This window comes from Neofelis nebulosa, chromosome 4 (assembly GCF_028018385.1).
Source record: "Neofelis nebulosa isolate mNeoNeb1 chromosome 4, mNeoNeb1.pri, whole genome shotgun sequence".
NCBI classification, from domain to species: Eukaryota; Metazoa; Chordata; class Mammalia; order Carnivora; family Felidae; genus Neofelis; species Neofelis nebulosa.
In genome coordinates this window covers 38,046,373-38,112,133 of record NC_080785.1, presented here as the reverse complement: position 1 = coordinate 38,112,133, position 65,761 = coordinate 38,046,373, and the positions used below count along the sequence as shown (strand labels likewise).

At 35.9% G+C, this 65,761-nt stretch overlaps 1 protein-coding gene across 4 annotated transcripts; it reads right to left on the bottom strand.

The window, feature by feature from the left end:
- Positions 1 to 33,406: 33,406 nt before the first annotated feature.
- Positions 33,407 to 65,522, bottom strand: TMEM168 (transmembrane protein 168). Of its 4 annotated transcripts, none has more exons than XM_058724554.1 (5): positions 65,265 to 65,522; positions 58,894 to 60,150; positions 44,636 to 44,778; positions 41,761 to 42,035; positions 33,407 to 36,492 (listed from the first exon to the last, which is right to left on the bottom strand). In XM_058724554.1, exons 2-5 carry the CDS (start codon positions 60,019 to 60,021, stop codon positions 35,945 to 35,947), a joined length of 2,094 nt encoding a protein of 697 aa, XP_058580537.1. In that variant the 5' UTR covers positions 60,022 to 60,150; positions 65,265 to 65,522; the 3' UTR covers positions 33,407 to 35,944. The 4 variants fall into 4 exon arrangements, with proteins under 4 accessions (XP_058580537.1, XP_058580535.1, XP_058580536.1 ...); XM_058724552.1 differs by lacking the exon at positions 65,265 to 65,522 and adding an exon at positions 64,942 to 65,079; XM_058724553.1 differs by lacking the exon at positions 65,265 to 65,522 and adding an exon at positions 64,262 to 64,497.
- Between the last annotated feature and the right edge of the window lie 239 nt (positions 65,523 to 65,761).

Sequence of the window (65,761 nt, the reverse complement as noted above, 5' to 3'; positions counted from 1 at the left end):
AATGACATACCTTCTGAGAATTTTTAACCTTACCCATTTGTGATAAGAGGGTTATGTGTGATTTGTGATTTGGGGGTTTGAATTTGCACTCTGCATTGAATTTATATAACCCACAAGCAGGAAAATCCCAATCTGAAAGATAACGTAGTTCTGGATTGGAAGTGCTCCCTGTTGCCTGACATCAGCAAATACTGATCCCGGGGAAGCATCTCCTACTCAAGGCCTTCAGGATTCCAGTATATTTGATTAAAACAAATAAAAATTCTCAGTGTAAAGTCACCGGACATAAGAAAACAAGCCCTAATGAGTGAAATTCAGAAAATACAACAAACAATAGGTCTAGATCATAAAGAATTGAGAAAATGAATGCAATAGTTCAACTATAAAATAGCTATTTAAAGAAATGGAAGATAAATGCAAAAATGAAATATTAGCAAACAGAGTCCAATACCACATTAAAAACTAATACATCATGACCACATTAGATTTATTCTAGTAATATAGAGTTCGTTTAATATTAGGAAATTTAGTAATATCCTATACCATATTAATTGCTGGGTATGGATGTACACTTTTTAAATAGTCTTATTGAGGTAAAATTAACATACAATCAATAGTACATATTTAAAATGGACAATTTGGTAAGTTTTGACACACGTACACCCATGAAACCAGCACCAAGGTCAAAATAATGAAAATATCCATCACTCCAACAGCTTCCTTGTATTACCTTGTTATCCTTTCTTCCTTTTCCTTCTGTGGGCCCTCCACAACTTCATGTGACGACTGTCTGTGCCATAGATTAGTTTGCATTTTCTAGAATTTTATGTAAGTGGAATTGTACAGTGCATATTCTTATTTTGTCTAGCTTCCACTCAACATAATTACATTGAGATTCATCAATGTCGGTTCATGTATCAGTAATTCATTACTTTTTATCGCTGAATGTTCCATTGGTTGGATCACTTGAGAAAATTAGTGGTAGGTTCTTTCCAGTTGAGTGGGCTCTAGTAATTTTGCAGCTAAAGAGCAATGGAAGAGAGGAAAAGACCTCTACTTGCTTCTTGAGATTTGGCTCAACAGCTATAGGTCTATGTGGATTCAGAAGCATCAATAATCCTTAAGTTTGGACATCCCACGGGAGTGAGTAAAGCTCTTACTAGAAGTGGGGCTGTGGATCTAACTTGTTTTAGTTTGTGACTGTAGTGAGGCAGAAAACCCGGCCAGTGTGCTGTGCTCCCCAGTGTTTGCCCTGGTGTGCATGATGGGGAATTGAACCACATTGGAGAGCTTTTCATCTTGATTTTTTTGGAAAAACTTGGTCAATTCACTCTGGCTGGGGTTGGGTCCCTTTTTATCATGGGAGCCCAAAAAGAAACTAACTCAGCTCTTCACTGAACATTATATTACATGGAGAGAGGTAGAGGGATAAAACCACTTTGAAGGGGGTAGCAATAATTCATAACTACCCACCAGCATGTCCATCACTCCTTGGATTTCTTATATAAAATGCTCGGGGAGGCAAAGAAGATCCAGGGCAGGAAGCATGAGGAGTTTAGGACTCCTAACTCATCAAAGATACAGAAACCTGTGGGTCCATAGCAATTTCCTCAACTATCTTTCATGCTAGGGTGCAGCCAGCAACAGACAGACCTACCATAAGGTCTGAATAAAGAGTGTGGAGTCAAGCAAGAGGGTAGAGCAGTTCAGAGATACAGTCCAGGGGTCAGCCTGACCTGATAGTCCAGGAAGCATAGTGGGGGGCCAGGACAAACACTGGCTAAGGGTCAGGTAGACAAACTCCGAGTGGGCACAGGGAATAATCATAAGGGTGGGAAAGGAGGCTGAGAACTAGCATGTGATCATGTTAGGAAAGGTAAGAATGATTGATAATGGAAAAAGTAAACCATTTTCAGGCTTGAAAGATGTATTAGCCAAGGTCATTAGCCACCTCTGGTCTTGCCACATACTCCTTTCTAACTCATACTGGAACCCATTCTCAAGCAGGCTGTCACAGAGGCAAACAGAAACAGCTGGTGGAGGAATGTTGTGACAGAAGAGAAACTTAACTTTCTTAGGGGCATCTTCAGCATTCCTGGAAAAGCAATTAAGTGCTTAAGGAAGTTTTTTCAATAGTGGCTCTTCTAGTCCCTTAAAAATAATTTGATTTATATGCAGAATTTCTGCTTGGTAACCAACGTAACCTATTCCAAAATAATAATAATTGTAATGCCAACATAGCTGTAATCCTCACCCTGAGGGTATCTCAAATGCAGATAAACATGAACTTCTTTGTAAGTAGTCACAGCAGCAGTAGCAGCCAACACTAATTTGGCTTGCAATGTGTCAGAGGCTGTTCTGAATGCTTTCTAAATATTAATTTATTTAATTCAGATGGAAGTCTTAGGAGGTAAGCATCATTACTCCCATTTTATAGAATAACCTGTTGACATTTCGCTGGGCTAACAATGCATTCATTAGACTAACAGTATTTTTCTAAAGATCATGTAATGAGTATGTTAATAGTATTTGAGAACATTTAAAATCTGTTCAACTAATGTTATAAAATCAGTTATGATAATAGTCACATTTATTTCATGAACTTTATTAACTAGAAAATTTTAGGAGGTCATGTACTGATGAGAGGATCTTAAACAGAATGTATCTGTAATCTCTTTCTTTTGAAAAAAATCCTTTTTCTTGATTATTAAAAAAAGCTTAATTGTGGGCATTGAGCAGAAGTTTCTCTGGGTTGTTTCTTTTTCCTTTTCTATTTTTTTTTTTTAACTCTCAGTGGATTCTGGTTTCTCCATTTTAGTGATAATTTATATTGGTTACCTGGGACAGTTTACATTCTAACAAGTACATTGTCTTGGAAAATGACATTGAGACATGGATAGAATAAACAAATTATATTTTAAAATTAATTTCTATAGGAGATAAGTAATGCTAAAAATGAAAGTAGCTCTAAACTAATTCTAACCAGTTTAGGTTTTAGAAGTGTTACATCTTTACCAATGGTCATCCTATGTAACGATGTAATTTTATTAAACAATTTTTAAGGAGAAATTAAGTGGAAATGCAGACATTCAAAACTCATTAGATGAGTAGTATATCAAAGATGCTGATGACAACTATGTCATGTAAAAAGAATAACACAAAATGTCTAAAGGCACCCCACTACACACACACAGTAAATTTAGTTAACTGATATGTCAAGTGTATGTAGGAGATTGCCAAACATCTTACCGCTCTGGGTGCATTAAGAAGAGGGAGATATAGGAGAGAGGACTTCTTCCAGAAAAACTGGAAGAAAGAAGGACTTTGTCATGCAGACAGGTAGAGAAAATATCTCAGTTATAAAGGACATAGAAACGCCTTTCTGGCTAAAAGTACATCCTACTGGCCTGACTTGGGACCTGATTGTTGGAAGGGTTAAAGCAGAAAATCTATCTTCCATGACAATTCAGCCATGCAATCATTTTGCATTTTAGACTGTAACTATTTGTCTAATTTATTCCCACCCATTTCTCCTGAAAAAAGGAGTAAGGAGAGAGGAATAATAATACAGAACAAAGAGCTTAGTATTCCTATAGGACAGGCCCAACCTAAATGCATATGGGAGACACTGTGACCTTAAACACCTCCACGCCCCCTTTAGAGCATGGACTATATTGGGTCTCACTCATCTCAACATGATGAGAATGATCCCTAAATGAATTGGCAATCACATAGTGTTGCAGAGAGCTGTTAACAAGTCAGCTGGACACCAATCCTTGATCTTGCCTTTTCCACTCTTCAGCTTTCCCCAGTGGAGCTTGATATTCTGGCTGCTGAAAGCATCTATATTCTGCTGACTCCCACATTTTAAATTCCAGCCCAAACCTCTCTTCTGAGCTACAAATCCATATAATTAATCTGCCTATTCAACATCTCCCCTTGAATGTCTCCCAAGGCACTGGCATGCAGCAATGAACAAAATAGGCAAAAAACCTGTCCTCATGGAATTCACATTCTAGCCCATAGTCAATACGTCCCAAACTGAAGCCATAAACCCTAAATCTATCCAAGCCACTCCATTACTCTAGCTAAAACCACATTAAAATTTTTTTTAATGTTTATTTATTTTTGAGAGAGAGAGAGTGTGTGTGCAAGTGCGGGAGAGGCAGAGAGGGAGACGCAGAATTCAAAGCAGGCTCCAGGTTCTTAGCTCTCAGCGCGCAGCTCAATGTGGGCTCCCAACCCACGAACCATGAGATCATGATCTGAACTGAAGTCGGATGCTTACCTGACTGAGGCACCCAGGCACCCCTGGCTAAAACCACATCTTACTAGCTTTATCTCTAAGGTATTTTTCTTCTTTGGCACCAACACATTCATCCAAGAAATCCTTCATTTCTCTCCTGAGCATCCGTAAAAGGCTTCTAACTGGCCTCCCTTCATCTACTTTTATTCTCCTCTATTCTAAGCTAGAATGGTTACTTTTTTTTTCATTTTCTAAGAGTGATCCTTTTAAACTGCACATCTGATCAGGACAATTCCCTGCTTAAAAATTTTTCGAATTCCCTGCAAATTGAATGAAACTTAGAGCCCACAAAACCCAGCATGATTTGGCTCCTGTTCTCCTCCCCAGATTTTTACTCTTGGCTCTGAGTTCCAGGCCCATTGACTTTCAGTGCATTCTTAACTATGCTAAAGCTTTTTACTTAAGTGATATCCTTTGTCTTCCGTTTGATTCTGCTAACTCCGAATCATTTTCACATCTCAGGATGAATGTCATTCTTTCTAGTCTATAAGTCCTGCCACACCACAATGAGTCCCTTTATATATACATTCTTAGTATATTTTTCCACAGGCTTGCTAACATTGTAATTAATTACCTGTGTGATGATCTGCTTACTGTCTCCACCATTAGACTGTAGGTTCCATTAGGGCAGGAAAGATATCCATTTTTCTTACCACAGACTTTGCAGAGAGATCACAGTGGAAATAGTAGCCACTCTGTGAGTATGTGTTATATTTGTTGAATATAAGGAAACGCTCTAACTCCTTCACTTAAGCCACTATTATAACACATTAATGAGAAATAAAAATTCACCATGAAGGGTGTAATTATGGAAAAGGAAGGAGTACTAGTAGGCTAGTTAGAAAAAAATAATGTAAATAAAAGTTTGTTCAGATGACAATAGTGAATTAATACAAATGTTACAGGGGAAAATTACTATTGATAATGGATGAGGATGATAGGAACAAAGAAAAACAGTGTAGCAGTCTAACCCGGGAAGACCAATGGTGGAAATGTCATTAAGGATTGGAAGTGATCTTTATACAAAAGGATCCAGCAGACCTCACAGTGATAATAGGATTTCTAGGGACCTGTCCTGTACCAAATGTCTTTGAAGCTGTGATCTCCGTGCATTCAAATATTTAGATGTGGCTGGATAGAATTGTGTAGAGAATAGCATAAAAATGCTAAACTGGAATGGGTGGGAAACTCAACAGCCGGTAAGTGGAGAAAGAAGAAAATACTGAATAGTGTGCTTGCAGGTTGATTCCCATGATGACTTTTAACTATGGTTTATAAGGGATAAATACTTAATGAACTGAAAAGCTTCAAGGTTGGGAGTGGCCTTGTGCAGGTAGAACATGAATGTCTTCTGCACATAACTCCTGTTGATTTCAGATTGCAGAAGAATATAGTGGGCCAACATTTTCTGTGCAGTAATGATTTCATAATGGGAATGTTATGTCTCAAGGTTTAGAATCTTCTAAATTCAGAAATCTGAAATTTTTATTTTTCCACCTCACATGCTACAGTTTATCTTTTTGGGGGAAGATAAAATGCATCTAGATTTCTGAGAGCTTGTTCTTTAGTAAAAGTAAACCAAGATAAACAGGTTTACATATTGGGACTATATGGAATATGTTTCCCATATTGGATTTAAAATTGTTGAGCTAAACATTGAGAATCTGCTCAATGCCAAATATTACATCAATATACCATGTAAGTACTACCAATATTGAGCTCCTAGGTCAATGTTAAAAGTACTTATGAAATATTCATTTGTGTTTATGAATAAAATGCTTTTCTTTCACAGATATCTCATAATATGGTACAGTCACCTTTTCTCATTAATTAAGCTATGATAAGAGGGTCTGAATAGGATTCTAGTTTCCTATTCCTATAAAAGAACTAAGCTTGAATAAAAATGTGCTTTCCTTTTCTTTCTCTTGTATGGTCAGTGTTAACAATAAGCAGAACTACTCTTTGAAAGATAATTCTCAGCCACTCTGGAAAATAGTTTGGCAGTTTCTTAAAAAACTAAACCTAAAACTACCATACAATCTAGCAGTTGCACTCTTGTGCATTTATCTCAGAGAAATAAAAACTCCTCATATAAAAACTTAAGGGCTCCTGGGTAGCTTATTTGGTTAAGTGTCCAGCTCTTGATTTCAGCTCAGGTCATGATCCCTGGGTGGTGGGATGGAACCCCCTGTCAGGCTCTGCACAGAGTGTGGAGTCTGCTTAGGATTCTCTCTCTTCCTCTCTCTCTGCCCTTCCCCTGCTTGCTTGTTCTCTAAATAAATAAATAAATAAATATTTAAAAACTTACAAATTAATGTCTATAACAGCTTTATTCCTAATAACCACAACCTGGGAAATAACCAAATGTTCTTCACTGAGTGGTTAAACTGTGGTACATTCATACCATGGGATACCACTCAGAAATAAGAAGAATGGCTTATTGAGATAGGCAGCAACTTGGATGAATCACCAGGGAATTATACTGAGAAAAAAGCCAATCCCAAAAGGTTACATACTATGTATATGATTCCATTATATGACACTTTTGAAATCACCAAATAAAAATGGAGGATACATTAATGGTGGTTGGGGGAAGTCAGGGGATGGAAGAAGGAGGTGGGGCAGGAGGTACAGTAGCATAGGGAGTGGAGTGTGGTTATAAAAAGACAACACAGGGATCCTTGATGAAAATATTCTGTATCTTTTGATCCATTCACTAGCCAGTGGACATTTGGATTGTTTCCATTCTTTGGCTACTATGAATAATATTGCCATGAATATTAATGTATAGGTCTTTATACTGATAGGTTTCATTTTCTTGGGTAGATACCTGGGACAAAATTGCTACATGATTGTAAGTTAATTATGGTAATAGTAAGTTACTGTTTAACTTTTGAAGTAATTGCCAAAATGTTTTCCAAAGTGGCTGTGCCATTTTACATTCCAATCAGCAACCTGAAAGGATGCCAGATTCTTCACATACTTGCTAATACTTGGTATTCATAGTCTTTTTCTTTTTAGTCATTCTGATGGGTGTGGAGTGGTATCTCATTGTGGCTTTACTTCGCATTTTTTTAATGACAAGTTGTTGCATATCCTTGGACTTATTAGCTATTCATATATTTTCTTAATAAAATGTCTGTTCAAACCTTTTGCCCATTTTAAAATTGGGTTACTTATGATTGAGTTTTAAGATTCTTTATATATACTGAATATAAACCCTTTATCAGATATGAGATTTGCACATGTTTTCTACTAATTTGTGGCTTATCTTGTTATTATGATACTTTTTAAAGAGGAAAAGTTTTAAATTTAAAAATTTAAAGTCTAATTTATCAACTGTTTCTTTTGTGAATCATGCTTTGGTTGTTATGTCTAAGATATCTTTTCTGACTCAGTGTCACAAAGACTTTCTCCTATGTTTTCTTTTAGAAGTTTTATATTTGTAGCTCATATATTTAGATCTATGATCCATTTTGAGTTTATTTTTCTGTATGGTGTCAGCTAAGGGTCTAAACTGATATTTTGCCTGTGAATACCCAATTGTTCGTGCATTGTTTCTGAGAAGACTTTTCTTATTGAATTGCTTAGCACTTTGTCAAAAATCAGTTGACTATAAAGGCAAAAGTTTATTTCTAAACTTCCTCATCTGTTGTACTGATCTATTTGTCTATTCTCATATTGACGCCATACTGTTGTGATCACTGTAACTTTACAATGAGCTTTGAAATAAAGTGTAAGGCCTCCCACTTTTTTTCTTCAGAATTGTTTTGGCTATTCTTGGTTCTTTTCATTTACATACAAGTTTAGTATTTACTTGTCCATTCCTACAAAACAAAACAACAAAACAACAAAAACAAAACCTTGCTGAGTTTTTGATAGCGTTGACATTGACTTGATTCAACTCTATAGATAATTTTGGGGAGAATTTCTGTTTTAAAATTTTTCAGTCTTCCAATCTACAAACATGTGTCTCCATTTATTTAGGTGTTTAATTTCTTTTAGCAAAGTTCATAGCATACAGGTGTGTGTCCCTTTTGCTAAATTTGTTCCTAAGTATTTTTATCTTACTCTTTTTGATGATACTGTGAATGAATTAATTTTGTTTCCAGATTGTTCATTGCTAGCATATAGAAATATAATTTTTTTGTGTGCATATTGTATCCTGAAAACTTGCTACACTGATTTATTAGTTTTAGTAGTTTGTGTGTGCATGTGTATAGATTCTTCAGGTTTTTCTACATATAACATGATGTCATTTGCAAATAAAAACAGTTTTACATCTTCCTTTCTAATCTGAATGACTTTAACTTGTCTTCTTGCCTTGTTATGATGGCTAAACCTCTGGTACCATGTTGAATAGAAGTAGTAAAAATGGATACCCTTCCTTTTTTCCTGATTTCAGGAAGAAAACATTCATTCTTCCTCTGGGAAGTATTATGTTAGCTATCTGGTTGTGTTTTGTTTTTTTGCGTGGGGAGAGTTGTGGGGTTTTGTGTTTTGTTTTGTTTTGTTTGTGATTTAAAGACTAAAATTTTCAGCATTATGTGCTGTCTTATCCTATAAAATTAGGAGGACCTCAAATGGCCTAACCACAACTTCTCCTTCCTGTTCTGTTCCCATGGATAAAGTCCCACAGCTAAACAGTCCTCCTTATCAAACAGAACAGGTGGAGTTCATGCTTATGTCTCAGCTTTCAGTTCCCTGCCAGCCCATGGAATTATTCAAACAAGCCAATCACATTCTCTTGCAGGCACATTGAGGCAACTCACCCTTTTAATACTACAAAGCCTGCCTCTTAATAGCTCCTGGGTATTCACTCTGGTCTCCACTGTACTGTTTGGCCTTTAATGGCATGGAGTGTCCTCCTCTCTGGGGCAGTGAGCATATGTGACTAATAAACTGCCATTGATGTCATCTGTCAAGACCAGGTGTTGTGTGTTCAGTCATCCCCAGAACCTTAGGGTAAGAATCCCTCCCATACCAATAGGGTGAATAGGAGGCAATTAATACATCTTGTAGACTCCCTCTATCAGGCTAAGGAAGAAATCTACTTGTAGTTTAAGTTTTTATCATGAATTGATGCTGGATTTTGATGAGTGACTTTTCTGTCTATTGAGATAAGCATGTGTTTTTGCATTTATTCTATTAATATGCTGTACTACATTAGTTGGGTTTCATTTGTTAACCAAGTTTACATTACTGGGATAAATCCCACTGGTCATCTTTTTTATATGTTGCTAGATTTAATCTCTAGTATTTTGTCAGGAATTTCTGTGTCTGTTTATGCTACCCTATTTTTCTCCTTTCTTGTAAAGTCTTTGGTATTGGTATTAAGGTACAATTAACCTCTTTGAATAAGTTTAGAAATTTTCCTTCCTCATTATTTCCCTGCTCATCGTTGCTTTTCTTCTGTTTGTTTTGGGTTTAATTTGCTCTTTGTTCTTCTTAAAGAAGAAATTTACATTATTAATTTTTGACACTTCTTTTTAGATATTGGTAAGTTAGAGCTATATGTTTATTTTTAAGTACTGCCTTAACCACATCCTATACATTTTTAAGTGTGCTTTTTTTTTCATTTGGGTCACAAAAAAATTCTAACTTGCCTTGTGATTTCTTCTTAGCCTCCTAGATTATTTATAAACATGTTATTTAGTTTCCAAGTATTTGGAGATTTCTCATTTATTTGTGCTATTGATTTATAATCAAATTTAATTGAGGTCAGAGGACATACTAGTTCTCCATATGGTCTGTCCTGGAGAGTGTTCCACGTGTACCTGAAATGACTCTGTATTTCTCTGTTGGGTGGAATGTGGGTGGTTATATGCATCTTAATTTATTACAATCTACACCAGGCTAAATGGATTGATTGTGTTGTTCAGATCTTTTAGATCCATTTTGATTTTTATGTCTATTCGTTCTATCCATTATTGAAAGTGGGGCATTGAAATCTCTATAGTTGTTTGTCTATTTGTCCTTTGGATTTTGTCAGTTTTTATTTCTTCTTATTTGAGACTCTTGTTAGGCAAGTATAAATTAAAAATTGCTTTATTTTTATGATATATAGACTCCTTACTGTAAAATATCTTTGTCTCTGGTAAGAATTCTTGAAGTCCATTTTGTCTTAATGAAGCTATTCCAACTACATTAGTATCCTTTTATTTTCAAATTTTTGTCTTGGAATCTGTATTCTGTCTCATAGATAGTATATAACAGGATGGTGCTTTGTATATCCAGCCTGAAAATCTCTGCCTTTTGATTAGAGTGTAATAGCAGTAATGTAATTATTGCTTTTGCTGGAAATATGTCTTCATTTTGCAACTTGCCTTCTAGATGTTTTGTGTATTTCTTATTTATATTGTTCCTCCTTTGTGGCCTTCTGTGTCAAATATCGTATAGTATGATATTTACATTTCTCTGCCAATTTTTTTAACGATACTTGTGGAGTTATTTTCTTAGTGGTTGTGCTAAAGATTATATATGTCATAATGTATCACTCTCTCTGTCAGGTGAATATAAACTTAATTCTGATAAAATAAAGTAATTTTGCTCCATTGCAGCTTCTTTTCCTTTCTCCTTCTTTGTACTATTATTGTCATAGAGATCAATTTAGTTTATAAATTACACTGGGTGTTGTATGGAAACCAATTTGACAGTAAATTTCATATATTAAAAAAATAAAAATAAAAAAAAATAAATAAATAAATTCAGCAACACAGGGTTATAATTACTGCTTTATACAAGCTTATGTCCTTAAAGTAATTAAAAGAAAAAACATAAATATATACCAAATATAGTCATCCACATATTTACCATTTCCGGTGCTCTTGGTTTCTTTTTGTACAGTCAGATTACCATCCTAAGTAAGTCCCTATCAGTAGGAAGGACTTTCTTTATTATTTCTTTTTAGGCAGATATATGTTTTCTCAAACTTTTCTGGGTACAGAATTCTTGACTGGTAATTTTTTTCTCCAGCACTTTGAATATGTTCTTCTACTGTCTTCTTCCCTCCACTGTTAAGGTAACCTTTTTAAAAATATATTTTTTAAAAATATAATTTATTGTCAAATTGGCTCACATACAATGCCCAGTGCTCATCCCAACAAGTGGCCTCCTCAATACCCATCACTCACTTTCCCCTCTACCCCACCCCCATTAACTCTCAGTTTGTTCTCTGTATCTAAGAGTCTTTTATGGTTTGCCTCCCTCCTTCTCTATTTGTAACCCCCCTTTCCCTCCCCCCATGGTCTTCTGTTAAGTTTATCAAGATCCACATATGAGTGAAAACATATGATATCTGTCCTTCTCTGACTGACCTATTTCACTTAGCATAATACCCTCCAGTTCCATCCACGTTGCTGCAAATGGCATGAATTTATTCTTTCCATTGGCAAGTAGTATTCCATTGTATATATAAACCACATCTTCTTTATCTATTCATCAGTTGATGGACATTTAGGCTCTTTCTATAATTTGGCTATTGTTGAAAGTGCTGCTATAAACATAGGGGTTCATGTGCCCCTGTGCACCAGCACTCCTGTATCCTTGGATAAATTCCTAGTAGTGTTATTGCTATGTCATAGGGTGGTTCTATTTTTAACATTTTGAGGAACCTCCACACTGATTTCCAGAGCGGCTGTACCAGTTTGCATTCCCACCAACAGTGCAAGAGGGTTACCATTTCTCCATATCCGCACCAGCATCTAGTTTCCCAGTTGGTTCATTTTAGGCACTCTGACTGGTGTGAGGCAGTATCTGGTTTTGATTTGTATTTCCCTGATGAGGAGTGACGTTGAGCATCATTTCATGTGTCTGTTGGCCATCTGGATGTCTTCTTTGGAAAATTATCTATTCATGTATTCTGCCCATTTCCTCACTGGATTATTTGATTTTTGGTTGTGGAGTTTGGTGAATTCCTTATAGATTTTGGATACTAACCGTTTACCTGATATGTCATTTGCAGATATCTTTTCCCATTCTGTCAGTTGCCTTTTAGTTTTGTTGATTCTTTCCTTTGCGGTGCAGAAGCTTTTTATCTTGGTGACATCCCAATAGTTCATTTTTGCGTTTAATTCCGTTGCCTTTGGAGATGTGTCGACAAAGAAAATGCTGCAGCTGAGGTCAAAGAGGTTGTTACCTTCTTTCTCCTCCAGGGTGTTGATGGTTTCCTGTCTCACATTTAGGTCTTTCATCCATTTCGAGTTTATCTTTGTGTGTGGTGTACGAAAGTGGTCTAGTTTCATTTTTCTGCATGTTGCTGTTCAGCTCTTCCAGCCACATTTGTTAAAGAGACTGTCTTTTTTTCCATTGGATACTCTTTCCTGCTTTGTCAAAGATTAGATGGCCATACATTTGTGGGTCCAGTTCTGGGTTGTCTAGTCCATTGGTCTATGTGTCTGTTTTTGTGCCAGTACCGTACTGTCTTGATGACTACAGCTTTGTAGTAGAGGCTAAAGTCTGGGATTGTGGTGCCTCCTGCTTTGGTTATCTTCTTCAATATTACTTTGGCTATTTGGGGTCTTTTGTGGTTGCATACAAATTTTAGGATTCTTTGTTCTAGCTTTGAGAAGAATGCTGGTGCAATTTTGATTGGAATTGCATTGAATGTGTAGCTTTCTTTGGGTAGTATTGACATTTTAACAGTATTTATGTTTCCAGTCCATGAGCATGGAATGTTTTTCCATTTCTTTGTGTCTTCAATTTCCTTCATAAGCTTTCTATAGTTTTCAGCACATAGATCTTTTACATCTTTGGTTAGGTTTATTCCTGGCTATTTTATGTCTTTTGGTGCAATTGTAAATGGGATCAGTTTCTTGATTCCTCTCTGTTGCTTCATTATTGGTGTATAAAAATGCAACTATTCTATACATTGATTTTGTACCCTGCAAGTTTGCTGAACTTATATATCAGTTCTAGCAGCCTTTTGGTGGAGAGTTTCAGGTTTTCCATGTAGTGTATCATGTCATCTGCAAAAAGTGAAAGTTTGACTTCTTTGCCAATATTTGATGCATTTGATTTCATTTTGTTGTCTGATTGCTGATGCTAGGACTTCCAACACTATGTTAAACAACAGAGGTAAGAGTGGACCTCCCTGTTGTGTTCCCTATCTCAGGGGGAAAGCTATCAGTTTTGCCCCATTGAGGATGATATTAGCTGTGGGCTTTTCATAAATGGCTTTTATGATCTTTAAGTATGTTCCTTCTATCCTGACTTTCTTGAGCACTTTTATTAAGAAAAGATGTTGTATTTTGTCAAATGCTTTTTCTGAATCTATTGACAGGATCATACGTTCTTATCCTTTCTTCTACTAATGTAACATTGATTGATTTGTAAATATTGAACCAGCCCTGCAGCCCAGGAATGAATCCCACTTGATCATGGTGAATAATTCTTTTTATATGTTGTCGAAATCAATTTGCTAGTATCTTGTTGAGAAGTTTTGCATCCATGTTAATCAGGGATGTTGGCCTGTAGCTCTCCTTTTTTGTGGGGTCTCTGTCTGGTTTGGGAATCAAAGTAATACTGGCTTCATAGAATGAGTCCAGAAGTTTTCCTTCCATTTCTATATTTTGGAACATCTTGAGAAGAATAGGTATTAACTCTGCTTTAAATGTCTGGTAGAATTCCCCTGGGAAGGCATCTGGTCCAGGACTCTTATTTGTTGGGAGATTTTTGATAACTGATTCAATTTCCTTAGTAATTATGGGTCTGTTCAAATTTTCTATTTCTTCCTGTTTGAGTTTTGGGAGTGTGTGGGTGTTTAGGAATTTGTCCATTTCTTTCAGGTTGCCCAGTTTATTGGCATATAAATTTTCATAGTATTCTCTGATAATTGCTTATATTTCTGATGAATTGATTGTAATAAATCCATTCCATTCATGATTTTATCTACTTGGGTCCTCTCTCTTTTCTTTTTGAGAAGCCTGGCTAGGTGCTTATCAATTTTGTTTATATTTTCAAAAAGCAAATTTGGCTCCTGCTTTGTGTTTGAACTGAAAATCTGAGTCTTTTGTACCCTAAAATTCTGACCTTTGTATCGTCCTATTTTTGGCACTCTTGGTCTGTGTTTCCTGTTAGTCCTAAAAACTCCTGAGCCTAGGCGATTGTGCCCTCCCATTATACATGGACTAATCTTTGGAAGAAAAGATGAACTTTATGTTACTTATTCATAAAAGAAATGCTATTTCCATGGCTTGCCAGAAAACCTTCATGATAAAATATAATCATTGACTCTTGACATAATTACCTTTTTCTTTATGCAACTAGCCATCTTTCTACCAACCTTTTAGAGCTTTGGTTTTTAAATACTCTGTTAGCAAATTACTAAAGAAACCAGACTTCTGGTTAGGCTTAATTTTTAAGCTGCTAGGACCATTGTCTTCATTTTATTTTCCAAGCTATCAAATATAAAAATTAGCCTAGCGGTGTGGGGCTTTTCTGACCCATACATGATTCATGCAGTCATGGGTCTAACACAATGCATTTATACATTCAAAGGATATAAATTACAATCTTTGCAATAAGTACCAAGAGTCAAAAAAAATGAATAAAACTATTTTACATGCTTCCTTGTTAAAAGAAACATTTTATTTAAAAAAATGGATATCATGGGAACATCTTTGCATTAATTGCTCAGGAAAAGTATATGAGTGGCTTAGGAGGCGTACTCTTTCATGTAAGTGAACATAATGAGAGACATGGCTGGAATCCATTCTGTCCATTAAGATCAATTCAGGAGACAGGAGTCACACTAGCCATTTAACTGAGAGAATACATGAAGAATAAGGTATAAAGTGAATTAAGTGAACAAAAAGCCAAAAAGAGAAAATGAGGAAGCAACTATAGGAAGCAGCTTCCACCTGTAGGCCTAGGTAACCAAAGGGAAAAGGTGGATGTATTAAAACTTAACTTAAAGACTTGGTGAAGAAGCCAAATGGAGCTGAATCTCAGATTTCCAAAGAGTCTCCAGGCAACTGGTCCTGGGTATCTCTGAGGAAGTGTGGTTATAGGAAGTTTTGTTAGGGTTTTACAAGTGTATGTCATGGGAAGGAAGTGTCATCTTGGGGTGAGGAGGTGTTTCTGGGTTGATGCTCCCAGGAGCAGAAAGCACACTGAAAGCAAGTGGTTCCTTCTTTCTCCTTCCAACTTACACTCTCCCTCTATCACCTCCCCACACAAACACACACACATCACTACTGCCACCACATAACCACCACATGTACATACCACATACATCTACACACATACCACACACACACACACACACACACACACACACACACTACCAAACATATAAACAAGCCACCATATACACACACACCACACACACATCACCACATACATATCAATCATTGCAAACATACACCACATATACACAAACATCACTACCTACACAGACACACCCACACACTATAGTTGGCAGAGCTTAAGAGGGAGCCAGCTGGCAAAGCAGAAATTTGGCTTGCAAAGTCCCCATTCTGACATCACGTAACACAGTAAAAAGGGTGGATTTGGTGCTGAGCAACAAAAATTTTATAACTGACATATTCATTTAATTCTCAGTAAAACCTTTCCCTTACCTGTCCAGTGTCTTTGTTTCCTATGTGCTTGAGATCACTGGAATATTCCAACATGAAATAATCAAATGTTATTGTGGCTTATGTTTTCCTATAATTTTAACAAAGGTTGAATCAAAGTTGACTAGGACTTTCTATTATTTGGAGGGATTATTAGGAAAAAAGGGAAGGGTTACTTTTCACTTCCATAATTGACCTAATTTTATTGTTTACCACCTCAAATATGTTGGAGATACATGGGGTATAAGTTATAAGTAAATAAAACAAAGCTGCCGCAACTAATAAAAGAGATTCCCAACAATTTCCTAAGTGTCTAACCTGGGGAGAGAGGTGCAATTTTAATGGTGGCTATTTCAAATTAGATAGCAATAGATAATGGAAAAAGAAATGACAGTTGGAGCAAAAAGACACAACATTTCTTCAGTCTCACCTGCATTTGTCATTCAACTGAGGCCCACCAGCCTAAGCATGGTAGCACCTTCCAATTTCTGGATGGAAAAGCCATGTTGGAGATATAGGAAATGACAAAGGACATATGTATCTAAAATAATAGAGCTAAGATATCCTTGAATTAAAAGCAAGGTGGAAATATGGGCCACCTGGGTGGCTCAGTTGGTTAAGCATCTGACTCTTGATTTCATCTCAGGTCTTGATCTCACAGTCATGAGTTCCAGCCCCACACTAGGCTCTGTGCTGGGTGGGAAGACTACTTAAAATACAAAAGCAAAGTGGAAATAATTTTAGTATTATAACCCTCAGAGAATACTGTTGAATAATCTTTGGTACACCAAAAGAAGGACATTTTAATTACTTTTTTCCCTTTGAACAAGATTTTAAAAACTAACAGCAGCTTTGTTAATTTAGGTATGAGAGAATCTTTAAAATTGCTGTAAAAATATATACTGATACGTCTTGTTATGTGATCGTACTTAATATAAAACAGGATGTTTTTACTTATGCTAAGGAAAGCTTGTTACATAAATGCTTTTAAGCATAGAACCCTCCTCCCAGTCATAAAGAAAAATGGTCTATAAATTCCTAAGGATATTGAAACTCATTTGGCTTTAAGAGTTTTGAGGAATATAGGAAATACAGGCTGTACTACATATTTTTCAAGAATGGTGGTTATCAACGTAATACAGTCTTGCAGAAGGTCAGGGCAGGTGAGTATGGGTTCTTTAAAACTTTTCCTAGGTGACTTTGATATTTGCCCTCCCCCCACACACCAGGTTTAAAACCAGTGGAAGAAGGAATCATGGAGGTAGAGAATTGGAATATCAGAAAAGATGTTACGCTATACAAAAAGATTTTGCATCTGGTGATGCTTATGATTATTTTATTATTTTGCATTATAAACTGTCTAACATAATGATAACCAGAGCGCTAACAGCCACCACCACCAAGAAAAAAAAAGTCATTGATAACTGGGGATTAAAATGTCCTATCAAGGCAGGCAGCCCACTGTGACTGGAATCTGTCACAGGGAATATTAGATTGCACAAAACAGTAGAATGGGAATGAGGACAAAATTTAATTAGGCAAGGGCTTGTCATGCTGAGATAAGGCCAAGGGACCGCGATCACAGCCTGTGGTGCTGCCCTCAGGGTGAGTGCAGGAGACAGTAGACGTGCCAGGAATGGAGAGCTGCTCTGGGAAGGGGCACTTCTCTGGGGACAGGGCCCTGGATACAAGCTCTTGTTTCTAATTTTTCTGTAAAACAGCTAAAAATGTTTGTCCTGCCAGGTCACCAGCCCAGTTGAGGACTTTTCCTTTTCCTGATGAGGTTTGTAATTCTACTCCTGCAATTTCAGATTCCCTGGACTTGGAAAAATAGTCTCTGATCCAACCCGGTTTCCACATTTCTTGACATAATTATCCTATGTTTCTCCTGTATTATCCATGTTAGAAAAAATTATTTATCAGAACAACTTTATGTTACTATCTGTGGTCTCAATTTTTTTTTTTTAATTTTAACTTAATTTCATTTTTAAGTGAACTTTACTCCCAATATGGGGCTCAAACTTGACCCTGGCCGCTTGACCCCGAGCTCAAGAGTCACATGCTCACCAATTGAGCCAGCCAGTCGCCTCTGGGGTCTTGAGTTTTTAAGGTAAAAGTTTTCATAAGAAACTATTTAAAAAGAATGTAGATGGGGCGCCTGGGTGGCGCAGTCGGTTAAGCGTCCGACTTCAGCCAGGTCACGATCTCGCGGTCCGTGAGTTCGAGCCCCGCGTCAGGCTCTGGGCTGATGGCTCGGAGCCTGGAGCCTGTTTCCAATTCTGTGTCTCCCTCTCTCTCTGCCCCTCCCCCGTTCATGCTCTGTCTCTGTCTGTCCCAAAAATAAATAAAAAACATTAAAAAAAAAAAAATTTAAAAAGAATGTAGAAATTTATTAAACCCTTGTTATTTTTAGAATATCTGTGGTGTCCTCTGCCCTCATTTGCAAAATGTCCATGTCATGTGTCAATTTAAATGAAGATAATCCACTGTGGTCTGTAGGGTTATTGTGAGGGTTAAATGAGATGATCACAGTCCTGACCAGGAATTCAAATGTCAGAGGCTGAAAGTCTACAGGGTGAGTATTTTGTGAGAGAAGAATCCACTGACAGTCCACTAATCGGGTTTGTGATTGGCTCCATTTTGCAGATTCTTCAAGGTTTCCTGCATATACTAGAATTTCCCCACATATTCTTCTTTGCCTTTAATGAAAGAGAGCATTCTACCCTCAATTTGAACACTTCAGTTAAAGAGCAACAGCTTAGGCCAGTGGTTAGAATCAGGCTTCAGAGCTAGACCACCCAGGTTCAATCACTCCTTTTCCTACTGAGTGACCTATGTAAGTTAGCTTACCTCCCTGCCTCATTTACTCCCCACCAAAATATCGATAATAATAGTACCTCCTTTATAGGATTGTTGAAAAGATTAAATGGGTTAACATATGTCAAGGCTTTCAACAGAGGTTGGCTGTTCGTCAGTGTTAAGCTATTCTCTAGTGGTAAATTCAAAAATATCTCCCAAATCAATCTGGCTTCTGGAAATTTATTTTTAACTTAGTTCCAGTAACGGCAAAGCTAGTCTTAACAGTTTTGCCCGGCAGTAAGAGCAAACTTACAAAACCATGTTTAAAACCTCATTTTCTACTTTTTAAAAAAAAATGACTTTTAAAAAATTATGACAAGAAATTCTACAAAGCCCAATGAATTATTAAGTCTGTGTAATTGGCATCTCCATAATCCACTTTGAAAATTAATATATTCAGCTCACTTTAATCTGCTTTGTTCTGACATGCAACAATTTCCAAATCCGTTATCTTTCTACCAGTGACAAATACCTAGTGATGCAGATGGCCTCACTGCGATATTGCCAAAAGAAACCTTGGCTGAAAGACACCATAGAAATACAATCAAAGAAAGCAATGGTATCTTCATTTTCCAAAAGTATCTTCATGATATGTTGCCAATTTTTAAGGTCATTTCAAATAAAATATCAATTATAGCTGCCGCATTCAACATTTCATAATTAGTAATTTGTCCCACAAAACAACACTGCTCATCAGTTTTTTTTTGCTTCTTTGTGAATTATTCTTTGAGATGCTTTATATAGATAATGTAGTACGCATGATGATGTAACTAGTTCATCTTATAAAGCCTAATTTAAAATACATATATAAAGAATGGTAGAAGCTCATATGATGAACATAGGCATTAAAAATCAATTGCTGATATAACTTGGGCATAAAGTTAATGAGGCAGTTCATGTTTTCTGGTAATTTTTCATCTATTGCATGGGATTTTCCGTTAGAAACAGAGTTTAAGGGCCAGTGTGTCATCTGTTTATTTTTTCTAGTGACAACTTTTCTTTCTCCAACTTGTTCTCTTATAATAGTCTTGGGACAAGCTACAGTCATTTCAGCATTATATTATATATTAAAATACAGTGAACAGATCAGTATAGAAGGTATTAGGAAATAAGCAGTAAAAAAGTGAAGAAAATAAAAGTGAATGTACCCGGAAATAAGTGACCTGAAGGAGAATGATCAAAATCTTCCTTTTGTATCATTTGGGCAACAAAGTTCTCATTTTGTGGTAAATAGATGAAGCATTCATAATTCTGAAAGTGTATAAAAATAGATTGAATACTTTTAAAAAGCAGTATGGTTGGACTATAACTGCGGTGTAAAGAATCATAGCCAACATCAGTTTCTTCCTGGGAAGTCATTAAAAGAGAATTGATTAGCAGGTTTGATATTCTTTGGCATAAATTAGATTTTATTTTGGACAAATCTTGGCTGGAAATGAATTTGCAAATTAAAATGTCTTCTAATGTAATTACATTGTCTTCTAGTATAAATCATTTCAGAAATGAAAACTCTAGTTTTAACAAGAAATGAATGCATATTCTTAGCAGAATTAAATGGAGACCCAAATAGAAACCAAAATGCATATGCATTGTGGAGCACAGAATGGAAAAATATAGGATGCATAGCATTTCCAAAATGCTTTGAATATGAGTAGCTGCACACAGGACTATAGCCTATGTTTGGCACATTTGTTTTAAGGATCTATTTATTTGTAGCTTGAGAAATCTCAGGGATTTGAATTTTTTTAAAGTGGGGTTTGTTGCAAAACTTTTGTCCATCTGTTTCTTCTAGGCAATTAAGAACTTAGGATATATTTAAATAACATGACTAACCTATGTTCATTAAATGGTGGAAATTGTGTCTTTGTGGGAAGTGTGTTGAGGTTGGGATGAACTTGAACTGGTTTGAATCCTGTTTTGTCATTTACTATTTGAGCAACCTCAGGCAATCCTCATCTCTAAAACGGGGATAAAAAAACCCTACCTTGCAGGTTCATGGTGGTGATGAAAAGGATAGGCAAGAGTGGCCTGCTGGTGCTCTGGGCTCCCAAAATATTTAAGAAATGGTGATTTTCAAACTTTACGGGAACTTTGTAAAAAGGAAGTCTTAGAACAAGGCATATTGTTGAACTCAATGACTCTCTTTTCTGTCATAGTCCCAGATTCTCTCCTCAAAAGTCTTAAAACAGTAAATGTGGCTTTAAATCTACTTTCTTTCTATATATCATGCCTATTTTATGTTCTGTTTTTCTCCCTTTTTTGCTTTCTTTTAGAGTCAGTGATGGTTTTTATTCCATTTTTTCCTTTTATCAGTCTGAAGATAGTCCTTATTTTATGGGAACAGATTTATGCAACTTTTTACCCTAGAAATTACTAGTTAATTAGTATTTTAACCCTCCCACAGGAAAACACAACCAGTATGTTATTATTTTTGCATATGCTCTTTATTTTAATTTTATCTGTATTTTATACTGCACAAGACTTACTATTGCTTAACATAGTGTTCATTTAGATTTACACACTTCTATATGGCTTTCTTTGAAGATTTTATTTTATTTTTGAGAGAGAATGTGCAGCAAGGGACAGAGCGAGAGGGAAAGAGAGAATCTCAAGCAGGCTCAGTCTGACCTGGGTCTCAATCCCATGATCATGAGATTAGGAGCTGAGCCGAAATTAAGAGTTGGACACTTAACTGGCTGAGCCACCCAGGGACCCCTTGACTTTCTCTGAAATTCTTTCCTTCTACAGTTAGTCCTTTAACTAGTATCCTTTTCTTCTGCACCCCCCCCCCCCCCCAAAATACACTTCCTTCCTTCCTGAAGATATTCTGGTAGCAAATTCTCAATTTTTGCCTGTAATGCCCTTACTTCATCTTCAGTCCTGAAGGATATTTTTGCTGGGTATAGATGTTAGTCATTATTTTCTCTCAGCATGTTGATTACATAATTCTTTTGTTCTTTGATTTTTCTTGTTGCTGTTACTGAAATGGACTATTTGTATACGTTTTGCCTCTTTAAAGATACAGTCTTTTTAAAAAAAAAATGTAACTACTTTAGATTTCTTTTTTTTTCCCCTGCAATTTTATTATGAAAGTCTAGATGTAGATTTTTTTTTTTAATTTCAACTTGGGGCACCTGGGTGGCTCAGTAAGTTGAGCATTGACTTCAGCTCAGGTCATAATTTCACAATTCATGAGTTTGAGTCCCACATCAGGCTCACTGCTATCAGCCTGTCAGCGCAGAGCCCACTTGGGATCCTCTGTCTCCCTCTCTCTTTCCCTCCCCGACTTGTGCTCTCCCAAAAATAAATAAATATTTTTAAAAAATAAATAAAATTTCTACTTGATCAAGATCCATCACTGAAATCATTCCTTTTTACATCATAGCTGAAATTATAAGATAATTCCTAGTTAGAAACCCCCTGTTTGCAAAAATCTAGTGTTAACCACAATTTTCTGCAATCATAATACCCACTGTACTCAAAGAAAACAATTTCTTGGCTTATAAAATAAAGGATCATTGAAATTTTAAAATTTATTTTCCACCTCTCTTCTGAATGACAGAATGTAAATATAACACTTATTAACTTCTCAAGCTTTCCATTCCTATAGGTGGGAGGTTAAAAATGAAGGGTAAGTGGGGCACCTGGGTGTCTCAGTCGTTTGAGCCTTAACTATTGGCTCAGGTCATGATCTCACGGTTCATGGGTTCAAGCCCCATGTCAAGCTTTGTGCTGACAGCGTGGGAGCCTACTTCAGATTCTCTGTCTCCCTCTCTCTCTGCCCCTACCCAGCTCACATGCTCTCTGTCTCAAAAATAAATAAACACTAAAAAAAATTAAAGTATGCCCAAAAATGCAAGCAAAGCAATTGAATGGTTTTAATGTACCCCTGTTTTTGACTATGGAAAGCCTATTGGACCTGAAAAATCGCTTTTTAATCTACTGTAGCAAGTGTGACCAGTGGAAGTGTTGGCAATTATGACCCCAAAGTTAAATGGTTGCATTCATGCATTATCCAGAAGGGTCAAATGTAAAGACCTGGGGCAAAGTAGTTCAAGTGCTTCAAAAGCAATCATGGATTTTGTTGAAATTCTTACCTGAAAGCCTTTTTTCTCAGCCAGGAAAAAGCTGTCATTCCTATGGTAGGAATGTCTAAATTTAAGTTCCAGAATAAACTAAACTGTATCTCTTGGTGGTAACTGTATGCAAGGGGAAGAATCATTTTCTAAAGTCGGCCCAGGTATTCTGTTGAAACATTGTCTTCTTTCAAGAGATAGGGAGAATGGCTCTATGTGAGGAAGGTCTGAGTTCACTCATGTGGTAGAGGTTTTATCCTTCATGGTTCTATAATTCTCTACAAGAGGGATCCCAGGAACCCTGGATTTCAAAAGTGTTTTCAAGTTTCTTATATATATTCTATATCCTTGGAGAAAGTTCTGTGGTTTGCTTGTTACCTAAAATATGCCTTTACCACATATATTAACTGACAAACTCTTTCCAGATATCATTTGACCTGTAAAAAATAAATTTCTATATTCTGTGTTTGGACAATGTAAATAATATTGCCTCAATGCTGGCTTTACTCTAGAATTTGTTTAAAGTACCAGCGAAGCAGGGGTATAAAAAACAAAGTATTTTAAAGAAGTTTGACATATAATAAAAACATTTCTAAATTTCCCTTGTGACTTTGACCCAGGAGTTACTGAAAAGTAAGTTACTTTATAGTATTGGGGGATTTTTCTAGATGGCTTTTTATAATTGACTTTTAATTTATTTCTGTTATGGTCATAGAAAATATTTTGACTGCAGTCATTGCATTTTAATGAGACTTGTGTTTTGGTCCAGCATATGGTCTATCTCGGTGAATATTCTGGGTGCACTTGAAAAAAAATGTATACTCTGCAGTTATTGGGTGTACTATTCTGAAAATAGCATTTAAGTCAAATTTTTTAAAAGTGTTGTTCAAATTTTCTGTAACCTTAGTGATTTTCCTCTAGTTATTCTAGCAATTACTGAGAGAGCAGTGTTTAAATCTCCAAATAGGATTATGATCTGTCTTTTTGTTTGTCACTGTCATTTTACGCTTCATATATTTTGAAACTTTGTTATTAGGTGCAAGCACGTTTAAGCCCTTTGGATAGGTAGGTCTTTTGATCATGTTGAAATATCTCTATTTCTGAAAATGCTCTTTGATTTCAATTCTGAATTGGCTGATATGAATGTAGTCATACCAGCTTTCTTAGGATTCATATTTGCATCTTTTCACCATCCTTTTCCTTTAAAACTATTAGTATCTTTGTATTTAACATATATTTACACCTATCTGGAGACAATTTTGTTTTTTGTCATAACTGAAGGGAAAGGGGTGATGATACTCGCACCTAGTGGGTAGAAGTTAGGGATGCTATCAAACATCCTGTAATGCACATGGTGCATTACAAAGAATTATGTGGTCCAAAATGTCAATAGAGGTGAGGCTGAGAAATTGATTTAGTTTGACAGTCTCTCACTTTTAATTGAAGAAATTAGTCCATTTACATTTAGTATAATTATCAATAATGTTAACTTTATAATTTTTTTTAATGTTTATTCATTTTTGAGAGAGAGACAGAGTGTGAATGGGGGAGGGGCAGAGAGAGAGGAAGATACAGAATCTGAAGCAGGCTCCAGGCTTTGAGCTCTCAGCACAGAGCCTGATGCGGCGCTCAAGCTCATAGACTGTGAGATCATGACCTCAGCCCAAGTCAGTCGCTTAACTGACTGAACCACCAAGGCGCTCCAATAATGTTAACTTTAAATCTGGTATCTTGGTATTTATTTTCTATTGTCCTATTGGTTCTTTGTTTCTTTGTTCTCCTTTCCTACATTCTTTTGAATTAATCAGTTTCTTTTTTAGTATTCTATCTCCTCTATTAATTTTTTTATTATGCCTCTTTGTTTTAATATAACTATCCTGTTCATCAAAGTTTTTATGTATGTATATATGTATGTATGTATGTATGTATGTATGTATATCAGAATGGGCACATAGTTTCCTGTTTTACTCATTTGGATATAATCTGTTTCTATCATTGTCTATTGTTCAAACTGTCCCACCTCTGGCCATTGGGAGTTACCTTAAACTGACATTTGTGCCTTTTTAACAGCTACCTCTTATTTTTTGAGTATTGATTGCTTTCTGGAACTAACAGATATTCCAGGCTTATCTTGTTCTTTTGCTACTCCAGCAAAAGTTACAAGAAGTAATGTTATTTCACCAAAGAGCCCTGGTTTCTTTTAGTGGAGAATAATATTCAGAAGCCACAATATGGGATATAGGTATATTCATTGCTTTTTGGGCACTGGTAATCTCAAGCTCTCTTATAGACAAAGCTAAGGATTATATGTAGAAAAATATGCATATATAAATGTTTACACATATTTACATCTCTGTTAATTTCTCTATCAACTACTTCCTCTTCCAACCCAAGATCTTAAAGGTTATTATAGTTCTCCACATTTCCATGTTCGCAATTCCATTTTTCAACAGAAAAATATGCTCCTATCATCCTTAATAAATTTTTATATTTGGTAAACCTCTCCTGTGTAGCCTGTCTCCATTATCCTCTCTCCCCTATCCCTGGTGCACCCTTCTTAACACATGCCAGATCACTCATTTTTGAGGTTCTGACATGTTATGATATCCCATGCCAGGGACTGTCCACCCCACCATGAGTACAATCCAGGTATTTTTTTGTTTCTAATATATTTATCACTCCTAGAATATCTATTTGGTTCTGAAATTTCCTCTTTGCCTATTGTATCCGTTATTTCCTATAAATTTCTCAACACACTGTTTTAATTTTTTAAAACATTCTTGTCTTCCAGTAACCTATAAGTGTCTGTTGACTGTGTACTCTTTTTAAAAAATATTTACCTTCTTTTATTGTTTCTATTTTTTTATTATTTTAATTCCAGTAAGATTAATACACAGTGTTGTATTAGTTTCAGGCATACAATATAGTGATTCAACAATTGTATACATCACTCAGTGCTCATCATGATGAGTGTATTCTTAATCTCCTATACCTATTTCACCAGTTCCCCTATCCACCTATTCTGGTAACCATCTGTGGGTTCTGTATAGTTAAGAGTCTGTTTTCTTGTCTTTTTTTTTCTTTGCTCGTTTGTCCTGTTTCTTAAATTTCATGTGAGTAAAATTATATGGTATTTTAAATTGATGTATTTTACTTAGCATTATACCCTCTAGATCCATCCATGTTATTGCAAATAACAAGATTTTATTCCTTTTGTAGATGAATAATATTCCTGTGTGTGTGTGTGTGTGTGTGTGTGTACACACAACATCTTCTTTATCCATTCATCTATCAATGGACACTTAGGTTGCTTCCATAATTTGCCTATTGTAAATAATGCTGCTATAAACCCTGGAGCACATATATCTTTTTGAAGCAGTGTTTTCATATTCCTTAGGTAAATACCCACTAGTGGAATTAGTGGATCATATTGTAGTTCTATTTTTAATTTTCTGAGAAACCTCCATACTGTTTTCCACAGTGGCTGCTCCAGTTTGGATTCCTACCAATAGTGCATGAGAGTTCCTTTTTCTCCACATCCTCTCCAATACTTGTTTCCTGTGTTTTTTATTTTACCATTCTGATAGGTATGAGGTAATATCTCAGTGTGGTTTTGATTTGCATTTCCTTGATGATAACTAATGTTGAGCATTTTTTATGTGTCTATTGGCCATCCGTATGTTGTCTTTGGAGAATTGTCTATTCATCTGCCCATTTTTAACTAGATTATTTGTCATTTTGGTGTTGAGTTGTATAAGTTCTTTATGTAATTTGGATACTAGCCCTTTATTGGATATGTCAGTTGCAAATATCTTTTCCCATTCAGTAGGTTGCCTTTTTGTTTTGTTGATCATATCTTGTACTATGCAGAAACTTATTTTGATGTAGTCCCAATAGTTTATTTTTGCTTTTGTTCCCTTTGCCTTAGGAGACACATCAAGAAAATTAATTGTTCTGACTGATGTCAGAGAAATTACTGCTTGTGCTCTTTTCTAGGATTTTTATGGTTTCAAGTCTCACATTTAGGTTTTTAATTCATTTCGACTTTATTTTTGTGTGTGGTGAAAGATAGTGACCCAGTTTAATTCTTTTCCATGTAGCTCTCCAGTTTTCCCAACATCATTTGTTGAAGAGAGGGTCTTTTGCCCATTGCATATTCTTTCAGGCTTTGGCAAAGATTAATTGACCATATAAATGTGGGTTTATTTCTGGGTTTCCTGTCCTGTTCTGTTGATCAATGTGTCTATTTTTGTGCCAGTACAATACTGTCTTGATTACTACAGCTTTGTAGTATATCTTTATATCTGGGATTTTGATACTTTAAGTTTGTTATTTTTTTTCTATTTTTATTTAAATACTAGTTAGTTAACATACAGGGCAATATTGGTTTCAAGAGTAGAACTCAATGGTTCATGACTTATATACAACACCCAGTACTCATCATAACAAGTGCCCTCCTTAATACCCGTCACCCATCTAGCCCATTTCCCCAACCCACCTCCCCTCCAGCAACTCTGTTTGTTCTCTATCATTAAGGTACTCTTATGGTTTGTTTCCCTCTTTTTTGTTGTTATTGTTCTTTAAAAAAATTTTTTTTTACATTTATTATTGAGAGTCAGAGAGAGACAGAGCATGAGCATGGGAGAGGCAGGAAGTGGAGGAGACACAGAATCTGAAGCAGACTCCAGGCTCTGAGCTATTAGCACAGAGCCTGATGCAGGGCTTGAACTCACAAACTGTGAGATGATGACCTGAGCCGAAGTTGGACGCTCAACCAACTGAGCCACCCAGGCACCCTTGTTGTTGTTCTTTTTAAGGATTACTTTGACTATTTGAAGTCTTTTGTGGTTCCATACTTTAGGATTATTTATTCTAGTTCTGTGAACAATGCTGTTAGTATTTTGACAGGTATTACATTAAACGTGTAGATTGTTTTGGGTAGTTTGGACATTTAAACAATAGTTGTTCTCCCAATTCATGTGCATGAAATATCTTTCCATTTATTTGTGTCATCTTCAATTTCTTTCATCAGCATTTTGTAATTGTCAGGTCTTTCACCTCTTTGGTTAAGTGTATTCCTAGGTATTCATTTTGGTGCAATTATAAATGAAACTGTTTTGGTTTTTTTTTAAAGTTTATTTGTTTTGAGAGAGAGAGCACGTGTGCATGCGCATGGGTGGGGGAGGGGCAGAGAGAGAGGGAGAGAGAGAATCCCAAGCAGACTCTGTGCTTTCAGCACAGAGCCTGATGTGGGGCTCAATCCCACAAACCATGAGGTCATGACCTGAGCTGAAATCAAGAATCAGACACTCAACTGACTGAGCCACTCAGATACCCCAAGACTGGTTTCTTAATTTCTCTCTCTGCTACTTCATTATTAGTGTACAGAAATGCAATGGATTTCTATTGATTTTGTATCCTGTGGCCTTACTGAATTCATTTATCAGTTCTAGTAGTTTTTTGGTGGAGTCTTGAGGGTTTTCTATAAATGGTATCATGCCATCTGCAAATAGTAAAAGTTTTACTTCTTCCTTACCAATTTGGATGCCTTTTATTCCTTTTTATTGTCTGATTGCTGTGGCTAGAACTTCCTGTTGATTGCTTACTCTTGATAATGGATCCAATTCTTCCCCTCTTCCTGTCTTATAATTTTTAAATATGCATTCTGTATTGTCCATAAAAGTACAGTGGAGAGTAAAGTGTTAATTTGTGTTCGTTGAGGGAGTGCATGCCTTTCATTCACTGGTGATTAGGGTGAGGAACTTATCCTTCAGAATTCTCCACAAGTTCAGTTGAGCTAGAGCTTGGCTGCAGCTTTAATTAGACTGAGATCACCTTCAGTTAAGCCCAATCCCTATCTGCCTTATCTGTTTTCTCTGTCAAGAGACTGAGCAACTTGGGGCGCCTGGGTGGCGCAGTCGGTTAAGCGTCCGACTTCAGCCAGGTCACGATCTCGCGGTCCGTGAGTTCGAGCCCCGCGTCAGGCTCTGGGCCGATGGCTCGGAGCCTGGAGCCTGTTTCCGATTCTGTGTCTCCCTCTCTCTCTGCCCCTCCCCCGTTCATGCTCTGTCTCTCTCTGTCCCAAAAATAAATAAAAAAACGTTGAAAAAAAAAAAATTTAAAAAAAAAATAAAATAAAATAAAAAAAAAAAAAAAAAAAGAGACTGAGCAACTTGATCATTTTAACGCTTGAACTGGAGTGAGAGTTGCATTTCAGTTTTAGTTTGGATTCAAATGTGGTTCCAACTCTGGCAATGAAGTGTCATGTGCAAAGCTACATACACTCTCTTTGTTTCTGAGCCCTCCTCCACTGCCAGTTTCTTGGAAAAATTCCAGGGTAAGGGGGCATGCTTGTTGGGTCAAGCTTTTAATGCCCTTTCAGACCCATTTCACCAGCCCACAATGTTATCAAAAGTTCAGCCAGTTTCCTCTTTTCTGTAAAATCTTTTCTATGGCAGTTCCACTTCTAAATCACCAGCACCCAGACAGTCATTTGCCCCAGGTATAAAAAAGGCTTCAGTCTGTATTTACTTATGAAGAACTCCTCTCTCTTTAAGATTTATTTCATCTAGACTTGCTTATATATAGTACTCTGCAATAGCTCCAATAAAGAGTATGTTTATTTTATCTGGAATTTTTCTCATGTTTCCAGTGGATCAGAGTTCTTTTGTATTTTATGTCCTCACCAGAAGTCATTTTCACCATGTTTTAGTGAAAGTGAAATTTATATTCGCTTCAAGTTCAAGATAGTGAACACATGCCTTTATATCATCTCCAGTTCCCATTAAATTAATAGTAAAGGAACATGATAGCATCAAGATGTAGAGAAAGGGAGGGTCTTTCATCAGACCAGTGATTTCGGTACACATTGAGAAGACAAAATGGATAGAAGAGTGTGAACTGGGAGGCAGAGAGGAGCAAGCTGTGGCCTAGTAGCCCCACAGAAAATACTTCTGAGGAGGAACCTCTGATCAGTCCGGGTCAACCCCAGAAAGACTTCAGCATCAGAAATTGCTGAGAAATTAAGGAAGGGGCTAAAAAGTGAGGCTGATATTAGTGCAATTAATAATCAAAGGTCTTTATATTGACCAGCTGCCCTTCTTGGGTATACTTATGTGCTTGTAGCCAGGTGTTTGGCCCCTTGACAAAATACTCAACAAAGTCAGTCAGAGAAAGACAAATACCGTATGACTTCACTCATATGTGGAATTTAAAAAACAAAACAAGCAAAGGGAAAAAAAAAATGAGAGACAGAGGCGGGGGGTGAGGAGGGCAGAGGGGAGAGAGTCAAAACAAGAAACAGACTCTTAATTACAGAGAACAATTTGATGGTTATGAGGGTGGGGGTGGTTCAGTAGGTGATAGGGATTATGGAGGGCACTTGTCATGAGCACAGGGTGCCATGTATGGGACTGTTGAATTATCATATTGTGCACTTGAAACTAATATAACACTGTATGTTAACTGAAATTCAAAAAACAAAAAGTTCTCGAAAGTCTGGGATATTTATACTTGAGAGTAAAACCTTCCTTTTCTTGGCATGTGGGGATCCTCAGAACAAAATCTGGCTCAAAGCTGAGTCTGAGACCCAATTTCTTAGCCATGATTGTGTCATTGGGGGTAAGTTACTTAGGTTCATTGCATCACTTTCCTCGTTTATAAAAGTATATCAAGGGGCGCCTGGGTGGCGCAGTCGGTTAAGCGTCCGACTTCAGCCAGGTCACGATCTCGCGGTCCGTGAGTTCGAGCCCCGCGTCAGGCTCTGGGCTGATGGCTCGGAGCCTGGAGCCTGTTTCCGATTCTGTGTCTCCCTCTCTCTCTGCCCCTCCCCCGTTCATGCTCTGTCTCTCTCTGTCCCAAAAATAAATAAAAAACGTTGAAAAAAATTTAAAAAAAATAAAAATAAAAAAATAAAAAATAAAAAATAAAAGTATATCAATCATAAAAGGTGGTTGTGAGGACTTAAAGAAATCTTGTAAACACAAGTGCTTTTGCACAGTGCCTCAAACATAAAAATAATTCAACAGATGACAGTCATTGTCATTGTTATTGTTAGTGATGAATTAGTTGCTTTATGTAGAAAAGAAAGGAATCCGAAGGTTAGGTGTTGGGGAAAAAGAGGAGTACTTCTTTTAATTATGTAAAAAGAAATAGGGGAGAATGGGTATTAATGTAAGTGCATGTGGATCACAAATTAAAACCCTAACCCCATTTTCTTTACCAATACCTACTTACGTAGAAGGAATCAATTTACAAAAAGACTCCAAAGAACCTAGAAATGTCTATTATAAAATTGTATTAAAATGGCATCCATCTGAAATTCCAAATATACAGAAACAACACTGTTTTGAGAAAATTCATGTGCTGTGGGTATTTCTAAGCCAGAAGATGAATTTTTTTTCTTAAAAAAAAATTCTCTACACAGTGTCATTAACATCCAATATTATATTCAAAGAGTCTTCAGTGTGCTGTGGTGGGAAGAACAAATGGCCAGCTACAAAAATAAAAGTGCTTTTCAGTCTTCTGTTTTATGCTAAAAAGTACGTAAATTTTGCTTATCAACACATTGGTTTGTTTTAATATAAGAATACTTTTACTTCACATGTAGTAAACATTGAGGTCTAGGAAGATATACCGTGTTCTTCACCTACCCTTGGCACACTACTAAAACCTTCGATTTGGGATAGATCAATATTTTTAGGTAAACATCAAAAGCAATAACAAAAGTTTACTAAAATTGTTTTATTCTAATTAAGTTCCTACTTATAAAATGCCGAGAGGTCATCACATAAGATGACTGGTCACTTTGATTTTTTTTAATGTTTAGTTTTGAGAGAGAGAGGGAGAGGAAGAGGGAGAGAGAGAGAGAGTGAGCGAGCATGCTAGGAAAGAGGGCAGAGAGAATCCCAGTCTCCATTCCATCGGTGCAGAGTCGTCCTGGGCTCCAACCCACGAGCCATGAGATCATTACCAGAGCCAAAACCAAGAGTTGGGTCGCTTAACTGACTGAGCTACCTAGGGGCCCCTCAGTTTGATTTTTTTTAATCAATCAAAATTGTTTTTATGTATTAATATTTAAAAACATAGTGATTAACCTATCGTTTTCAATTTTGAATCAACTTTGGTCTAAGAATAATACTTCCTAATACACATAAATGTAAATTACTGTCAATAAAATAGTTGCTCATAGCAATTACTACTTGTTTCATACTTTGTATCTATATATTGCAACTAGTGAATAGGGAAGATACTCCAAAATTGAGACACTTGTAGTTTCCCTAGCTTGTTCTGAACCTGTTTATGTTTATAGGCCATTTTTTTCCTGACTTTATCGTCTAATTGTCACTGATGAGCAGAGCCAAATTTCTTTGTTCATCAGACTTTCTTTCAATAATTTCCATTTGTGAGAAGTCTCTGACCATCTATATGTTTCTAATGGGATATCAAAGATTCAATCTTAATCGTATAAAAATCCTAATAAAAATTAACCAACAAAAAGCCATCTTTTTATGACATCAGTTATGTTTTCATTCAAACCTGAGTTTCTCCTTTTCTGATCTTGACACTTACTACTCTTTAAAAATGTGAAATGTTTGGGGCACTTGGCTGGCTCAGTCAGTGCAGCATGGGACTTTTGATTTTGGGGTCACGAGTTTGAGCTCCATATTGGGCATGGAGTTTATTCAGTAAGAAAAAATATATTTTAGAAAATGTGAGATGTTTTCCTTTCACTGATTCTGTAATAGTCTTTAGTAATTATCAACTTAATGAGGATCTGGATAAAATATCCACTTAAAATCATAAAGAACCTTAAGTAATATACAATCAAGTTATCCTAATTTCTCTTTAGGATTCTAAATTCGCTCAAAAATATTTCTTGAATACCTCCTATTATGGGCAAGACACTCTTCTGGGTTAACTGTGTACCAGAAATATCAAGATGTATAAGCTTCTCCCTGAAAAGAGAGGATAATCTAGTATGTTTCCAATAGAGGTGTTCAAAAGTACTGACATATCTTTTTTCAATGTTTATTTTTGAGAGAGAGACAGAATGCTAGTGGGTTAGGTGCAGAGACAGAGGGAGACAGAATCTAAAGCAGGCTGCAGGCTCCAGGCTCTGAGCTCAGTACAGAGCCCAACGTGGGGCTCAAACTCACGAGCTGTGAGATCATGACCTGAGCTGAAGTTGGACGCTCAAACGACTGAGCCACCCAGGCGCCCCAAAGGTACTGACATATCAAACTCCTTTGAGCATTTTCTATGAAATATACCTAACCACATTCTTAAAATTAAACCGTTTTCTTCTGGCATAATGTTAACTGTCACATTACCTGTGGAAAGGTAATGTAGAACATTACTTTGGAGGAGCCTAAGCTCTAAATGTGAAAGAATACATATAAAAAGGCAGTACCCAAAACAGCAAATATATTTAGACCAAAATTTACAAACAAAATGTACAGTTACAAATAGATTCTAGTGAAGATTTTACTTTAAAAAAATCTACCCACTAACACATTAAATATAAATGCATTTTAATCAGCAATGCAATTTTTAATAGACTTATGAAAACAATGGTCATAAAAATGGTCTTCTGTACAATTTTGTATTTATTAAGAAGAGCAAGATAGAAAGCTATGCAAAGATAAATCCAAATATCTCAGAGAAGAGTTTAGTCAGAGCAAACTGAAAATTTTTTAATTAAATAATAGCGTAACTGAAAATTATAGGAAGAGGAAGAACTTGACTCCTTAATTCATCACAGAACAGTATACATTTTTTTAAAAGACATTTTTTAGGGGATAGTGCTTTTGTGGTTTTAGCAATGTATCATATAAGGAGACAAAGTGAGTCATTGTTAGGTTGATAAACATCTCCATGTTAACTGTTTTTTAGTGGGATGGTATGGTTTTGCTCTAAAATAATTCCTACCACTCCAAGTAACTTCTTCATAAACATATGGTATATAAAATGAAAGCCATAAGAAAATTGGCTTTATTAATTGTCAGATCTAGTTTTTAATCTTTGGGTTAAAGTAACCAATCTATCCCTCCTATAAATACTTTCTCCATACTGTCAGTTACTTTGATGTTCTAAAATGGTGGCTTTCATTTAGGATGTTACCTCTTGTCATTTTATAGTTTTTTGTTTGAGGAGAAGAATTCATCAAAGTGGATATTCTGTAACTTTGTGGTTAACAAATTGGCTCAAGTCACATTTCTAGCTCAGAACTTTTTTGGTCACAGAGAATTATCTATCAAAATATTATCTTTGTGGCTGTAAAGTCATCTGTAGGCTACCTTTTGAATCTGATTTTTAGTACCATCTTGAGATTATGTTATAAAGAATGCAGAATATACACCTTTATATCTGGCTTTCTCAGAGTAAAGAGACAGCTTTAAAGTTAATTTGCTTAATATTGGCCTGGAAATTTAAAAGATTCTATTTAACGTTAATTTAACTGTTTTGTAGCTATAAGCTCATAATTTTAATTCGTGTCTTTTCTGCTGTACTATTTCATTTGGATGTTGATACAAATACATAACCAAATATTGGAAAACTTCAAATCAACCTGCTACCAACCATGAACTCTAATATATGGGTATTTTTTATGACTATCACTTTTGATATATTAAAATCATTCAGTAACTGTTTTTGCACATTACATGAAAAATTAATTTTTAATATTTTATTGAAAGCATTAGGAAAGTCTTATTTTAAACACAGAAATAATCGGACTGTAACAATGCTGCATAGATAGTGGTATACGAGTTCCCTGACACTAAGTGACTTCTACCTAACAAAGACTTCAATTTTCAAGTCACCAGGTAGAAAATGGTAGAGGCATTATTTCCCCTCTCTGAGGCTGGAAAAATGGCTTCAATGGTGAGAAGTCACACTACTTAAAACAACAAAGATTAGATTATCCCCTAATTTAACTCCACTCCCCTCTTGTTATTTCTCAGATATGAAAATTTAGAACGTAAGAATTTTTGGAAGGGAATAGGAGGTAAATTACCTCTTAGGGGATACCCTGATCAGTGCCTGCTTTAATCAGACAAAACACTGAATTAAGTTTTAAAAATTACGACCACACCATTATGCATAACTAAAATTGCCAACATGAACACTTTTTTTAAACATAATACATTACATGTATACAAGAAAAAAAAATGACCTGTTTCCAATCCTTTGACTTTCAGTAGGAAAAAATGTCATCACTAATGGAAGATTTGAAAAACAATTTTTCATGACATAGCATTAACTCTAGAGAGATCAGAATCATTTCTGAAGAATGAAAATAGCCTAAATCAGTGAGAAACTGCTAAATTTCTTTTAAATGTTTACTTTTTGAAAGGGAAGACAATTTATTTGGAGGAAATTTGTAGCTGGAAACATTGTTCATTAAAACACTGTTACCCTGAGAAAAACTCTTAAAATTGCCAGTGCTTTTGGAGCCCCCACGGTAGTGCAGGAAGGAGCAATTTGTAGGCATCTAGCTTCTTACAGTTACCTACATGAAGAATGTTTTGATCTTAAACAGTGATCTGGGCTTCACTGCTAAACTGGTAAGAGGCCACAAGCAAGACATCTGAATGTGGTAGACCCTAAGTACATTTGTGCACTCGTTTCTTCCTTTATTCTTTTTTAAGAGCTTGTAATTCTTAAATGGTCTTGGACCCAAGCCTACTGTTCACAAAAAAATAATCTTTTGTAAGCAAATTCAAAGTTTACTTCTAATAGGAAACAAACTGTCTGGTCTACATTCTCTAACCTATGCCTAGAAAATAAGGCATTAGTAATTCTTCACTGGCCACTGCAGAGCATCGGCAAGTGTTTTCTTTCTAATCGGAGGCATATGCAAACATTCCTCAAAGTGCATTGTTATTTTTAACATCTCTTATGCATGGACACAGCATCAGCATTTATGACTCCTTACATACTTTAGGATAAAATGCTTATTCCCAACATCTTACATATACCATAATTACTTGAGAAAAGACAAAGTGAAACAAGCTACAGAAGTAGCAAGATATTTTTCACAAATAAAAAAATAAGATACAAAAAATGGCAAGTTAGTGATGACCGGTAGTATGAACTCTCAGTAATATTCCACGTTGGGTTCCAGATTAAGATTTGACAAGTTTGAAGCCTTGTCCTGTGTCCAGCACAGTAGGAAGAAACCAACTCATTTTTAATCTTTTCAAACACCGAAAACAAGTTTTGCAGATCCAAAACAGGTTCAGACCACACAACCAGTTGGCCAAATGCACTAGTGGATACGTGATACGAGGGAAGTGTAACATCCAGTGCTTGGCCACGTCACTGCCCGTTGGCAGGTGCAGAGTGTAGTCACTCCACCGTTTTGACACACCATACACCGCTTTCACAGTGCGTCCCTTTTCGGTCCAGCAGATGTTATTACTGGGGTTGCAGTTATATTCTACCCAGTCTTTTGTGAAGTCGCCCAGCTGTGGTGGGTCAGCTTCTTCAATATCGATGGTCTTTGTCATCTCGGCTCCTTGGACTGCAATGTACTGATCATTGATTTTTCTCACTTCTTTCACCCAAGGGGTTGGATTCTCACTGTCTAACACGATAATGAGGCGAGAACAGAAGGAACCGTTCTTTTCTCTCCACCATTCTAAAAGTGTGTCGAGGCGCAGTATGTCTCCACCTGTGAACAAAAGAAAATTCAACAGAATAATCATTTCTGAAGGCTCCTCTTGGTATATTTTTTTTAAGTTCTTGAAATTAAATATGTAGGCAAAAAAAAAAATAGATGGAACTTCCTTTTAAAGTATCTTTTAGAGGAGTTTTTCTTTTTTTAAAAAAAAAGAAGTTTTACCTTTCAACTTCAGGTAAAAAAAAAATCCTTATTACATTAAAAGAAGGGATATGTTATAATTAAGAAAATTGTTTTCTAAGGTTCAATTTAGTGAAAAAATTAAAATTTAGTGATAAAATTAATATTTAGTGATAAGAATTAAAAGCTAATCTTCTACATCAAGGGCAGCAAATTATGGCTCCTGGGCAAATTCAGTATGCCACCTGTGTGTGTATGGCCTGAGAGCTAAGAACGGATTTTACATTTTTACATGGTTAAAAATCAAAAGACAAAAGTTTGTGACAGTGCAAATCATAGGAGACTTAAATTTCATATTATTATTTCCATAAATAACATTCATTTACATTCTGTCTATGGCTGCTTTTGCTCTATAATGCCTGAGCTGAGCAGTTACAATAGGGACCTTGGGACCTACTAAGCCAAAAACACCTGGCCCTTTACAGAAAAAGTCTGTCGACCCTTGTTCTACATCACTGATAAATTAATGTTACCTTGCTGCGTATGTAGGCACCTACCTAAGGAAAAAGAAAAGCTTTTCCTACCTGTACCAAGAGTGTGTTTAGAATGGATTTTTAAATTCATTTTATACCTGAAAAACAACACAGGATTTAAATATATATATGTACATACCCAGAAAGGTCTAAGCAAATTTGCCTTACAGCTAGTAGTTTTTACATTTGGTTCATTATACATAGGTTTTTTTGTTAATTTTGATTTTTAGATAGATTGCTCTAAAACACTATCTATCTTGACTATTTAATTTTTGGCATCTTCTTAAAATTTTGTGCCCTAGGCAATTGCCATCCTCACTCACCCTACTCCTGGCTCTGTCTCAATGGTACATTAATATTAATACAATCATTCAAATTCCAGGAATTTATCCTAAGGAAAGGGCAGAAAGGGGGACAAAAATTACTTATAAAGATCTTCCTCCCACTGCTAAGACAGTGTAAAATCTGAAACAACCAGGGGAATGAAAATAAAGTCTGAGGGAGTTTTATAATAAAATGGTATTTATAGAAACATTTTAATAATGAGAAAATATGATACTAGGAGAAAAAGCATGACATGGAAGTCTATCTACAAGAATAGCTGCAGTGGTTATTGCTGGGTGTTTGGATTTTAGGTGGTTTTTGTTACACTTTCCTGTATTTTCCACAATTTTCACATTACGTATATGTCACTTTTATGATTAGAAAAAAATGTTAACATGGTATAATTTACTAGCACAAGCTCCAACAACCTCAGATACGTATTTCTACCTAGAGCAACCATCCTCTTTGCTAAACTAACAAAACGACAACACTGGAGAGAGCGGGAATCCTTTAGAATTTGGACTCCATGAGTAATATGACCTCTGAAGCCAGGGCATAACAAATTCTTTTTTTTTTTTTAATTTTTTTTTTTAACGTTTATTTATTTTTGAGACAGAGAGAGACAGAGCATGAACAGGGGAGGGGCAGAGAGAGAGGGAGACACAGAATTGGAAACAGGCTCCAGGCTCTGAGCCATCAGCCCAGAGCCCGACGCGGGGCACAAATTCTTTATGTATCATTAATACTCTTCTTTTCAGCCTGCTGTATCTTAGACTTCTGACAATGAAAAAGCTGTTTCATGAATTGATATCCTACTCCTGCTTATCATTTCAGAGGCACTATTTCAATATATGCCCCCACATATTACTAATGTGTTATTTCACAGAGAGCTCCAGAAGATACCTTTTATTATATGGTGAAATACTAACTTTTCATTATTGCCAGTTCTATTCAATTTCTCTAGAGATCAGGGAATGATACAGATTACAAGAGCTATTATACAAATTCCATCTGCCACAAAACATCATTGTCTAACTTGCCTTCTACAACTATTTCAATAAATATTCTAAAATGCACATTCTACACTAATTCTCTTATATACATGCTCTTTAGATATCAATAAGAGATTTAAAGGAGCATTAAAGCCTTTTCAATGAATATTTCTCTTCTGTTTTGTTTTTGCTCTACTCTCTCCTGTAAATAGGATCTATGTTGCATTTGGCTTTTGGCCCAGATGCAAAGTACTTACATTTATCTCAGCTAACAACCATCTAATGCGGTTAAAGTAATTGAGACTGTTTTTTTAAAGACTTTGTTTATCTGTGATAAACTGCTTTACAGATTACCTACTTTTTTTTTTCCATTTATTTCTCTCTGGTCATTATATTAATTGTTTTTTACCCTCAAAGAGGCAAAAATATCAGGTTCATATTATGAAACCCCATAAATGTAAGAAGACTACATATTGTAAGAAGCACTTTGAGTAAAGGTATGTGATATAAGGGCAAACACAAATTTTCTTTTTCAGAATGGTATTTAGTTCTGGACCTGCTCTTAACTTGCTAACTCAGGTAAAATCCAGTCATGATGTTTCCTATTTTACAGGTTTTTAGAAAGACAACTATTAATAAATTCTCAGGGCTTAAAGTTCTTTGTCACGTGGGGTGGAATGGATTAAAGCATTTTCCTCAGAGCAGGGGTGCTCAGTACTATTTTTGAGTACTATCTGCTTTTGAGTGCTATGTCTCTGGCAGCCCAGGGCAGGAACTGACTGAAAGGAAGGCTCTGCCTCTGCCCCTGGTTCGACCTGGTTACCTATGGGCTTGGTGCCTCAAGCTGAGAGAGTATAAAGTTGCCGAATTAGGGACGATGCTACACCTACCCCTCTTGGAGAAGGCAAAGCCATCTCAAGTGGTGCTTTCTCCATTGTGTTTTTCCACTTTTTACAATAATGTCTCCAACAAAGAAAGTTACACATACAAGAATAAATTTTGGCTAAGAAAGGAATTCTATAATGGTTAACTTACTGGTGACATAATTTAAAAAATATTATAAAGATACCATTCCAGAATGTAACTGCTAGACATTTAACTAAAATAAAGCCATACGATAGAGTTTTTAAGTCTTCATAAATTATTGCTAACTCATAATGAATTTAAGAACACTGATGACTATGTTATTTATCTTGATGTCTATAATTTTTTCTATGAAAAGAAAAAGCGGATATAAATAGTGAACTGAACATCTAGAACTTATTTCTAAAGACATCTTTTAAAAGATACTTGAGGGGCACCTGGGTGGTTTAGTCAGTTGAAATCCGACTGTAGCTCAAGTCATGATCTCGTGGTCCATGAGTTCAAGCCCCACGTCAGGCTCTGTGCTGACAGCTCAGGGCCTGGAGCCTGCTTTGGGTTCTGTATCTCCCTCTCTCTCTGCCCCTCCCCCGCGACTGCTCTGTCTCTGTCTCTCTCTCAAAAATAAACATCAAAAAAAATTAAAAAATAAAAGATACTTGAAATAAATTTTAAAAGATTTAAGAGGAAAAATAGAAACTTTCTGAAAAATGTTTTTACTAATAAATCCTTCATGTACACATATAAGCTTACTTTTAATATTACTTTTTTAAAATACTTAAAAATAACTAAGGATACATGCATGACCACCAAAATTATGCCTTTTTCCTCATTTGATTTGGGAAGAGTTTATTATTATAAGCCTTGCAATAAGTTTTCAATAATCAATCTGTAGTTTTAACTCTGAAATTCTATTTCTGTCAAGATTTTTGAATTGAATAGAACTTTTTCTCCTGTGCTCTAAGGAAAAGTACACAGAATGCTATACTTTCCCTAGAATTAAAATAGTCATAAAGGTTAAAAAGGGGTTTTCTACATTGAGTTCTAAAAAGTTAAAAGGTCAAGTAAAATACTGCACAAACTATATTCAACTAACTTTGATGTTGACTACCCTCTTCTACAGTATTTCAAAAATGGATGAATGATGCTAACAAAAATACGTACTTAACCAAAACATGCAATTTCTCTACCTTAATGGTTTTTGTCTCTGGCAGCACATGGTACAATGGGGAAAAACATATTTTATGGGCAAAGCAGGTCTGGATTTGAATCATAGTGCCTTCACTTACCAGTTGTATGACCAGAGATAGGTAACAACTTTAAGCTTTCATTTTATTCTTTGAAAAACGAAGTGACAGAGGTGACAGTACTTACCTCAAAGTATTTCAAGTAAAGATTAAATCTAACGTATATCAAGTACCAAGCATAGTAACTATGCTTCAAATGTGCCCAATAAATTTTGCCTTTACTCCTAGACAGCCATTAAGTTATTAAATATTTACTTGTAAAACTAAAAATTACAACAATACTTTTATGATAAAACCCTGGTTATAAATCTGGCATGAAATTAGTAAGACCATGATGGTTTAAAATCAGCTCTATTTTAAACCTTGAGTTTGTTCCCTTTCTTCTATAATATTCTATAATATTTATGAGAAAAAGCAGGATATAATTAAGTTCTAGAAGAACTATTTCTAACATAAAATAAGAAAATTACTCTTTTTCATGATTGATTCAATGATTTCATCCATCTATCAGTTACTTAAGGATCCCTAGTACATGCAAGGATCTGTGCTAGGTGCAAATAATTCATAAAACAAAGCCCATGACTTACATGCTCTCTAATCTAGTTAGAAAGCCCAATGAACAAATTTACATATAAAATAGATCTCATTTTACCCTTGGCAGGGAGATTTAGGATTACTCCCTCATTTTACAGATGTGAAAACTGAAACTGAGGGAAGTTAGGTAACTTGTCAAAAATAACACTGTTGTGGCAAAATCAGGGCCAGAACCAAGGTCTCCTGACCTAAGTCAGGATGTGTGCAGAACTAACATTTAAAGACTTGGAAATCAATTTCCATAACATTTAAAGACTTAGAACTACTAGTCAAGTTAATCAGCTTCTGAAAAATGTAACTGTATTTAATAATTCTGAAAATACGTTAAAGGGAAACTGACAATAAGTCTCAGATTAAGCAGATCTTTTTTCTCCTAATCAATACAAGACATAATTCTCAAAACCTTTATAGAGATTATTAATATTATGCTAAACAGGTATGCTAAAGAAAAAAAAAGTTCTATGTATACTTAGTAAACTGTGAAGTAGAAAATGAAGAATTTTGGAAATTTAATGTTTGAGTGTGAAGGGTATATTTCCACAAATAGGTCAATCTTCCTAAAAGTGAAATTGCCAGAGGTGCATTTACCTGCAAGAGCCCACTCTCCTGTGCTGTGGGTATGCCCACTGTAATACAAAACATATGTATCATGTCTAGGTCCATCCACAGTCCGAAGTTCAAGGAAAGCTTTCAGTTTGGAATGAAGAGTATCAAAGGACAGTCCACTTGTGGAATAGTCACATCCATAGGTCTCAATCATATGATATGCAAAAAATCTTTGGATAGCATTGAGCATGCCAGTAGACCTCAAATTTAACTCCTGTACATGTTCTGGTGGAAGAAGTGTTGGCTGACCATCAGGACTGAAGGAAAAAAAAAAAAAAAGATGATTTTGGTGTTTAAAGAATGTTCATTCTATATTACATTCTTATTCTTCATTTATAATTAAGAATCGTAATAGTTGCTGATAACTAAATGGCACGATTTTTAAAAATCACTTTTAATATATATATATATATATTATATTATATATATTATATATATAATATAAAATATATAAATATAAATATATTTAATATATTTATTAAATTTAAATATAAATATAAAAATCAATTTTAATAATCACCAAACTGAAAGCTAGGAAAAGATATCCAAATGTTGACAATACTATTCTTTGTTCTATACTCATATCCTTTTCCCAAATGACTGATAATTGAATAAGACTTTCTAAAAGCAAGATTATATTGATTTTACCCTGTGTTTTAAGAACACCCACATGGGAACTATAACGAAAGAACTTTTTTCCTTGAGAAAAAAATTTTAACAAAGTAAGGAAGCAATATGGTTTTTATTTCTATATTGAAAAAAGACACAGTCTTTATAAAATGCATTCAAGTTCTACTAACTTAAGGAACTTGAATGACAGAAAGTATCTGTTAGTAAATGGCATTTTAAAACAATTATTAAAATTTCGGTCCATTGCCTTATACTACTGAACACTAACTAAAGACAGATCTGATCCTAGAACAAACATAAAATGGTACTCTAGTAAAGATGATAAACCAAGTCTTAAGGCTACAAGAATCAAAATAATATCAATATTGAAGTGGAAAAAAAAATCATCACTCCCATCCAGAAAAGGAATTTAAGCAATTTTGAAAACTTTACATTTTGCTGCAGGTATTATCAGTAATATTCAAATAACACTAGTTTTCATTAAAATAATAAGGCATTTTGTTCTTATTTTGTATTTGTAACACTTAGCAATCAAAAAGTAAAAGAATAAGCAACACATTAACAAAAATTAGAATAAAAATCTGTGCAAATTACTACTTCCACATATTCTCTCTGCTGAGCTGTCACTTCTTTATGGGACCCTTTTAAATCTATTTCTTTTACTTCTCAAAGAATTTGCAATTTTTTTTTAATGTTTATTTCTGAGACAGAGAGAGACAGAGCATGAGCGGGGGAGGGGCAGAGAGAGAGGGAGACACAGAATCCGAAGCAGGCTCCAGGCTCTGAGCTGTCAGCACAGAGCCCGACGCGGGGCTCGAACTCACAGACCGTGAGATCATGACCTGAGCCGAAGTCGGAAGCTCAACTAACTGAGCCACCCAGGCACCCCAAGAATTTGCAATTTTATAAAGCCTTTAACATGGAGGAAAATGTTTACTACAAATAGTCTATTTTTGGTTTTTATGTCAAATATTTGAAATCAATTTTTTATTTCAAGTCCTCCCCATACCCCACCCTAAAAGCCACCATGGAAAGTATGAAGAATACTTGGTGGTCAAAACACATAAACAGCAAAGAAGGGTGCCTGATTAAGAGTCTGACTCTTGATTTGGGCACAGGTCATGATCTCACTGGTTTGTGAGATTGAGCTCCAGGTCAGGCTCTGTGCTGACAGCACAGGACCTGCTTGGGATTCTCTCCCGCTCTCTCTACCCATCCCCTCCTTGCACACACACTCACACTCTCTCTCTCAAAACAAATAAATAACATTAAAAAAAAAAGCAAAGAACTATTTTTTTCTATTTCCAAGATACTTAACTATGAAAAATATTTTAATGTGGCAATTTTTACAGATTAAACCAATTTACTACACATTTAGGGACAAGAATTATGTTTGGAATAAAACTACAATCAAGTATGTTTAAAAAATTTTTTTAATGCTTACTTATTTTTGAGAGAGAAAGAGAGAGAGCGTGTGCATGCACTGAAGGGACAGACACAGAGGGAGACACAGAATCCAAAGCAGGCTCCACACTCAGAGCTGTCAGCACAGAGCCTGCGTGGGGATTGAACTCACGGATCGTGAGATCATGACTTGAGCCAAAATCAGACGCTCAACTGACTGAGCCACTGAGGCACCCCTCAAACAAATATGTTTAACTTCATTGCCAATTTCCTGAATTCCTGGTATTTGTATGCCAGTTTCCAACGGGCATACTGTTTCTACATTCATATTCTCATTAGCTCTTCATAGCATTCCTCTAAGATGGGAAGAATAGGTATTACTGTTTGCATTTTAGATAAGGACACTGAAGTTCAGAGAAGTTGTGATTTGCCTAGGGTAACACAGAACTAGAATTTAGGGCTCTCAGGTCCCGTATACATTCTATTAAATTTCACCATGTTGTTTCACAGGACATTTTCCTAAACAAGAAAGGGTAGGACCTTTTCTAAAGAAAGGGTAGGACCTTTTCTTAGAACAATCATATCTTCTCATTTTTAGCTCAAATATAAGCTAATCACATTTATAAAAAAATTTTGTTTAACTGGACCCTGAAGATTATATTATTACCAAGAATAAATACAAGTTTTTAAACATTTGGGGTAAATTAAAAAGAATTGCAAGAGTATTATATTTTGAAAATATTACACATTTGAAAAAATGAGCTATCACATTTTATATTCATGTTCATACAAGTATTAGGAAAATTATACTAGATTACTATACCTGCAGAAGTTGGTAGGAATCACAATAGCATATCCAACAGATGTTCCTCCTAAACAGTTACCTAATTCATGGAAGAGTCCATGAGCCATGGATTCCAATGGTAAAACTATCAGAAACATGCTCAGGAAGATTCCATTTGTTGTCTAAAAGAAATTTAAAACAGCATGTTTATACAGTGTGTGACTGCACTTATGTGTGTGCATATGTACATATATTTATATACATGCATATTTATATATTTTCCCTATTTCCAAAAAAGATTAAAAGAATAATCAATAGCCTAAAAACAGTTAGAAGTTGAAGCAGAGAAGTATATATGGATGAGCAATGAAACCTAAATTAATCTTGAAGCTTCCTGGAAGTTGTGGCAAAGCAAATATGGCACATCATATTTTTTTAATTTGTCAGGTAATATCCCACCCAAACTAAAAAAGAGAACACAAATGTAACCTTCTTGATATGACACAAAAAGCCAGAAAACAAATCCCTTCCTGTTAAAAACCACATGCTCTTAATCACTTTTCAAATAACATATTCAAGCATTGGTGGTAGTGCTGAGCATAGCTGCCTTTCAAATAATATACTCCATTACTTTATCAGAAAAGTTACTTTAGAAAGGGCTTGTTTTTCCTGTGAAAAGTCCAAAATTAAGTGAGTAAAATCTTACAGAAAACTTAAGATTCTAAAGCTATCAAAATGAACCCCATTCTTATATTTAAACTTTTTAAGTTTTCCTTTTAAAAGCTCTAGACTGTAAATACAAAACTGTAAAAAAAAAGTGTTATATTAAAAATATATTCATATATATTACGTATGTTATAAATATGCATATACATAATGTCATATATAAAGGGTATTTAAGCATCCTAAAAGCCGAAGAGAAAAAGGCAGGCAGTAAGAAATATTAAAAAGAGGAGGCAAGATTGGGTAGTCACTGATATAAAAAATAAACAAATAAATAAAGGACCCATTTAAGTGAAAAGAAAATGGAAGGATGACAGTCACTGGGTCCTGATCTACAGCTTTACAACACTGATATTATTCCACATTCTTTCTATGTTGCTGCTGGACATATTATATATGGTTCTGTGCTTCTGTGCATGAACACACATTTTTCTAATGCTAACAGATGATTGATTCCATCAGAATTTTAATAAAAAAATAGGTGATTCCCATAACCGAAAAACAGATGTAATACCCTATTTTTGGTACATTGTGTGTTCTCAATTACATAAAATATAGTACATGCTCAATTTAGAAACATTAGAAAACACAAATAAGTAAAAGGATAAGTGATTAAAATCATTGCAAGTACTGTCCTCTACACATGCTTTTTAAAATATTATCGGACTTCACACAATATATATATTCATTTTTTTTACCAACGTAGGATAATATTCTGTAAACTTTCTAATATATTGTAAGCCTATTAATAAATTCTACATCATGTGTAAAGAAATGGCATTACTACCATATGTATAAAATTTTAATTAGCTGAATCCCTATTGCTAGATTCCTTTTAATTTTCTATTGTAATAAAACCAGAATAAGTATTGAGTTCTCTGATTATTTTAAATCCCTTTGATAATTTAAGTTTCATCTTCGGTGAAGTGTTAACTATTTTGCCCCTTTTTCCATGGGACTGCCTTTTTATTATTTACAGATTTGTTTTGCTCTCAGTATGTTTTAGGTAAGACTTTTTTGGGATATATGGCAAATGCCTTTCTCCTCCCCTTAATGCTGTTTTTTGCTTAGCATGTTTTTAATTGTAATGCCATTTTGTGTAAGTTAAATCTTTCTCCACCCAAAGGTCAAGAAGATTATTATTTTTTTTTTTTTTTCAACATTTTTTATTTATTTTTGGGACAGAGAGAGACAGAGCATGAACGGGGGAGGGGCAGAGAGAGAGGGAGACACAGAATCGGAAACAGGCTCCAGGCTCCGAGCCATCAGCCCAGAGCCCGACGCGGGGCTCGAACCCACGGACCGCGAGATCGTGACCTGGCTGAAGTCGGACGCTTAACCGACTGCGCCACCCAGGCGCCCCAAGAAGATTATTTTACATTACCCTTTAAAGGCTTTATTATCTTGACCTTTGCATTTTTTGGCCTGTAATCCAAATGTAATTGATTTTTGTTTGATTATAATCAACTTCACTTTTTTCTAACTGTACACTGAATTACCCAAAAAATCTCAACCATTTCACATTATTCTACAGTGATGTTTCTATCATAAATCAAGTATTCTGGGATTTGTTTTTGTACTCTTTTCTGTTCCACTGGTCTTTTTGTCCTTTCAAATATTTCCTTTGGCCTTTATTTCCTCCTTTCTTTTGGGACTCCAATAAAATAGAGACCTTCTCATTGTATCCTTTTTTGAGACTTACTCTTCTGTGTGTTCCCTATTTTTCTTTTGTGCTCCTTATTGCATAGCTTCTTCTGAAATGTATCTTTGAATTCACTAATGCTCACTTCAGCTTTATCTAACGTTAGTCTTGTGCAATGAATTAATTTCAGGTATTTTAGGAATTTAGGATTTAGAATTTAGGATTCTAAAACTTGCTATTTTTAAGTCTGCCTTGTCACTATTTTATAGTTTCCAACTTCCTACCATTATGTACTATCTTTGCTTTTTCCAGCTTTGTAAATATGATGGTTTTCTGTGTTTGAGAATTCCATGATCACAAGACTTTTTGGTCATCTGTCTGTTGGTCCTGCTGTTTCTTGCTCTTGATACCATGTGTGTGTGTCCCTGGTTATATTTATGAGCAGAACACTGTATGCAAAAATACACACAGAGATATAATTATAGGACTAATTTCAGGCCTAGAATAATCCACTTTCTCCAAGAGGATTTTTGTTGGTTCCTTCCAGGGAGCTGGGGCTATTACAACTACGTATCTTAATCCAGATTGGACCACTTAATCCAGGTCCCATCACTAACAGAACACAAGGTCAGGATACAAATTCATGAGCACCCTGTAATGTACACAGCTTCACGCTTTTCCTTCAGTGTGTCATCTTAAAATGGGAGGTAATTTACCAGAGACCCCACCTCTGAAGTTCTAGACTGACTTGCTCCTCTTGATGGAAATAGAAGTGCAGTTCAGATTTAAACTTTCCTCCACTAACATGTCCACAGGGCCCAGTGTTGAGTATTACTATCCCAGAAGGTATGACGTGTATTTTCATTTATTCAAGTCTTCTTTCAAAGCCTTCATTGGAGTTTTCTATTTCTTTGTAAAAATGTCATAAGTTTCTTTTAAATCTATTTCTAGGCATTTTATGTTTATTGTTCTTTTTTTAAGCCTATTTATCAATTTAGAGGGAGAGCACTTATGAGCAAGGGGGAGAGGCAGAGAGAATCCCAAGCAGGCTCTGTGCTGTCAGTGCAGAGCCCCACATGGGGCTTGAACCCACAAACTGTGAGATAATGACCTGAGCCAAAACCAAGAGTCAGATGCTTACCCAACTGAGCCACTCAGGCACCACATGTTTGTTGTTCTATGAGTGGAATGATTTCTATTGCATTTTCTGATTACTGACTTCTAGGATATTGATTGTTTTTTTATATTTACATGTTATTATTTGCTACCTGAATAGTATTAAACATATATATTCTCACTGTACACCATTTATTTCTTCTTATAGTACCTATATTATACAATTCCAAGAGAATTTACACAGTTTTTATACTGGCTAGGTTAATGATAACTCTATCAACCAAATCAACCTTTTATGAGAGAGTTTACGATGTTAAAGATGCAGTACAATTCTCACAACTATTACTACAGCATTTTCACCTGATTTTTCAGTTTGCTCTTCGGTTTGCCAGGTAGTCATCTTATCTACAAATACTAATAATTTCATTTCTTTCTTATTTTCCAAACATTTACTGCATATGTTGCTCCGGTATAACAAAAAATCTTTTGTGTACAGGGGTTTAATTGATCAAAGGATTACTTCTACATTTTGTCAGCCATTCATATAAAAGAATTACTAAATAACATGACCAATATATGACAACTTTATTATTTCTACCTTTAACTTTATGTAACTCGTACTTTTCTGATCAAGATGGTAATATAAGAAACTAATTCACTATGTTACCATTTATAGCAAGGGTCATAAACACCTTCAGGATTATGTGAAGCAGCTGTGATAAATAGTGGTAAAGATTCTAAAGGAAAGTGCATTGCTGCCTAAAGGCATACATTTTCTTTTTTTTAGAGGCATTTAAAAAATTTATTAAAATATAATTGACCTACAGTGTTATATTAGTTTCAGGTGTACAACACTGTGGTTTGACAATTCTATACATTATTTAGTGCTCACCAGAGTAAGTGTAGTCACCATCTATCACCATACATTTTCACAATATTATTTATATTCTCCGTGCTATACTTTTCATCTCTGTGACTTACTTATTTTATAACTGGAAGTTTGTACCTTTTAATCCCTTTCATCCATTTTGCCCATACCCCCACCATTCACTTGCCCTGTGGCAACTACCAATTTTTTCTCTATATTTAAGAGTCTTGTAGTTTTGTTGATTTGTTTAGATTCCACATGTAAGTGAAATCATACGGTATTTCTCACTTATTTAAGGCACATATTAAAAGATGTTCTGGCTTGGGGCGCCTGGGTGGCTCAGTCAGTTGTCTGACTTCAGCTCAGGTCATGATCTCATGGGTCATGGGTTTGAGCACCACATCCAGCTTTGTGCTGGCAATACAGAGCCTGCTTTAGATTCTGTCTGTCTCTCTCTCGCTTTAGATTCTGTCTCTCTCTGCTTCTTCCCCACTAGTTTTCTCTCAAAAATAAACATTAAAAAAATCTTAAAAAAAAGATCTTCTGGCCAAATAAAACTGGTCTACTCAAAATTCTTGCAGGTATGTTGATTTATTTATTTTACTATACAGACATAATTAAAGGATTTAAAAAAGAGAATTAGAAAAAAATATCACCCTCTTAAAAAAAACTTCCTATACATTTTTCCTAAAATCAGGATAGATTTTAGAAGGATGAGAAGTTCAGGTGTGTAAGCAGCCTTTTTGTACTAAGTTACTAGGAAATTTCAGGACATACAGAAATACATATTAAAGATAATTCATAAATAAGGAATTTGATATTCTAGAGTTGGGAACTAAACTTTGACACTGCAAATTGTAAGAGAATGTTATACCATCAAAAAATGTTAACTTGGGGCACCTGGGCGGCTCTGCTGGTTAAGCTCTTAAGTCCAACTCTTGATTTTGGCTTAGGTCATGATGTCATGGTTCCTGAGATAGGGTCCCATGTCAGGCTTAAGATTCTCTCTCTCCCTCTCCCTTTCCCCCTCCCTGGCTTGCAGGAGCTCTCTCTCTCTCTAAAAAAAAAAAAAAAAAAAAAAAAAAAAATTGTTCAATTCTCATTTTGTTTAATCAAAACATTTTTCTTTAGTTAAGGCTACTTATTAACCTTCTATCTCTGCATCTTTCCTATTTCCTACAGTAAAAAGAATGGAAATTTCCATTTCCGAAAGCTGACCCAGAAATATTTAAGTTTGGCCTTATTTATCAAATCTTGTCAAGGGTAGAGACTACCCTTTGTTTAAATATTCATGTGTATACAATACCAATGGTTATCACTGACTTCTTTTGAATTACCTTAAAGAATTTTATAAATCTAAGATTTTTATTGTGAAATTAAAATATAGTTTTACCGTTAGAAAAAAGCATTGCATTGAACAGTTTATAATTTAACAATGAACTACAGTAATGATAAACTTCAATTGCCAGTCTGTGTATACCTTAAGTAGGAAGCCTTATTAAATAATTTAAAATTCCAATTAAAATGTTAACTGATAGTGATGTTATTCAACACTCTCATGTCAGTTATACAACACTGATAATATTTAATATAATAGAACTAAATAAGCAGATATTTAGAGGTTTACTGATCACAGATGGTTTGCATACAACAGATGATCTGTTTTTATAATCTTAGAAAACTGGTAATTTTATATTGTCATTAATTTTTAAAAGTCAAATTTGACAAAAAAATCATTAAACATTTTTATTAGGTTATTTTGAGTAAGCAAGCTTAGAAAAAAACAGTATTAAATATACTATCAAGATAACATACACAAATAAAAGTGAGCAGTTTGGCAACACAAAAATATTAGCAGTCTTCACAGATGGCAAATATGTCCAAGGGGAGAAAAAATATATTTAGGATGTTTTAGCCACTTGCCATTTTCAGAAAGCTTCAATTTTATTGGCATGCAAACGTTTACAGCTTCAACCTAAAAGGCATTTGTGACTCTTGGTATATTCTTATATTTTAAACAACTCCCTGTAATAAATATGATCAACTTACCCAATCAAAACTTTTAAGTGTAGGTACTTTGTTTCTCCGAATCACCCTATGGACACTATCAAACTATAGGACATGATTCAAATTTTAAAGCAGATAGAATCTGAACATACTAGCAGACCAATAAACTGTAAGTAATATCCTTTGTATAAAAATAGTAACTAGCTATTCTCTATTCAGCTAGGCTTTCAAGTCATGGTCAAAATATTCAACCATTTCATATCATAAAATTTCTCAGATAATAGGAACCAAATCTCTTTATGCAGTATACAGATATCAATGTTGGAATTTCATTTTTAAAAATATGGCATTTACATAAGAGATAAAATTAACGTTTAGAGGTATTTTTGTAGCAGCCACATTAAGTAAACCAGATTTAGTAAACAGTGTACATGGAAATCTAAGGAAAATGGAATTCCAACTAAGAAACACTATATTAATGGAGGTATTATGCCTTTTAATGTGACAAACCCATATTTAAGAAATAATAGGCAACCTCCAAAAATGTGTTCAGTACAGAAAATTTTAAGAACATTAGGAAAGCTACTTCACAGTTTTAAAGTCAAGTGATTTCTTTATACAGAGGCAATAGGGTCTAGTGGAAAGGGCTCAAGCTTTGGAGTTAGACTTTGGTTCAATCCTAGCTCAGCCATGTACCATCTGTGTGTACCTGAACAAATTAATTAACCTTTGAGTCTCAATCTATAAAAGGGGACTAATATTTATTTTGTGAGCTTATACTACAGATTAGAAATATGTGAAATATGGCTAGTACAATAAATGGTAGCTGTAATTTGCAGTGAAGCATTTTCAAATTGAAATCAAGTCATTATGAGCACGCCAACAGAAATCTCAAAGACGATTATTTTTTCAACTAAATGACTATTGCTGATAGGAGATATTGATGTAGAGTTAAAGTTCTCTAAATGCATTAGAAATCTTATATTTTTTCTTCTTTTGAGTATCTCAAAATAGAAACAGCAAAAATAGACATTTTTTTCACTACAACCCTAATAAAGGTGAAACAACAGTGGTATGGGAATCAAACTCAGTCTACTGAATCTTACTTTTCCCATGGGCAAAATAAAGAGATTACATTAAATAATCTCTATGCTCATTTCCAACTCTAAAAATATATGGAACTAAGTAAAGTGGTTAAGAGCTGTGAAGGCAGATTGCCTGGATTCATACCAGCTCTGCAGCCTTGAGGAAGTTTCCTAACCTCTCAATCATGCTTATCTATGAAATGGGAATCATAACGGTACCTATCTCAGAGTGTCATGAGAATTAAATGAACACACAAAGTACACAGAATGGTGTAGAGCACATAGAAAACAGTTAATAAATGGTAAGTCTTATTATTAAAATGGAAAACATTCTCTCCGGTCATTAAAATTTTTAAAGATTTTTCAAAGCTGGAATATCATCCAGGGGAAAGATGAAATACTTTGTTTTTACTTCAAGAAAAACAAAATTAGGACCATTGTTGGTGTTTTAGAAAAAAAAAAAAAAAGTACTCCTGCTTCACAATGTTCTGGCAGAAATGATGAAACATCAAATTAAAAGAATGCTTTCTAGCTAAAAAGAATTTGTGCCCCCCCACCCTTTGCCATCTAGATGAAAATAGCTCAAAACTTTAGGAAGAGAAATGAAACAAAACAAAAAATTATGAAACATGTGCACTTCTAGTTTTGGCAGAAGATTTGAAAACTCCCTGCTCCCCAAGCCAAGTGAAGTAATATGGCTGATCCTGCCATCTTGCTAGAAATGAAACTGCTACCTACATCTGTGGATTTCATCCTTTCCTTAAATGCGGGGCTGATCTTGTTCCATCTGTCACACCCAGTGATTGCCATTGTTTCTCCTATAGAGAAATCAACTATGATTATGGTTTTTCTGATTTGAGTCAAAAGGCTTCTACAAAAAGTTGCTTCAAACTCCCATGGAATCTGCAAATGACAATGGTTGGCAAGGAAAGGCACATAAAATCTCATGTGAATGATAATGAGAGAGAATCTCTAAACATAAGAGTGAGCCATGGGGTATACTTCCTTGGGTATCTGGATGCTTTCTTCCCCTTTTATCCTTATGTGAATTATCAATTATCACAATTTCTGAAAAGCCTATAGCTGGGCAATAATACTAGCACCAAATGTTGTGGTACTATGTAAGTCTGTCTTATTGACTTATTTTTTAAAAAAAAAGGATAAAAGAGGAAAGTAAATAGCACATTCAATGAACATAATACAAATTGCAGGAAACATCAGCTGTAATGTTCCATTTTAAAGTTAGAATGAGATTATGAATAGAACACAACAGAAGTTAATGGTAAAATTCCAGATTTTTAATGTAAATGACTTAGAATGATACTACTGACTCATTCTGACAATGTTATTAAACTCAGTAAAACTAAGGAAAAACAAAAAACCAAGCTACCCATGTAGGATTAGCTAAGATTCTATTCAAGTGAGGTCAAAGATTTCTTAGACATGACATCAAAAGATTCTTAAAAGAAAAAAACTGATAAAATGGACTGTGGCAAAATTTAGAACTTCTGCTCTTCAAAAAACATGTTAAGAGAAAAGATAAGCCGCACACTGGGAGAAATATTTGCAAGTCATATATATGATAATGGACTTCTATCTAGAATAGATAAAGAATTCTCAGAACTTACTATTAAAACAAGCAATCCACAATTTTAAAAGCTGCCAAGACATGTTAACAGGTACTTCACCAAAGAAGACATAGTATAGTAAGCAAGCACAAGAAAAGATACTTAACATCAACAGTTACGGGGGTAACTGAAAATAAAACCACAATGAATTACCACCACACACCTATTAGAATGGTTAAAAAAAAAAAACGGACAGACAATACCAAGCACCGGTTTTTATGTGGAGCAACTGGAACTCCTATATACTGCGGGTGAGAATGCAAAATGGTACAGCTGCTGTGAAAACATTTTGATAATTTATTAAACATAATCCATGTTGATTTTATTTTTTTAAATATTTATTTTTGAGAGCCTGCACGCATGTGTGTGTGAGCAGGGGAGGGGCAGAGAGAGGGGGGACATAGGATCTGAGGCTGGCTCCGCACTGACAGCAGAGAGCCCAATGCGGGGCTCAAAATCATGAACTGTGAAATCATGATCTGAGCCGACCAAAATCAAGAGTCAGATGCTCAACCGACCAAGCCACCGTGGCACCCCCATTATTCACATTTATGACATGACCCAGCAATCCCACACCAAGTAAAATAAAAATTTAGTTTAACAAAAAACCCTATGAATGTTTACAGCAACTTTTATATTAACCAAAAACTAATTTCAACATCACTCGAGTAATGAATAAACTGTGAGATACCCATATAATGGAATACTGCTGCAATACAAAGGAATAAATATAATACAAGACAAAGGAATAAATATAAACAACATAGATGAATCTATACGAATTATGCTAAGTGAAAGGAGCTAAATTCAAACAGCTATATACTGTATGATTTCATTATATGACATTCTGTGAAAGGAAAGTGTCTAAGGAGAGCAAACAGATCAGTGGTTGTCAACTCCTGGGGGCTGAGAAAGGGACAGACTACAAAGGGGCAGAAGGGAATTTTGGGGGGTAACTGAACTCCTCTATATTTTGACTGTGGTAGTGGTGGTCACACAACTATATGTATTGGTCAAAACTGCAGAATTATACACTAAAAATGATGAATAATACTCTATGCAAATTTTTCCTTAACAGAAAAATTTTTATATTATAGCTAAGTAAAAGTAACAGAACCCAAAACTAACATGCAAAAAAGCTTAACATAAGAAAAAGTGGCCAAGCCCATTTTTGGAAATTAGGGTCCAAGCTACAATTGTACTCCACTAGGAAGCTAAATCTCATGTTTTTGTTTGTTTGGTTTTACTCCTCTAGTAGTAAAATAACCATAGATTTGACTCCTAAAAAATATGCTTTAAAAAATAAACCTACTAGAAACTGTTTTATAAATTCCAAATGCTCCTAGGTCATTAACTCAATAAACCCCATCATCCTACATTTCCATCTGCTCCCTTTATTCTCTCAATATCTTTTTAACATTTTTAGACTATCCACCACATCAGAACACTATTCAACTCTACATCTCATCAACTTATTTCAAGATTTCTTTAAATTTTACTTCTCAACAAGATCTTAGGAGAAAATTGCTGTGCTAAAGGGAAGACTATCATCTTAGTCCAGGTGCTTATCTTTTGCTCCTAGCTACACTTGATTTCAAGCTACCTCTACTTTCACTGATCCTATATTTGGCTGACCAATCTTCTCAAAAGGTTTCTTCCTTTTTTTTTTTTTTTTCCTGCTACACTGGGTCTGCCCCCACCCAATCAATGGAACTATTTTTTCAGTGGAAATCCACTAAAGGATATGAAAAAATGGGTTTGTATTATATTGTTACAAAGCTATCAGTATCAATATCATTTAGGAATGTTAAACATAGGTCAATTTTTAAAAAATAATTAAAATCTAAAGAATTTGATATAGGACTTAAAATTTACTTGGATTAACAATGATGTTATGCCAAAAGCGGTCCTGGCCTTATAAAACTCAAATTTTTTGCCTTTCACTATATAATTTTCTGATGCTTTCATCAATCAAAAGGGTTAGAACTTCTATAAATCCAGTGGAGTGTCTCCTAAATTGTTTCACACAGAGGTTTATAGGTATGGTTGGGGGTACCTCTTAATGAAGGGTAGAGGCAAGATTTCACAGTCAAGTAAGTGTGGAAATGTTTCTCTTTCTTCTAACACTTTTTCTCTGAGTATACTCATTAACATCTCACAGAACACTGGACAGAGCACGGTTTGGGAAATCTATACACAAAATACTAAATTAAAATTAAGTTTAAAAAATTTAATTGCATCAAAGACACAATGCCTACATCATAGGCAGCAGTGACCAAATAGTAACTAATTGGGGAATGCAGACAAAACTCAGGTAGATGCATGTTGCTCTTAAATAGCTAAATTAATACCTTGTTACTCAATGGGTATACTTTTGATCAGGAGTTTCTGCATCACCTTTAATTTTTTCAAGCTCTTTCCCAAAATCAATTTCAATCTTCAGAATTTTAACAACATCCCCACATGATTTCAATGCATATTAAAGGCTGAGAAGCACTGGCCTACAACAGGAGTTGGCAAACTTTCTGTAAAGAGCCAGAGAGTTAAAATTTTAGGTTTTATGAGCTATGAGGTCTGTATTGTAACTATTCAACTAGGCTGTTTATTATAATGATAAAAAGGTCTAGAAAGATATAGTAATTAAAGATGAATATAGATACCTTAGAACAGAATCCCAAAATACATAAAGAAATGACAGAATTGAAAGGATAAACCCACAGTTTGGCAATTATACCGAGGATTTTCAATATCCCTCTCTCAATACTGATGGAATCAGACAAAAAAAATCAACAAAGATGTAGATAGAGAAGAATAACAACCAACTTAACCTAGCTGGTATTTATAGAACCCTCTACCCAATAACAGCAGAATACTCATTCTTTTCAAGTGAACATGGTGTTTTCTCCAGAATCAAACACATGCCAGGTCACAAAACAAGTCTTAATAAAAGACTAAAATCATACAAACTATGTTCTCCCATCACATGTAATTAAATTAGAAATTAATAACCAAGAAACGTGGGAAATCCCTCAGATATCGCAATATCAGACAACCAATTTTTAAATAACCCAAAGGTCAAAGAGTAAATTTTAAGGGAAATTAGAAAATACCTTGTGAGACAGCCTAGTACTAGTAGAAGGTCACACACATAGATCAATGGAACAAAAAAGAGAGCTCAAAAATAAAGCCTTACATTTATATTTCATTGATTTTGGTCAAAGGCACCAAGGCAATTCAACAGAGGAAAGGATAGTCTTTTCCTAGAATAATTAGAAAGCCCTATTAAAAAAAAATTAGATCCTTACGTCATACCATAGACAAAAATTACTGCCAAATGGATCATGCACCTAAATATCAAAGCTAAAACAATACAATCACTAAAGAAAACTAATTTATAGAAGAAAATCTTTGTGACCTAGGGTTGACCAAAGACTTCTTAGATAGAGTACTAAAAGCACAGTCCATAAAGAGAAAGCTGGTAAATTGTTCTTCATAAAATTTAAAAGTTGTACTCTTCAAAATGTGTCATTAAGAAAAAAAGATAAGTCACACACTGGGAGAAAACATTTACAAATCATGTATTTCTAAAAAAGGACTTGTATGCAGAATATAAAAAGAACCCTTAAAACTCAATCATAAGAGAAATAACTCAATTTACAATGGGCAAAAGATTTGAATAGATACTTCAACAACAAAGACAAGTGAATGACTAATACATTAAATGATGCTCAACATATTAGTCATTAGAGACATGCAAATTAAAGCCACAAAGAGATACCACTCCACGCCTAAATTGAGAAGCAGTCTCAAGTAATTCAACTTTAAAAAAGAGTAGAATGGAAGGAGAGAATATGGAAATTGATTCTCTCAAAATCATTTTTGCTGACATAGTCTTTGGAAAGCTTTTGCGTACCTCCAGTGGTACACATACTACTGATATAAGGAGACCACTGGTATAAGAAAACAAGAAAGGTACAGTGACTTACAAAATAATTGGTTAGCAGGATTTGATGATCTGGAAAGGTGTCAAGCATGAATGAGCCTGACTTCAAAAACAAAAACAAAAACAAAGTAGTTAGCGCTGGAAGGGTGGAAAAGGAGCTAACCTGATAGAGGGTAGGGAAAGGAAGTAGAACTCTTTAGGAATTTCTGACATTATCCTCCATCATCATCATCACGATCATGGTTCTAATAGTCCCTGCACTGGCAAATGAGGAAGATGGTCTCAGGCAACACCCACAATGTTTTTATCATTTAGTTGACTTCCACACTGGCTCCCTGCCCTAGCCCACACTTGACAAAAAGGTACCATGCCCAGGCAAGTCTCTACATCTCCCTTTAAACACTCACATCCAAAAATCACTCTGTAGCAACTGCAGCGAAGAAGAAAATTGCACCAAGTACAGGTGACCTTCCTTTTTATCCTACATCCTAATCTGATGTCCTCAAACTACAGCATTTCTCACTGTAATAATCATTTATATGCCTGCCTCTTCCCTCTCCCATTAGACATTGTGACTTCTTTCAGACAGAGACCTTGAGATCTTCAGCAACCTGTAGAGTATCTGACATACACTGCAGTCAATAAATGTTCAAAGAACGGAAGACTAGGCTTGTTAATATTATAAACTCCAACCATGCAATTTGAGTATCCTTGTCTACAAAAGACCTTTTTATTTTTTTTTAACATCATGGGCAGCAAAAAAGAAACCCATTTTTTCTTTCTTCGGAATGTCATATAGCTAATCACCTTTTACTTAAATAGGAAATGGCTTTATACATATAAAAAAAAAAAAAAAATGTGTTGTAGTAAAAAGACCAGGAGCTAGTTAACAGGGTTAAGGCTAGTACCAGTGACTCTGGATATGTCTTCAATGGCTTTCAGTTTCTTCAGGCGTGAAATGAAAGGATTAAAGTGCAATCTCTAAGCACCCTTCAAATGTTAATATTCTAAAGATCTTTATCAGTGTTTAAAAACAATTAGAAGGTAGGAGGCATGTCACTTGCTGAGTATTCCTAACATCTTGGTACCTCTCTGCTAGAGAACAAACTAAATTATACTGTCTATTCATTCAGTACTTCAATTCCATGAACAAAAATAAGCACCAGGAAAAAGAGTCTCCTTTTGAAAAGGACATGACTTTTGAATTCTAATAATTTAGCTCTTGAAGCATTTAACCACACATCATAGGTACTGACATAATAAACCAAACTATATATACACTTACCTGCCAGGAAACTGCTCCTAAAATTGCTGTTGCAAGAAGACTAAAAAAAACTAACTGTTCTGAAATTAAGCAAAAGTGACGCATCCCTTTGGATGCCATGATTCTATCAAGGCTATTGTTATCCACCCTGTGGGTAAAATACACTTTATGGCAGTCATTTAACTTGGTATGGAATCCCCAAAGAGTTAAGAGAAAAATAATATGGCAAATCATCCAGAAAATTCCAAAAATGGAAAAGCCTGGTATTACAAAATACCAGAGGTGAGTGTCTCTAAGTTTAAATGCTGAAAGAATAAAAAAGGTAAGCTCAATCATTCCAATGAAAACAACTGAAAGTCTTCTGCATATTCTTCCACGGTACAAAAAGGGTTTCCACCTTTCAGTCACTGAAAGTCCGCTAAAATAGATGTCAAGGAAAGGGTCGGTTATCAGGCAGATAAAAAAACATGCAAAAGCAATTGGATTTTTGGGAGTTTCCAATGAGGAGAAAAATAACAAGACTGCAAAAATAACTAAGTTTGGAATAGCTAAGAAAGACTTCATTCTGAGGTCAATAATCAGCATGGCCAAAGCTACGACAAGTAAAATGACACTCAGAGACTTCTCTACCAACATAGTTGTGCTGGCAATAGCAAATCCAACAAGTTCCAGAAATTCAACTGTGGTTAGTAAAGTGGGTCGATGACGGACATACCCAGAAATTCTCTCCACCAAAGCGCATAATATCCTTAATACTATGGAAGTTAGAAGCAAATATTTGGTTGATTCTTCTTTAACATCATTTTTAAAGGATGAATTGTCAAGAAAACATAGGAGGCCAAGCAAGAATCCAAACCAAAGATTCGAGAGACTTAAACTTGCCGCTTCCATTGAAAAATAATAATAGAGTATGCTGGCAATTCCAAGAACAAAAAGACCAAGAATAAAAATTACCAAAATTAAGGAATTTGCTGTTTTTTCCCATCTTACATAAAGACCTAGGCATATAGCAACCAGTAAGTTGATTCTGGCTAAATAGCCAAGATAACGCACTGAAGAATGCATATTCACTTCTCTGTTTACTTCTTCCAGTCTTGTCATTGCTAAATAGAGACAATGACTAAAGCAGTAACGCAGTGATTTACACATGTAATCTGGCAATTTGGGCTTTCTCCCCACGTTTCAAAAATTATCTGCTTGTATTTCATCCAGCAAATCCAATGTATCCGTAACTCCTATTTCCGCATTTCCTCTGGTGGAATTTTTGTTTATAGTGATCTAAAACGAAAAAAACATATATGTCAGTGTTAATTTTATATAATTCACCTTTTCCACCTATCTTCTTTGTAAAAAATAATAAATGAAATATACAGTTTCTTCTGAAACCCAGTTTTAAATTTGACTTGCATGTATCTTAATGGTAACTGTCTCTGGTTTCAAAATTCACTTTATTCCAACCAAAATGGCAGTGCTTTCTACTTAACATATGCTAAGACTGTATGACTAAATCACCACCAATGAAACTGTTTTTCCAGAGACTAAGCCATTCTTGCTTCACTATTTGATTTTTCAACTACAGGCAAATATGAGATATTCAACCTGGCTTAGGTTGTAGCAGATGGATTTGGCACCATCACAAGCTACTCAGCAGCTAAAAAGAATGATGGACTTCATCCTCATCTTTAATTTGAAAGGCACTAATCCCCAATAATCGCAACCATTACTATCTGCCTAAAATCCTCTACATCTTTTTACAAGGCAGCTCTAACATGCTATAAAATCTTAGTCTTTACATTGTTTAACGAATATACTTATTAGAAGTAAAGTATTAAAATTAGTCCCTAAAGTGAATCTGTAATTTTCCCTGTAGTTTTGTCTCTACTAAATTACTTGGATTATCAAACCTCCTTTCTAAATCTAGATACTATCTCTGTAGCAAACCAATTCCTGAACTTTCTAGTTAAAATTGTCAACTTGGAATGCTAACCAATATTTATTGTAAATTAAAAATCTTATAATTTTACTTTTAAAAAGTTAACAATTATTTGTTAAAGGACCCAGATAATTATTTCAATCTTTGAGTGCCCCCCCAAAAGTTGCACTTAAAGCATGACAGTGGTCAAAAATGCTTTAACTATCTGCCAGATAACTGTTCAAATTTTCTAGTATACTGTTTCAAAAGAACTGATCCATTCAACAGTTCACGGTCACATTAAATATCCATGGAGAACCCAACTGGATAAAAATTAAAAAAAATGACTTGTTTGTGATCAGCTTATTTATACTTTCTTAATAGGACACTAAAAGACCTGACAGAAACATAAGATAACCTGGAATTAATGTTAATTATCCATTTGGCTGGAGAAGAATGTCAATGAGTGACAATCTTACAGTCTCTGGGATGTTCCAAGTACTATTACTAATTCCACTTCTTACTAATTCTACTTCATCAAGTATATTTTTTACAGATAATCCTATTTAAGTATTCTGATTTTCCTCAATTACATTTTCATCCAATCATTTCTTACTTATGATACCATACACACTAAAGAAAATGTCTTCCTCTGTTTGGAAGGACAAAACCTTATTTTGGTTTTACCTTTTTTCCCCCAAGCTTAAGACACTGAAAAAAATCTAGAATACATTGTATTTTTTTAACATCACTCCTGTATGTTATATAATCATTCAGTGACTATGTTGGCATATATATCATCAGTTGATGGTACAGTCTGGGCTTAGACAACTGAACACTGCTGGAGAAGAAAAACAAAAAATTACACACCAGGCTAAATGGATGCCACTCAAATCACTCTTCCATTCTCTGTGACTATCATCCTCTCTTCTTCTAGTCAAATCTCTGACACCCATTTCTCACTGCATTCTCACTATATGACTGCCTTCGACAGAGGTGTCTGAAGAGAGCTTACTTGGGTTTCCAACCCTACAAACCCATGTCTAACCTACACCTCCTGATACAAGAAAAGAAGGATGTCCCTTCCCTATATAAGGGTAAATCTTTCAGCCATATTAGATATGTTTTTCCCTCTACCTCTTCCAGAACTTGTCACCTCTCTCTCCAAAATCCCACTCTTATCCATTAGCACTTAAAAGAGCTTTGCAAATGTCTGAGTTTATTTGAGAGACGCGAGAGTATATGCACACAGGGGAGGGGCAGAGAGAGAATTCCAGGCAGACTCAGCCCTGTCAGCGCTGAGCCGGATGAAGGGGTCGAACCCATGAATTGTGAGATCATGACCTGAGCAGAAATCAAGAGTCGGATGCTTAACCCACTGAGCTACCCCGGGGCTCTGCAAAGCTCTTTTTAGAAATAACACTGGGGTGGGGGGCCTGGTTGGCTCAGTTAGTCCAGCATCTGACTCTTGATTTCAGCTCGGTCATGATCTCATGGTTTGTTGGTTCGAGCCCCTCGTCAGCTATGTGCTGACAGCTCAGAGCCTGGAGCCTGCTTCGGATTCTGTGTCTCCTTCTCTCTCTGCCCCTCCCTCGCCTGTACTCTGTCTCTCTCTCTCTCTCTCTCTCAAAAATAAATAGAACATTAAAAAGTAATAATAATAATAATAATAATAATAATAATAATACCGGGGCGCCTGGGTGGCTTAGCCAGTTAAGCACCCGACTCTTGAGTTCAACTCAGGTCATGATCTCAGGTTCATGGGATAGAGCACCTCGTGGGACTCCATGCTGACAGTGCAGAGCCTGCTTGGGATTCTCTCTCCCTCTGTCGCTGCCCCTCCCCCTCTCCCAAAAATAAACTACTTAAAAAAAAATACCAAAACCCAGAAACAATAGAAACAATCCTCACTCATCCCCATCTTCTCTTCCAAGTTTAGTCTTCTGTCCTCTTGACAGATGTTATTTGATTGCTGCACTTCTCCCACCACTAAACAATGGTTCCCACTATACAACAAATTGCTCTGCCAAATTCTAAAATGAGCGGTAAGCTCCTAAAATCAATGCGTACTTTTCACTTATTATCCTGCACTTTTTTCAAACAACCTTTGACATTGCTGACTCCTCTCAATTTCTGAAACCTGTCCGCCCTTTAGCTTTCAAATACTAAACTCCAGATTTTCTTCCTAACCCATTGATCTTTCCTTCTAGGTCTTCTTGCAGACTCTTCATTCTCAATCCATCCTTTGGCTATTCAATCCCAAGTTTAGGCTTTTCTCTCACTATATACTTTCTTTGAGCAATCTCATCTATTTCCATGTTTCAATTATTCTCTCTCCCTAATTACACACATATATTAATCTATGTGATAGAAATAAAAGCACCAACTCTGTTTGCTCTTAGAGTAAAACCTAGAAAAAAAGGTAAATGTAAATTGTACCCATAAATCCATATCGTAGAATTTACGCAACCACACTGCCAAAATCACCATGGCAGCATATTTTTAAATGGCTAGTTTACACAGTCTTTCCATATTCTGACCTTCTTCAAAAGACAAGCTGGCTGAATCAGAGAGTAAAGCAACAAAGCATCACAATCTTTTCAACTTGTCTGCGATTAGTCGATTCAATGAGAAATTACTTGACAGATAAAAATGGAGCAGAGAAGAGTCAATTTGCATAGAGGAAGTTCACTAATAACTCCCAGAGCCTATTTTATAAAACACACATACTACTCTAACCCTCCTCTCCTTCACCGCCGATATTTAATCCTCACCAAGTCTTATCCTTCTTCCTATACACATCTTAAATGTTTCTACTTCTTTCCATCCCCAAAGTCAAAATCCCAATTTTGGCCACCATTGTCTCATGCTTAAATATCTCCCTGTATCTACTCTTGCCTGCTCCAAGAAGCATCCCTTTTAAAACCAAAAATTTGTTATGTCACTCTGTTATGTAAAACCTGCCAATGGCTTCCCATCATCTTAACCAATAAAGTCTACATTCCTTAAAATGCCTTATAATACTCGCCATATTGGCTGTGAATAACTTTCCTGCCTCATCTCTTACCACTCTTCCTCTTGAACTTTGTATTCCAGCCACGCTGACCTTTCAGTTCTGTACTACACCACTGCTATTCCCTCTTCAGGTATACTCCTTTCCCTCCTCCTATCCCCAACCCAGTCCTCACACCTGGCTCACTCCTACTGTTCAGGTGTAACTTAAATCATTTTCTTACTGAGATCACCCCTGACCCATTCATATGATCCCTGCACTTCCTCTATAATAGCAGAATACTGATCATCATTTAATATCTGCATTCCCTATTAGATCACAAGGTCTCTGAAAGTTTGTCTTTACTACTGTGTACCCGTGTCTAGCAGAAATTTGGAATCAAGTAGGTATTCAACAAATACCTGAAGAAATAAAGTCTAATACAGAAATAACTATAATAACAATGCTAGTTATTGGACACTTACTAATACACAAAGAGAATAAAGAAGTTGTCCAATATCCCACGGCTCATAAGCAGTAGAGCTAAGGGAGATTCCATAAATGTTTGGAATTATTCTATCCTTCGCTGAATTCATCCAAATTCCTCCAAACCAGTTAGTTCTCTTCCATGTCCTCCCTCTAGGGAATGGCTCACTAGAGTCAAAGCCACACTTTAACATTTGCATCAGCTTTGGACTCAGAAACTATTTCTGTCCCATCTAGGGGGAAGCTTCAAAAGCTAAAAGAACCATACTGAACAGCCAGGGGCGGGGAATTCCAGAGCTTTGCTTCTATGAATTCATGTTAACTCTTTGGGCCCATTAAATACGAGAAGAATGGCACCTTAAATATTAAATCTCTCAGTACTGGGGCAGCAACAGCAATTCTTCCAGAAAGAGCCCGCCTGTTCTCTACCACCCCTCTACTTTGGGAGAAGGCGACCACAACTGCGGACCCAGCTGACTGGTTAATCACGGAGGATACGGAAAGGCACACCCCACCTTCCATCCTCCGACCCTCACCGTCAACTACTCCCGGGGCAGTTAATGGCAATCCCGGCCCCAAGAGACCGGCTGGGCGGAGCTTGGGGCTCGAACTATGCAGAGCCCTGGGCGGTGTCTGTGCTCAGGTCTCGCCACCCCGCTGTTCACCCGGACCCCCCTACCTGACTCGGCCGCCGCCACCAATGCTCTCTCAACCCACGGAGTCGGCTCTGGGGCCAACACAGAAAAGGGAGGGTCCTTGGGGCTGAGCCTGAGACTCGGAGCGGGAAGGTGGCACGCCGGGAGCGGGAGGAGGGGGGTCGAGGGCCTGAGGCCACACGCACTAGTACAGGCCAGTCTCGATGGAAACTTTCTCCGTTACCGGCCGGGCCGCGGCCGCCATGTTCCTGCCGCCGAATCCGCGACGGTACGGAACGCCGCCGGGGTCAAACCGGGCGGCGCGCTTCCTCCCTGAGGCCCGGCCCCCCTCCCCGCCCAAACCCACCGCGCCACAGCCGTCCCAGGTGCGTCCGGCCCTGCACTGGCGCACACACCCCACCTAGGGTGCTGGCCGAGTCCAGCGTCCTTCGCCTTCTGGGACTTGGAATCGGCCGCGAACCGGGAGTGGGAAGACCACAAAGGATCATGTAAACCGTGCCTATGAAGCCTCTAGGCCGCCGCCTCGGGCTGGACCGAAACTGGGGCCGGACGGGCGGGACGGCCACACGTGGGCTGTAAATACCGCAGGAGGCTTTGCTGTTCTTTAGTATTTGGCATAATGCATGGCTTTGTGTCTGCTGACCGGCAAAAGGCAAGCTCCTTAGGCTCGCCTTCAAAGCCCTTCTCGCCTCCTTTCCTAATTAAGACTCCTTTTAAATCACCGCCTGGGTCTTTACGCCACCGACAACGCTGAGCTCCCCCTCCCCCTCCCCCCATTCGTCCTCCTGTCCCTTACATGTTCACCAACCTCTCTTCCTAAAAGCCAGTAAAACGCCCAGGCCT

Bases quoted from the DNA above. Each gene is read 5' to 3' on its own strand.
- TMEM168 (XM_058724554.1), bottom strand. From the start codon at position 60,021: ATGTGTAAATCACTGCGTTACTGCTTTAGTCATTGTCTCTATTTAGCA. The intron at 44,779-58,893 runs GTAAGTGTATAT...AATTTCTTTTAG, and splicing joins TAGGAGCAGTTTCCTGGCAG to ACAACAAATGGAATCTTCCT. The intron at 36,493-41,760 runs GTAAATGCACCT...TTTTGTTCACAG, and splicing joins AGGAGAGTGGGCTCTTGCAG to GTGGAGACATACTGCGCCTC.